Consider the following 72,089-nt stretch of genomic DNA (forward strand, 5'->3'; position numbering starts at 1 on the left):
ATGGTAACCTGATGATGTGACCAGCTTCAGCCTGTTTTCTTCCCATTTACATCCCTGTTCTGCACTTATTCAATGGAATTATAATGACCACTTCCATCACATTCTAGAGATGCAATCTTCTTTTTCGTTTTACTCCACTCCTTGTGTCATTCTACAGTAATATTGTTTTACTGATGCTCACTCTAGGACCTCCATGTGTTTTGTGCTTCGTGTCAGAACCAGATCCATGCTTTGAAGGCTTCTTGTGGTGTTTGAACATTGGTCCACATTAGTATATACCAGGTGATCAAAAAGTCAGTATAAATTTGAAAGCTGAATAAATCACAGAATAATGTAGATAGATAGGTACAAATTGACATGCATGCTTGGAATGACATGGGGTTTTATTAGACCCAAAAAAATACAAAAGTTCGAAAAATGTCTGACAGATGGTGCTTCATCTGATCAGAATAGCAATAATTAGCATAACAAAATAAGACAAAGTAAAAATGATATTCTTTACAGGAAATGCTCACTATGTCCACCATCATTCCTCAACAATAGCTGTAGTCGAGGAATAATGTTGTGAACAGCACTGTAAGGCATGTCCAAAGTTATGGTGAGGCATTGGCGTCGGATGTTGTCTTTCAGCATCCCTAGAGATGTCGGTTGATCATGGTACACTTGCAGCTTCAGGTAACCCCAAAGCCAATAATCACACAGACTGAGGTCTGGGGACCTGGGAGGCCAAGCCTGACGAAAGTGGTGGCTGAGCACACGATCATCACCAAACGACGTGCACAAGAGAGCTTTCACGCATCTAGCAATATGGGGTGGAGTGCCATCCTGCATAAACATCATATGTTCCAGCAGGTGTTTATCTGCCGGGTGGGGATGATGCAGTTCTGTAACACATCGGAATACCTCTCACCTGTCATAGTAGCAATTACAAAACCAGAGTCACGCATTTCCTCAAAGAAAAAAGGCTCGATAATTGTAGATGTGGTCAATCCAACCCATACCGTGACTTTCTCATCGTGCAATGGAGTTTCCACGACAGTTCTAGGATTTTCAGTAGCCCAAATTCTGCAATTGTGGGCATTGACAGACCCTCAGAGCATGAAATGAGCTTCGTCGGTCCACAACACATTACTCAACCAATTGTCATCTACCACCATCTTTTGAAACGCCCACACCACAAATGCCCTCTGCTTCACTAAATCGCCAGGTAACAGTTCATGATGCCGATGGATTTTGTATGGATAGCATCGGAGGGTATGCCTAAGTGCCAACCAAACAGTAATATATGGAACGCTGGTGCGACGTGCGACTGCACGAGTGCTGACTTCCCTGTGTATAGATGAACCCGCTACAGTCTCCATTTCTTCCTGAACTGTCTCAGCAGCATTATGCCTTGTTCTCGGTCGGCCACTATGGGGTCTATCGTCTAAACAACCTGTGGCTTCGAACTTCGAAATCATTCTTGCCACAGCTGCATTTGTCAACAGACCTTTTACCCGTTCGAATCCCCTTCCTATGGTGATGGGATCATAACACTGAATTAGCACATTCCCCATTCTGGTAATACAGCTTCTCTAAAAGCGCCTTTTCAGGTAATGTCAACATGCTGCGACTGCTGGCGCATCTGATTCTCTCTCTCTATTACAGCTCCTTTTATACACGATTGTCATGCGCAGTCACTGACGTTTTGCTGTTCAGCACCATCTGTTGGACATTTTCTGAACTTTTTTTTAAAGTAAAAGCCCATGTCATTGGAAGCATGTGTGTCAATTTTTACCTCTCTATCTACATTATTCTGTGGTTTATTAAGTTTTCAAATTTATACTGACTTTTTGATCACGCCAGTACCATGTTGGAAGTGGTTGCTGTCTGTGTCCGCTTGGACTTGCGGTCATAGTTTGCAGTCTTTACCTTGCTGGTTAGAGGCCACCTACACCCACTGCCCTAACTACCCTCCTCCAGTAACTGACCCCTCCCTTTCTCCTCCTTGGGGGTTTTAATACCTCTCACCCCTTCTGGGGTAGTGCTTTTTTGTCTAGTTTGGGTCGTCTCATAGACCAGTTTCTTGTGGGATATGGCTTGTGCCATCTTAATGATGGTTCCTCTATGCATTTTAGAGCACTTTCTCTGCCAGTGCTCTTTTATTCACTTCCCCTCCCCTTCCCTCATCATTACACTAGTTGTAACACCATGATCTCTTCAATAGTGACTACTTCCCATTGATTGCTTCCTCCCCTTCCTGCTTCCCGATGGCCAGGATACCTTGCCAGACTTTCCATCATGCTCAATGTCATCTGTATACCTCCATGGTCATGTTTACCCCCTCTTTGTCAGACTGTTTTGATGAAGGTCTCCGCGATGTGTCCAGTACAATTACTCATGCTTCTGGCATTCCCTTTGACTGTTCGAAGTCCCCTTTTCACTGCTGGCTGGTTCCATGGTGGAGCATGGGATTTTCCACAGCCATATGTGATCAATGTTGAGCTTAGAAATGCCTTAAGCAGCCTTCAGTGGCGGATTTAAAAATTTTGCACCCCTAGGCACGCCATATTACATGCACCCCCTCCCCCCCCCCCCCCCCCCAAAAAAAAAAAAAAATTTTAAATAATAACTATTACCCGATCACTTCACAATTGCCGTTTTGGGTGGGAGCGCTGTGAGCTGTTTCTGTACTTTGCTATTTGTTGTTTTGAAAGACAAATCAGCAGGCTCAATCAAAATTTAATATGGTTCCGAAACTTTACTTGGTGTACGGCAGCAGATAAAACAAACTTAAAACTGCATTGTGTTAACACATTCTTCTGTCGAAAGACAACAGAAATGAACACAAGGAAAATAATTTTTCTTTTATGGCCTAAAAATTCAGCAGAGCATTTAGGAGACAACGGATTTTTGTTGCGGTATACATTAACTTTTAATATGTTCTTTTACATGAAACCGTTGAAAATGAAAATAAAAAAGTTGTCTTACGGTATAAAAATTGAAGTAAATGTGTCATATGTCAGAATTTAATATGTACTTCTACAGAGATGTGTTCAAAATTAAAATTAAACTAATGTTTTATGATCTAATAACTTGAATGTGTAGCAGATAAAAAAAAAACACGTTTGGTATTAATACGTGAACCTATAGGAAAGTATAAGAAATGAAAATGAAATAGAGATTTTGGTGCACGAACTAATAACTAAATACAGACAAACAAACACAGAACTGGATTTGCTATTATGTAATTTTCGAGACTAGTGTGGAAAAATCAAATTTGTTTTATAATCTAATAGTTAATGTGTAAAGCATTAGGATCTGTGTAGCTAGATGCTGCATAATAAGTGTACACAATACCTTTAATCTATATAAGGGCTGAACAGTTTTGTACTGCAGCTGCTGCTCTCACCATAGCTCTTTCTATTGGTGTTAGCAAAGCTTTTTCGTATTTATCGACAGAACTGAACTACATTATTTAGTAACACTTTTTCATCTGAGCATACTCTCCAACAACATATATTTCCACGATAACTATACATTTCAGCAGACACCAAGAATACGCATTAGTTATAATATACTACAGTATCAGTATGACTTGACTGTACAGCGCTGAGCGGCCTGGGTCATTCGAGTATTGTTTAGTATTGTTGGGTGCCTTTGGTCATGTTTGCATGTAAATGAGTTTTATTTCCATGTTCTGCCAACGACAATCGTAAAATAAACAGGTAATACCTAGAATGAGGTAATACCTAGTTTGTAAATCCAATGAGTGTGCTCTAAGTTATAATAAGTCACATTATAATCTTAAATTTTTATAACTAATATGAATAAATATCAAACTCACCAGTCAGCAAAGTTTGCATCTGGCTTTGATGGCAGAAAACTCATTGATCATATCTTCATAGTTCAGGTGGTTATCAGTTAGGTCAGCCTTTGTTAAGTGCCATACATAGAAATATTCTAAGAGCAATGTCAACATTCGGAAACACGGACTGTAACCTCTCTTTACATAAAAATTTACTCATTTCGACTGGTATATCACTAATCTCAGAAGATTTCAAAAGTCCTGCGAAATGTACACATTCACTAGGGAAAGGAAGGCTCTAAATCTGTGTCATATGAAGCATGGAGTTTCGCTGTATGTTCAGCAATATTTTGCAATTTCATATTTACACTATTAGATCTCTGGAGTGTGCCCTTCCAAAGTGTCATCATGAATTCTGTTTATAGTCTGCTGAGTTGATTCAATAAAGCTGAAGCCTCATTTCGCAAAAGTGGCTTTTCAAACATATTATTGGCAGTATGTGTGAGGGCATTCGTTGATAACACCCTCTTGGTTTTCATGCAGACTTACACACACTTCCTCTCTTGCTGACCGATGTGTTTCTGATAAACTTTTTACCATTTTGCTTCTTGGTTTCATGAAAGAAAGAAGTTTATCCTAGTGCTGTGCAGAAGCAGAGAAAAAATTATGAAGGTTTTGCACTACATTGAAAAATGAACATGCTTCCCGACAACAGCTTGCAGCACTAGTGCCAACTAAATTCAAAGAATGTGCTACACAAGGCACATAATGCACTTTCAGATTTCGTTCTTTAATGCATGCCTGCTAACCTGGGTTCCTAACATATTGCTTACATTGTCATATGACTGGCCTCTGCAGTTAGTAATATGAACGGAATTTGTAGACAGGACTTTTAGTATGGCCTCAGCTAAGTTTTTGGACTTGTGTCCCATGTTTGGTAAAAACGGAAGGAAATGTTCAACAGGTTCACCATTCTTATTCAAATAGCTTAATATGAAAATAATATCAATGGAATTTGTAGACAGGACCTTTAGTACAGCCTCAGCTAAGTTTTTGGACTTTTGTCCCGGGTTTGGTAAAAACAGAAAGAAATGTGCAACAGGTTCACCATTCTTATTCACATAGCTTAATATGAAAGATAATTGATCAATATGTGAAATGTCCACAGTAGAACCTACTACTATAAAGAAATATTTGGCCTGTTTCATTTCACTTATGATAATCTTTTTATTCATTCAGAAAGAAGCTCTATTATTTCATCACAAATTGTTGAAGAAAGATAACTTGTATGTCCCTGCCCTGAATTTCCATATCATTCATTGTGCTCTGCGAGAAAAGGATCAAACTTGGCTATAAGTTCAAGAGACATCATAAATTGACTATTAAGTAATGAATGGAATCCTTCAACGCGTCCATTTAGGGGAAGTCCACAATTTGTTAGCTTCTTCACTACTGCAAACACCCTTTTCAACACACTGCGCCAGTACATTTTTTCTATCTTGGTATGGTTATCTATTGTTCCAAGTGACTTTTTTCTTGTTAAGAGTGATAACTCAGAATTTTTGTGTTCAAGTGAATTCTCATGACGAGATAAAATATTAGAAATGTTTTTCCAATCTGCAATGCCATTAGTAGCAATTGCAACCTTACCTCCAAACAATTTACATGGTGCACAAAAAAACAGCACCAGTGCTACAGGAGTATACTAGAAAATCAAGCAAAGTTGATTCACCATTTAAAAGTTTATGGTAAAATACATATTTGTTCAAATATCTGGTTTTATCGCCTATTGATCTTCTTGAATTAGCAAAATCACTGTTACAATTTTGATTAATGCCACATTGATTCACTGACACACCATTCTACAGGATCATCACTAACGAGGTTATTTCTTTTTGTAATGTCTGACTTGACACTTAGTTTTATGTGAAACTCGAAATCAGGAACAATTTGCTTTTCTTCATTTTTAACTTTTGTTTTGTCTGTATTTACTTCTTTTACAATGGCTGCAGTGCCAGAAATATCACCTGTAGTACTTGAACTCGAAGTTGAACCAGCAATGATTTTTGCAAAAAATTTATTCACTCTGCCAAGCGCTTTTAGAACATTGGCTTCTCATTCTCGCCTTTCCTTTGATAATTTCTTAAATTCTGACCCACTTAATTTTGCATGTTTGCTTTTTTCACTGCTATTCATGTTAAGACACTTAAAAAATTGTCAAAACAAAAGAAAAATATTGTAAAAGGAAGAAAGATTGTATCCAGCTCTAATCATACTACACCACACATGAGCACAAGCTTTTTACTTTAAACACGGCACATGAGCACAAAGATTTTTTCTTTAAATACAGATCTATGAACTGACCAACTCGGATTACTCAACATAACTGTGCTATGAAAGAACGACAATGCGGAATAATTTATTTTCATTGTCGCCTGTTTCTTTGTTGTCAGTGAACAGTAGAAGCACACCTGCAGGCTGGAATTCATCTCGTAAAGAAAATGGGACAGTCCCTTTTTATGGCTTCTGTTCCCCGCGTTGCCAGAATTTTAGCTGTGATGCAAATATGTTCTGAATATTCTTGACACTGTCTTTCTAATTTAAAAAGCAAATAATTTTTGCAATATCTTACAGTGAGGTGTGCTGGGTCGACTCTTATCCCACTTAGTCTTATAACATTTTAGCTGTTTCTGTGGGCACAGGCTCACTCACTCTCATCTGATACTGTCCCCCCTTTGGGGAAGTGTTTTGGGGAGTTTGCAGCCTTGTGGCTTTTACTCCACTTTGTACTTGTGTGTGTGTTTATTTCTGTGATTTTTGGTTGTCTGTGTGATGTGATGATCGTTCTGCATGTGTCTGGTACTTGCCTGGGGTTGGCGAGATGATTGATATTATGGGGGAGGGAAGAGGATCAGGAATTGGATATAGGGATTTTCTCTTCGACTTAGTCATCGAAGATTATCATTGGGCATTTGTACTTGTTACAGGACATTTCATACTGACCTAGGGAGTGGATGAGGACGTTTCCTGAACTGGAAGAGCTTTCATAGAAGGCCCTTGCCAGATCTTGGAAGTGCTCTTTTAGGAGTGGGATTTCAGCAGCGGTGCGCAGATCGTCAATAGGGAATCCGAGGGTTAGGCACATTGCCCTTTTGAGGGCGCGGTTCTGCAGCCTCTGGAGTTTGTCCAGGTGCTGCTTCACTGTGTATCCCCATATAGGGCATGCATACTCCATTACTGGCTGTGTCAGAGCCTGATATACGTTCACACCCACAGAGCAGGGAAGGGAACTGGTTGAGTTGAGGATTGGGTATAGGATGGACATTCTGGCACAGACCTTCCTGTGGACCTCGTCTATGTGGGGTTTCCACGTAAGACGAGAGTCCAAGGTTACGCCAAGGTACTTGGCGGTTCTCTGTGCCAGGGGAGTTGGGTTCTGTTTAGGTGAAGGTGGAGGGGGGGGCGGGGGGGGGGGGGAGGTCATTGAGGAGGTCCACGCCTTCTGAGCCTCCGGGTGATCAGCATTGCCTTCATCTTTACAGACATGATAGTAATGTACCAGCGATGGGCCCAAGTTTCTGTGTCATCTAAAACCCTTTGTAGCCTATGGATGACCAGGTCCTTGCTCCCATTTTGTGTGTAGAAGGCTGTGTCATCTGCGTACTGTACTGTGTGCACCAGGGGGGCCGTTTATGTGTCTGCAGTGTACAGACTGTACAAAACGGGCCCCAGGACCGATCCCTGTGGCACCCCAGCACGAATATGCCTTTTGGTGGAGGTGGTGGTTTCTACTTTGACAGAGAAAGTCCTATTCATGAGATAGCTTTTGATCTGCTTAACTATGCTCGTGGGGAGCCCTTGTGTGTATAACTTCTAGAGTAGCCCTCTATGCCATATGGAGTCGAAGGCTTTGGCTACATCTACTAACACTATCCTGCAGCAGCCTCTGTGGTTGAAGCCCTGTGTGGCTGCTTCAACCACTCTCATGACCTGTTGTGGGGCAGAGTGGTTTTGCTGGAATACGAATTGGAAATCTGGCAGAAGTTGCTCTCTGGTAATATGTTCCTCTATGGGTTTTAGCAGGAGGCGCTCATAGATCTTGCTGAGAGTTGGCAAGAGGCTAATCAGCCTGTAGTGCTATGGGAATAGAGGGTCTTTCCCTGGTTTGTGTATCGCGACCACTTCCGCGTGTTTCCAGCAAGCTGGGAACTCATGGGAACGAGTAATCTCGTTGGAGATGTTCATGAGGTGTGTGATTGCCGAGGGTGGGAGGTTTTTAACTAACTGATTGGTGCCACTGTAGTGTCCTGGTGCCTTTTTTGTGGGGAGAGACCTAATTACTTTCGCCACATCCTCAGGGGCGAAAAGTGTGGGTTCGTCTTCTGGGTCCTCCTCAGCATTGAGGAAGATGGCCAGTTGATGACGGACTACCTCTTCATGCTCTTCATCCTGGGGTTCTGCCGCTTGAAACTGCTTCTCAAAGGAGTCGATGAGGGCGTTGGCCTTTTCAGCGTTGCTGTAGGCCAGACCCCGCTTGCCGTGCAGTGGCGCGTCTTTTTGTGAATTGCTTGGTTGCTTGCCATAATGTGTGATCGTCTACTTTGAGAGCTGTGAGGCGGTTTTGCCATTGCTGGTTTCTGTGCTCATTGAGCGCGACCTTCAGCTCTCTCTGTTGACGATTGTGCAGCCTCCTGGTGACCTGATCTCTGGTGATTTTCCACTCTTTTGCCACCCTGTTCTTATGTTGAATTTGAGCTAGCAAATGTTCCGGGAGCTTTATTTGCAGGGGCGGCCCATCCCTTTGTGGGGGCATGGCCTCTTTCGATACTTGCAAGATAGAACCTGTTAGATCTTGTAGTGCTTGTTCTACTTTTCCGGCAGTAGGTGGTGGAACGCGAGCGATATCAGAGGTGACAGTTTCTCAGTATCGCTCCCGGTTTGTACGTTTCTAAGACGTCTGGTACCATGGGATTGCTAGTCGTTGCAGTTTGGCGCCTGCTCTGGAGGTTACTCTAGAGTTCCAATCTGGGTGTTTGGCATTGAAGTCACCTCCTATTATGCGTTTGCCTTCAATTTGCCCTAGAGCAGCTATGTCTCCTTCATCTATCTGGTCTTGTGGGGGTCTGTAGATTGCAACGATTGTTAGCTGTCCAGTGGCAGTGGTTACTTCCACCACCACAGCTTCGGTTTTATTGGTAGCTGGTACGAATACCTGGTGGTGAGGGATCCGCTTTGGGTTGGCCTGTGCTTAAGGTAGCTAACATAGTCGGGGACTGTCGCTTTTATTTCCAGTTTTAGTTGGGTTTCCCCCATCATGCATATGCCGATGGAGAACTCCTTCATGAGCTCTCTGAACTCGACTTCTTGATTAACAATGCCGTCTGTGTTAAAGACACGCATTGTCAGGCCTTGGATATTTGGTCATCTATCCATGATGGGGTTTTGAAACTACTGAGGAAGTCGCAGAGGGGAGTGACTGCTAGACTGCTGCCTGAAGGGCAATGAGGATCTGGGTGTTCTGCTTCTGGGCCTCCCTGTCTCTGTGGCAGCTGGGGTGCTCGAAACGGCTGTCAATGCCAGCCTGCGGCTACAAGAAGATGCGCCTCTTGTCGATAGCGGTAGACCACTTCGACCCCAAGGCACCATTGGAGCTCGACATCCCACAAATCGAAAAGGAACATGAAAATTCTGCTGTCGGGCATCGCCAAACAAAATATACTGCCCACCGTAACTGCTTACTGCAGACCTGAACTGAGTTTCCACCGAAACTTTAAATAAAGCAAAGCCAAAGATACTCCTGGTTTGTCACCCATGCAAACGGGGACCTATGACTGCAGGTGCGCGACTCTTGACTGCCACTCAGTGAGTGTGGGCACAGAAGACAGACTACAAAGTTTAAGTAGTCTTGTTGGCAGTTGATGTGGTGTGTTGTCATTTGTGTGAACACTGCTGTTATGTCTACACACAAATGAACTGTTTGTTCCAACACAAAACAAAAATAACCTTTCCATGTACAAAAAAAGTTTAGTTAAGAAGTTTAATATAAAATTTGCAATGCCACGTACTATTTTACTGCACAGAGTGGGAACTTTTGATATTGTGGAGGCTGGAGCACAATAAATGAGACAAACTAAAGTTTGTTTCTTCTTCGTTTTTCACCAAAAAAAGTAACTGAGTACACAAATAAATAAAATTTTTAAACTGTTGTGAAGTGTATTTCACTCATTATAAGAAATGTGTTTAAAAATGTAAAACATTCCAGGTATCAACATGTTTTGTTAAACAGGTGTCATTAAATCAAAGCTCAGATACTGAAGACCACAGAGCTTTCACATTAATTACAGTAATGGAGGGTTGACTTGATACTTGCCTGTAATTTCTACAAGAAATATAAGTAGAGTTGGGTTTTACATACTGAGGCCCACACATGTTATAGTATTTAAGAAACTGCTGGTTAGTTTATCACAGCCTTTCAGGAGTCCTGATATTTTCACGGGGAAAATACGGTAGCGTTAAGTAGAAGCTGACAACATTCTCGGAATAATAACATTTCATCCATTGTATTGTAGCTTACTTGAAAATATTTTGAACAATCATGAAGATGATACCAGACAGAAACCCAATTTCAAATTTCCATTTAGTCACCAAGTAAACTATGTATATTTCCAAGCTTGTATTGTCAAATTTCATTCTTAAGGATTATTTGAACTAGTAAGTTGTTTAACAATATTAAAAACTTTTGTCATTTGTAAGCTCAGTTATTTTAAAACATACAAGGTTAAAATGAGTACAGAACAAAAAATGCCCCCCCCCCCCCCCTGTTCCCAAGGTGCCACCCCTAGGTCCATGCCTAGTGGACCTACATTTAAATCCACCACTGCCTGCCTTGTGCCTGGCTGAAACATTCCATATTGAACCAAATGAAGTGTGTCATCCTACTGATTTATCTCTCTTTAGGGCTTGCAATAACAAGAAGGGGAAGGTGGGTGAACTGAGTTGTTTAATAACATGTAAAACATGGATCTGCCACTCTGCCCCCCCCCCCCCCTGCCCCCACTCAGTGCCCAAGAAAATGATCATTTTTGGGTTACATATGATGTTAACACGTCTGTATTGTAATATAATGACAGTTCTGTAAAGATTGAAATTATGAAATATGTGTGACAAGAAGAACTTCTAATATCTGTCTATGTTTATTTTGTGTGTATTGCAATAACATCACAAAGTAATTGCTCCATAGAACAAGATTAGTTGACAACTGTATGAATGCATGAACAATGTGAAGTCAAAGATGTTGTAAATTAGGAACAGAGTCATGCTTCTTAGGACGGACACTGGAGTAGTGTTAAAAATCCCAGTGTCCCTCTTATCAGGTGTGGAACTGTTCTGTCCATCGGCAATGAAACATTTTGAAGAAATAGGGGTATAAAGATTATGTGGAAAAAATGTTGTGTTACCTAAGAAATCATTATACTACACTAATTCTTAGTAGTAGTAGTAGTAGTAGTAGTACATTAATATGAAACAACTGTGATTAAGACATTAAATGTGAATGATTGGAAAAGCACAATAAACTGCTTTCTGATAATTCCTGTGACTCTAGAAAATATTCTCTCAGCAATTTCTATTTTGTACCATTTACACCCATGCATTATTTGTACTGGATGAATGCAGTACCCTATATGGCACTTATCTAAATATAAATATCTTTCATGTCAACAGAATGTTGCTACAATGACATGAAAGATATTAAGCTCCAAACAAGAAACTGGTTCTTCCTCTATGATGGTCTATTTGGTTAGGAGTGGATTCTTCAACGCTGCTTCTTATGACTCTGAGGTCTTCCCTTCCCCACTTATCCCATGGGAGGAGGGCCAGGCTCACCAGCTATGGGTGAAACCCTTTCCTTGCTAACTGGTCTGCACTGGTATTGATGGGGATACCTTCACCACTACATGGCCATTACTTTTCATAGAAAATATTGAAGATAAGTTTTGTGAAGTGGATGCTCTGAGAAGGGTGAGGTTGGGTTTGTTGTTGATCAAAACTTATTCTGCTGACATTAGTGCGGCCCTTTGTAGCTGTGATCATCACAGGGACATCCCAGTGTCCATTACTCCTCACCAGTCTTTGAGTATGGTTGAGGGTGCCATTTTTCATAGGGACTTCATCCTTCAAACAGATGAGGAACTGTCGAGCATTCATATTTTTTGGCATGTTTATAAAGGACATAATGACAATTATATTGATACCAGAACCTTTATTCTGTCATTTGAGGGGGTACCCACCTGGAGAAGGTCAAGCTTATGTTTTCTCGGTGTGACATCAAGCTATACATCCAGCCATCCATGAGGTGTTTTTGGTGTTTGCTTATCAGGTACATGTCTTCCCACTGTACAGCAGACCCTCTATGCAGTGAATATGGATGCCCACTCCATGAGGGAAGACCATGTATTCTGCTGCCTGTCTATTAATTGTCCCATCCATTACTATCCACATTCACAGGATTGCACAGTTTACAAGAAGGAAAAGAATTTACAGCAGAATTAGTCCCTTGATTGTTTATCCTATATTGAGGCTCATCTGAAATATAACCATCTTCACCCAGTGTTTATGACATCTAACTTTGTCTCTGTTATGTCCTTTCCCCCTACTCTCTGTTTCTTATCCCAGTTCTGCCCATCCCACTCTCTTTTCTCTCTCCCCAGTGCTTCCCGTACTCTCTCCACTGTGCTGTTCTAACAACCAGGCCAGAGGAGAATCCCTATCTTCAGTTTCTGCTGGTGATGGGGCCCCTTCTCAGGCCCCTTGGTGTCCTTCTACAGGACTCTCATTTTACTGATGGTCACTTACTGATCTTTTGTGGGTTCTGTGCCAGCTGCGATGGCTGAGCGGTTGTAGGCACTTCAGTCCGGAACCACGTGGCTGCTATGGCCACAGGTTCAAATCCTACCTCGGGCATGGATGTGTGTGATGTCCTTAGATTAGTTAGGTTCAAGTAGTTCTAATGGCTCTAAGCACTGTGGGACTTAGCATATGAGGTCATACCTCATATGCTAAGTCCCACAGTGCTTAGAGCCATTTGAACCATTTGTGGGTTCTGTGATTTCCGTCAGAACTGTGTCAGCCCTTTGAGGCCTCCCTACAGGGAGTTAGTACATAGGTCCACTTTCACTTTGCAGTTGTAGTTTGCTTTCTTTATCTTGCCCCTGAGATGCTACTGCTGCCTAACTGGTCTCCTTCAGCAGCTCCCCCATCCCTCCCTTTGTCCTCCTTGGAGATTTTTATGCTCATCAGTGCTTGTGCAGCAGTGCATTATGGTTTAGCTGGGGTCTCCTCATAGACAATTTCTTGTCGACCACATCCAGTGCCTTCATCTAAATCTACATCCTACTCTGCAAGCCACCTAATGGTGTGTGGCTGAGGATACTTTTGGTACCACTATCTGATCCCTCCAACTCTGTTCCACTCGTAAATAGTGTGTGGTAGGAATGATTGCCAGTAAGCCTCTGTTTTGGTTCTAACTTCTCAAATTTTCTCCTCGTGGTCAATATGTGAGATCTATGTGGTGGGAAGTAATATGTTGTTCGACTCCTCCTGAAAAGTGCTGTCCTGAAATTTCAATAGTAAATCTCTCCTTGATGCACAATGCCTGTGTTGCAACATTCGACAGCGGAGTTTCTTTAGCTTCTCTGTAATGCTCTTTTGTCAGCTAAATGATCCTGATAGGGATCCCAGATAGATGAACAATACTCAAGAATCTGGCGAACAAGTGCCTTATAAGTCACTTCTTTCATGGATGAGTTACATTTCCTTAAGATTCTTCCTGCTTTTCCCTCTATCTGTTTTATGTGGCCATTCCACTTAAGGTCTCTCTGGATAGTTACACCTAGATATTTTACAGCAGATGCTGTCTCCAGCTGTTTGCCATCAATAGTGTAGCTGTACAGTAGTGGATTTCGTTTCCTATACAGGGTGTTACAAAAAGGTACGGCCAAACTTCCAGGAAACATTCCTCACACACAAATAAAGAAAAGATGTTATGTGGACATGTGTCCGGAAACGCTTAATTTCCATGTTAGAGCTCATTTTAGTTTCATCAGTATGTACTGTACTTCCTCAATTCACCACCACTTGGTCCAATTGGAGGAAGGTAATATTGACTTCGGTGCATGTGTTGACATGCGACTCATTGCTCTACAGTACTAGCATCAAGCACATCAGTACGTAGCATCAACAGGTTAGTGTTCATCACGAATGTGGTTTTGCAGTCAGTGCAATGTTTACAAATGCAGAGTTGGCAGATGCCCATTTGATGTATGGATTAGCACGGGGCAATAGCCGTGGCGCGGTACGTTTGTATCAAGACAGATTTCCAGAACGAAGGTGTCCCGACAGGAAGACGTTTGAAGCAATTGATCGGCGCCTTAGGGAGCACGGAATATTCCAGCCTTTGACCCGTGACTGGGGAAGACCTATAATGACAAGGACACCTGCAATGGACAAGGCAAGTCTTCGTGGAGTTGACGATAACCCTAATGTCAGCGTCAGAGAAGTTGCTGCTGTACAAGGTAACGTTGACCACGTCACTGTATGGAGAGTGTTACGGGAGAACCAGTTGTTTCCGTATCATGCACAGCATGTGCAGGCACTATCAGCAGTTGATTGGCATCCACGGGTACACTTCTGCGAATGGTTCATCCAAGAATGTGTCAATCCTCATTTCAGTGCAAATGTTCTCTTTACGGATGAGGCTTCATTCCAACGTGATCAAATTGTAAATTTTCACAATCAACATGTGTGGGCTGACGAGAATCCGCACACAATTGTGCAATCATGTCATCAACACAGATTTTCTGTGAACGTTTGGGCAGGCATTGTTGATGATGTCTTGATTGGGCCCCATGTTCTTCCACCTACACTCAATGGAGCACGTTATCATGATTTCATACGGGATACTCTAACTGTGCTGCTAGAACATGTGCCTTTACAAGTACAACACAACATGTGGTTCGTGCATGATGGAGCTCCTGCACATTTCAGTCAAAGTGTTCATACGCTTCTCAACAACAGATTTGGTGACCGATGGATTGGTAGAGGCGGAGCAATTCCATGGCCTCCACGCTCTCCTGACCTCAACCCTCTTGACTTTCATTTATGGGAGCATTTGAAAGCTCTTGTCTACGCAACCCCGGTACCAAATGTAGAGACTCTTCGTGCTCATATTGTGGATGGCTGTGATACAATATGCCATTCTCCAAGGCTGCATCAGCGCATCAGGGATTCCATGCGACAGAGGGTGGGATGCATGTATCCTCGCGAACGAAGGACATTTTGAACATTTTCTGTAACAAAGTGTTTGAAGTCACGTTGGTACATCCTGTTGCCGTTTGTTTCCATTCCATGATTAATGTGATTTGAAGAGAAGTAATAAAATGAGCTCTAAGATGGAAAGTAAGCGTTTCCGGACACAAGTCCACATAACATATTTTCTTTCTTTGTGTGTGAGGAATGTTTCCTGAAAGTTTGGCCGTACCTTTTTGTAACACCCTGTATATGTGCAATATGTTACATTTATTTATGTTCAGGATCAACTGCCAGAGCCTGCACCAACCATCAGTTCTCTGCATGTTGCTCTGTAAGTTCTTACTATCTTCTAGCATTGCTACTTTGGTACAGTCAACTGCATCATTCGCGAATAGCCTTAACAAGCATCCAATGCTTTCTACTGGATCATTTATGTATATTGTAAACAGCAACAGTCGTATCATACTTCCCGGTGGTACTCCGGATATTACCTTTACATTTGTTGATTTTGTTCCATTAAGAGCAACATAATGAGTTCTATCTTCAAGAAAGTCTCAAATCCCATCACAAGTTTGCTCTTATACTCCATAAGCTAGTATTTTTTTTGTGAAACGGCAATGCATGATGGTGTCGAATGCCTTACTGAAATCAAGGAACATGGCATCAACCTGAGCACCATTGTCTACAGTGCTGTGGATCTCATGGAGGAACAGAGCAAGCTGAGTTTCACATTATCTCTGTTTGTGAAATCCATGCTTATTTTTATAGAGGAGATGTTCATTTTCCAAAAACATCACAATTCTTGAGCATAAAACATGTGCCATAATTCTACAACAGATTGACATCAATGATATTTGTCTATAATTGTGTGGATCTGCCTTATGACCTTCCGTAAAAATGGGAATGGTCAGTGCTTCTTTCCAGGCATTAGGTACCTTTTGTTGCTCAAGCAGTCTATCATAAATTACTGCTAGAAAGGGAGCAAGTTCTTTTGCACAATCTTTATAGAATCTTTTAGGTATCTCATCTGGTCCTGACACCTTACCACTACTAAGTGATTGTAGTTGCTGTTCAGTTCCACGAATGGCTATCTCAATATCTACCATTTTGACATGCATACGATGATTGAAATGAGGGACAGTGTTATGATTTTCCATGGTGAAACAACTTTGGAAGACTGAATTCAGTATTTCGGCCTTCCATCTGTTATCTTTTGCTTCAATGCTGGTGTGTTTGCTGAGAGAATAAATAGATGATTGTGACCCACTTACTGATTATACATGTGACCAAAATCTCTTAGGGTTTTTACTCATGTTGGTTGACAATGTCTGACTTTCAAAATCATTGAACACTTCTCTCATTGCTCTCCTTACACTCATTTTTGCTTCGTTCAGCTTTTGTTTGTCAGCTATGTCTTTACTTCTTTTGAATCTGAGATGAAGTGCTCTGGTACGGCTGCCAGTGTCAGAAGGTCTAATGATCCACAGTGACAAGCAACCACTCCTATACATGCATGGGGAGGTAGTAGCTCAGGTATCAGAAATGTGACCCCTGTGTTTCAGGGGCGTTAACCAAGAGGGTACATAACAACTTCACCACACCAATTGACTACCATCCTGTCTACATAGCTTTAAAAAGACAACAGTACTGATAAAAGATAGAAGACACTGTAAGACCACAGGCCGAATACAGCTATTAAACCATTTACAGCTATTAAACCATGGTGGATCTAATACAGCTATTAAACCATGGTGGATCTTTTCCACCCCTTAAAACCTTACTCGGAGCATACTTGTAACAATAAAATATCACTTATTACCAATAATGTTAATACACCTGTATTGAAATGTAACGATAGTTCTGCAAAGATTGCAGTTAGAAAGTCATGTTTGAAGGGGTGAAGTTCTAGTATCTGCCTATATTTATTATGCATGTATTGTTGCAATATCACAAAGTGGCTGTTCAGTAGGACAAGATTAGTTGACTACTGTGTGAATGCATGAACAATCTGAAGTCAAAGATGTTGTGAATTTAGGGATAGAGCTGTGTTTGATAGGACAGACACCGGAGTAATGTTAAAATCCCAGTGTCCCTCTTATCAGGTGGGGAACTTTTCTGTCCATCAGCAGTGAAGCATATTGAAGAAAGAGGATATAAACATTGTATGGAAAAATGTTCTGTTTTATGAGAATTCGTTAAAATATGCAGATTCATAGTAGCAATGTACTAACATGAAACAACTATCATTGATAAGTTATATTTGGATGATAGGAAAAGCACAGTATACTACTTTCCAGTCACTCTTGTGGCTCTAGAACATATTCTCTCATCTGTCTACATTTTCTACCATTGGCACCAATGTTTTATTTCTACTAAATGAAAGCAATACTCTATGTAGCACTTATCCATGTATCTTTCATGTCAGCAGAACATTGCTGCTATGACCCCAGGGGGCTCATGGCTCTTTCATCAATTCATGCATGGTGCACACAGGATCCCGACCTATTGCAACCCTTCCTTTCCTCACAGGGCATTCCCTTCCCTGTGCCCCTCCCTCCCTGTCCATTGCTCCTTCCCCTTCATCACCTGCCTCCCGTCTCTTGGTGTCCTTACTTATGTTGGCCTGGGTATCCTCTTGGTTTTTACAATTCCTCACAGTTTTGTTCCTCTTGTGTTTCTCGTCTTTCCTTTTCTGCATTTTTGGTCCCCATTCTAAGTTTTATCTCCATAATGTGAGCTAATTAGGGAATAACACCTTACACCTAACAAGTTACTTAGCATCTTTGGCCTGTGGTCTTACTGTGTCTTCTATCTTTTATGAGTACTGTTGTCTTTTTAAAGCTATGTAGACAGGATGGTAGTCAATTGTTGTGGTGAAGTTGTTATGCACCCTCTTGGTTAAGGCCCCTGAAACACAGGGGTCACATTTCTGATACCTGAGCTACTATCTCCCCATGCATGTATAGGAGTGGTTGCTTGTTACCTTCTGACACTGGCAGCCGTACCAGATGGCACCTGCTGTAGCTGGATGGTGCTCATTGGAGTGAGTGGTATCAAGGCAGATGCTAGTGTATGAAACATATTAAGCTTGTAAAACTGGCCATTCTTCTATGGGAGGCTCTTTGGTTGGAAATGGATCCTTTAGTGCCTATTCTTATGACCCTGTGGCTTTCCTTCTGTGCCTACACTTTGGGAGAGTGGCCAGGCTCGCTGGATAGGGGTGAAACCCTTTTCCTGCTACCTGGCCTACAGCTGGACTCACAGGGATGCCTTCATTGCAACATACCCATTATATTTTGTAGAAACTATTGAAGACGGGTTTGATGAAGTAGACTCTCTGAGTAAGATGCAGTTGGGTTTGCTGTCAATCAAAATTTCTTGTGCCGACCAATGTGTGGCCCTTTGTGCCTGTAATCATCTTGGCGCCATCTCCCTGTCCTTTACTCCTCATCACTCTTTGAATATTGTTCAGGGTGTAATTTTTCTTAGTGACTTCATTCTTCAAACTGATGAGGAACTCCAAGCTAATGTAGAATAGCAGTGAGTTCATTTTATTTGGTACGTATAGAAAAGCTATAAAGACAACCACACCAATACTGGTACCTTTATTGTGGCATTTGAGGGGAACACCCTTCTGGAGGAGGTCAAGGTTATAGTCTATTGGTGTGGCATGAAGCTGTATGTCCCACTACCCATGAGGTGTATTTCATGTTCAGGTTCTGGCACATATCCTCCTGCTGTATGGTGGACCCGCTGTGTGGTGAATGTCGATGTATATTCCATAAGAGAAGCTCCTGTGTTCCACTGCCCATTTGCATTAATTGCCATGGACCAGCACTATCTGCATTCACTGGATGACCCATTTTTTAAGGGGAAAAGAAGATGAGGAGTATAAGTCCCTTGATCCTTTATGCTACACTGAGGCTCATCAGAAATATGACCATCTTCATTGTGTATCTGTAACAAATTTGCCTCTGTTATTTCCTTTCCCCTCATCCCTCCTCCTCATCTTAGTCCTGACCCCCTCTCCTCTCCCCATCCCCAGAAGTTCCTTGTTCTCTCCACTGGTGTCACACCCCCTACCTGGCTGGAGAAATGTCTCCCTCCTTCAGCACCTGCTGGTGATGGATCCTCCTCCTGGGACCCCTTCCCCTGGCATTTTCCAGATGTCACACCTGCTACAATACATCATTGGCAGGACCCAGAGCCATGTTTTCTAAGTTCACCCCCCCCCCCCCCCCCCCCCCCCCTCTCTCTCTCTCTAAGCTGCAGATTTCACCAAATCTTGGTATCCGTCGTCCCTGCCTCCCTCACTCCTTGTGTATCCCTGCCTCCCTGTGTGATTGTACAGGAAACTTGTCTTGTTCACTAACAGACCTTTTGGGTGTTCTGTGCTTTCTTCTGGGACTGGGACTGCCAGTGGAGTGTGCATGTTGTCCATACTGACGTTGATAGCTCATGGATATGGCTTTGTACCCCACTGGAAGCAGTTGCCATCTCACTTATGATGATCCACTTACACCTTTGTCCTAATAGCCCTCCTTCAGCAAATCCCTCATCCCTTCCTCCTCCTTGGGGATTTTTTTAATACCCATCACCTCTTGTGGGGCAGTGCTTTTTTGTCTAGTTGGGGTCTTCTCATAGACCTTTGTCTTCTTAATGATTTTGATGCTGCGTAAGTCACTTTCAATGCCATTGACCTTTTTGCTCAGTTCCCATTGTTTTTTTATTTTATTACACTGGTTGATACATGATGATCTCTATGGCAGGGACCACTTTCCATTCGTTCACTTGTTTCCTCCTTGCCTCCCAATGGTCACGTTACCTCACTGAGCTTTCTGTCTTCCTGATTGGCCTCTATATAGCTCCCAGGTCTTGTTTACACCCTCTTTGTCAGGCTGTATTGATGCACTCATCCACATCATGTTCGATACAGTTATTCGTACCATTGGCATTGCCTTCTCCCGCTCGTCATGCTCCTTTCACCACTGGCTGGTCTGTGGTAGAGCATAGCCGTTGCCATTGCCATATGTGACTGTCATCAAGTCTTGCAATACCTTAAGCGACACCTATTTTCCACTGGTCCTTTTTGCTTTTAAACGCCTTTGCACCTAAGCCCATTACTTAACCAAACAGAACAGGCAGTTGTATTGGAAACGCTTTGTCTCCTCCTAAGGTTACCAATAGCTGTCATCCAACCCAGGTTTTTCCCTCCTGGCTGCCCATTTTATAGATCAATCTGTGCTTGCAGAACATCTCGTAACAAATTTTTTGATGGCATCTGTGTCAGCTTCCTATCCAGGTGATTACCTTCTCCAGAAACAGTGGGCTAAAGTTTCCCACTGATGTTTTATCTTTTTCAGATGGAATCCTAGAATGAACCTATTACTGAACAGAACCTTTTTCTGGCCCTCTCCTTTTCCCATAATTCAGCCTCTGGCCCTGATTCCATACATTACTGCCTGCAGTCCTCCACAACAACAATATCTCCTCTTAGTGTTTAACCATATTGGCTCCAACATGTTTTCGCCTCTCAACAGAAGTATAAATGCTTCAGCCCAGTAAGGATCCATCATTCTTCAATAGTTACTGGCTGCTCAATGTGATCAGTGTCCCCTGCAAGTTATTTAAATGGATGGTGGCACATCAGCTTGTTGGGTCATTGAATCTCAGAACCTTTTGTCTCCTTACCAGTGCAGCTCTTTAGAAGGATGGTCTCCAATCAATCATCTGGTTTGTTCGGTAACTGCAGTTTGGCAGCCCTTTTCTCAGTGCTGCCATTTTGTCACAGTTTCCTTCAGTCTTCATAAGGCTTATGACATGGCTTAGTGCCATCACATTTTACTGACACTCTGTAAGTGGGGTATTTGGGGCCCCTCCCAACTTTTATTCGCCAGTTACTGTCCCACTGGTCATTCCAACTCCAGGTAGACATTGTTCTCAGCTATCTACAGATCCAAGAGAATGGTGTTCCACAAGGTTCCATATTAAGTGGCCTTCAAGAAGGCCACTATTAATGGGCTAATGACTTCTGCCAGACTGTTGTCCACCCCTGCTCTGTATGTGGATGATTTCTGTACCTGGGCTAGTTCCTTCTCAGTGACGTCTGTGGAGTGATAGCTCCAAGGTGCCATCTGGCATGCTTCCACTTGGACTGTCGCACATGGTTTTCAGTTCTCTCTCCTTAAATCATGGGTGTGCCTTTCTGTTGCCATAGTACAGTCCAGCCAAATATGGAGCTCTCTCCTGAAGCCGAATCTCTGATCATGGTCCGCAGTTCAATTTCTTGGTTCTACTTTTTGATAACAAATTTATGTGGTTGCCCCTTATCCATCTTCTGAAGACTGTTTCTGTCAACTCAGTGTCCTTCACTTCCTTGCGTGCACTTCTTGGGGTGTGAACTGTTTGACTCTTCTCCATCTTTATCCCAGGCCTTAGTTCTGTCCCATATATGCTATGGTTGTCACGTTTATGCCTGAGCTGCCCCTCTCACACTGCTCCTCTTGGACCCACTCCACCACTGTGATATCTATTTGGCCACCAGTGCCTTTTGCACTAGTGCTTTTAATAGTCTTCTGGTTGATGCTGAGGACACTCTCCCCCCTTGTTTTTGTTCAGTGGTCATGGTTCCTGGTTTCCTATGCCGTCTGTATCTGCTCTTTCCCTGCTCACCCCTTCTATTCCATTCTTTTTATGTACCCAGGACTTCAGCCACTCACTGACCACCCTAGTGTGGATTTACCAGTTGGGCTCTGCCTGCCCTCTGTGTTAAGTTCCTTTGTCATGGATTTGGAGGGATCAATCCTGCAGTCTGAAACCATCCATTACTCTGATGGTGTTCCATTGTTTGTCCCACTTGCTTTTAAGGAGTTTTGAGTTCCTATAATTTTTTATACGGATGGCTCTAAATCCACTGATCATGTCTGATATGCTTTCAAGTCTTCTGTTGGCCAAGAAAAGAACACCATATTTTGCCTGCCAAGTGTGAGGTGTTTTCTGCATAAGTGATGACCATATTCTGGGACCTCCTCCCTCAGGCAAGTTTTGTTGTGTATGAACTCAAGGAGTGGCCTTCAGGCTATTGCCTGGTATTTCTCCTGCTACACCCTGGTCTGTGCCATCCTTGATCTTCTTGCTGTTCTTGACCGTGTTGCTTGTTTGGTTAGTTTCCTTTGTGTTCCCATCCACATGAGTATCCCACGTCATGAACTGGGGGGTGGGGGTGGGGGGGGGGGCAGCCACTTACCCCCACCAGTCCCCCCATCCATCGCTCTCCCCCTCTGTGTGCAAGTGTCAATCTTTGTATTGGCCATACGTGGTTGACGCATGGTTTTTTACTCTGTAATGAGCTTGAGCTTTCCCACATTTTTAGTTACACCCCCCCCCCCCCTCTCTCCAGTCCTCATGCTTATCCATATATTGTGCTGGATTGCCTCCACCTTTTGGCCCTTTGCACTAAATACACCCTTCCACTCTCCTTGTCATGGTTGTTAGAGGCAAACCCTTGCTTGATTATGTCCATCATCAGTTTTACTTGTAAAAACAGTTTGCCCTCCCAGAGAAAGTACCTGAATTTCCTTCCAGCATTGGAGTCCCTCAGTTAACATTGTCAATGGCTTGGGAGGCCTTCAGTCTTGCCTCCACACTGAACAACCCCCCAGGGGGTCCACAACTCTTTTGTGGATACGTGCGTGGCGAGCACGGGGCCCCGAGCTAGTGCAGTTCTCCTTCCTTTCCAGGCTGCCCTACCCCCCTTCCCCATCCCTCCTCACCCCCAATCCTTTCCCCCCCTTACCTTCCCTTCACACTCCCTCTTTTTGGGAGTAATGTATCGAGCCTTCATCTGGAGATGGACATTTGAAAACTCCAGGATCCTATTTCCTTTGTTTTTCTCCATCCTCATGCCTTCTTCCTCTATTGGTCTTTCCCTACGTTCACTCTTCTCCTTGCTTTCATGCCCTTACTTCTGTCTCTGCCTCATTGTCCTTGCCCTATTCTCCTTGTCTTTTTTTCCATGTCTTATTCTCTGCTTTGGCGTTTGAAATTCTTTCTTCTATCCCTCTATCCCTCTCTCTCTCTTTCCTCTCTTCTTTCCTCCCTGTGTGTGTCTGAAGGCCGATCCATGCATTCACACCCGTAGCTGGTGACGGGGTAATGCATAATTCCCTGCCCTGTGTAGAAAAGTAAGGCATGCACGTACCCCCTGGTAAAGGGCATGCCCAGGGAGGGATGATTGCCTGAGCTGTTACCTTCCGAATGTGCCGGTTGGTCCCTCCATCCGTTTCTCGGGAGGTGTGACCTGAGGTGTGAACAATCACCTGAGGCGAGAGTGCCCTCTGAGAGGGCCCCCACAAGGAAGGAATGCGCCATCGGAGATGCTGGCAATCATGGGGGATTCATCCTCAATGGATTTCTCTTCTTCTTCTTCCCTGTCTTCTGCCCAGCTAGATGAAACTCCTGTTCTGAAAATTCTTCCACCGGGACTGAAGTTTCTTGTTGTCACAAGATCTGACGGTCACAATTTCTCAACAGTCAACCCTTTCGTCATTCAGAAGGGTGTAGATGTGATTGCAGGACCAGTGAAATCTTGTACTTGGTTGCGCAACGGTTTCTTGCTGTTGGAGACAGAGAGTGCCTTCCAGGCCCAAAAATTTCTTTGAGCCACTCTCTTACACACATTTCCTGTACAGGTGGAGGCCCACTGCACCTTGAATTCATTGCATGGTGTGGTATACACCAGGTCACTCAACGGACTAACTGATGAGGAGATTCTGTCTTTCCTCCCTGATCAGGAAGTGACGGCCATCCATCGGGTCATGAAAAAGGTCAACAAGGACCTCGTACCAACCCAAATCATATTCCTGACATTTGACAATGTGCAATTGCCTTCACGAATTAAAGTGGTTTGTGAGATCATTTCTGTTCGGTCATATGTACCCAGCCCTAAAAGGTGTTACCAATGTCAGCGGTTTAACCATACACGGCAGTATTGTTCAAGTGCGGCTAAATGTGTTACCTATGGCAGGGATGTCCATGAAGGTGACTGTCCACCTCTGTCCCCTCGTTGCATCAACTGTATGGGTGACCATGCTGCCTCCTCTTGCAAATTCCCTGTCTACATTGATGAGAAAAGTATACAGGAAATTTGAGTGAAAGAGAATGTGTCGACCTCGGCTGCTTGCAAGTTATTCAATAGCAGAAAGCGCACTGTGCTTCCGGTAGGTACACACAGTACCGTTCTCGCCTCTCCTCGGCCTACCAGGGAGGTAGCTACACAGACATGTGATGTAACATTTATCGATTTGGTCATCAGATCGGCCAGTGCTAAGATCGCCCGATCAACGTCTCCTCTTTCTCCTACTAACCCTAAGGCTCAAACATCATCATCTGCTGCTGCTAAGATGAGGACCTCCAAGTCAGATGCTCGGACCTTCAAAACAGAACCGACACGTGAAGATTTCTTGCGTACACAAACTTCATGGCCATCAACTGTTCTTTCAACAAAACGTAATTCTTCAAAGAAGGCTCATAGAAAAAAGGGTTCTCCATCTCCACCGAGGCACATTTCTTCTCCTGTGCCACCCAGCAGTTGCCGTCCCTGGCCTTCTTCAGTTTCACCAGGCCGCACCGCTAGTAGCCGATCATCTGGCCTTTCACTGGCGGAGGAAGCTGTCCAGGCCACACCGCTAGTAGCCGATCATCTGGCCTTTCACTGGCGGAGGAAGCTGTCCCTCCTGACCAGCTCAGGAAGGTGGCAGACGCAACTGTTGAGTTGATGGACCATGACTCACCACCTTTTGATTGGAGCAGCAGTGCTCCCTCAAAGCCAGGCCCTCAGCAGCCATTGAGGTGACCCTTTCTTGTTTCTTCTTTTTCTTTTCATTTTCATAATGGCACTTCTTCACTGGAATATTCGTGGCATTCGGTCCAACCGAGAGGAACTAAAATTGCTCCTTTGAATGCACTGCTCGCTTGTCATAGGTCTCCAAGATATGAAGTTACACCCATGTGATCGTATTGACCTGGCACACTATACCTCTGTGTGTTTTGACCCACCCCCTGTGGCAGGTATTCTGGCTCATGGAGGGGTCATGTTGCTGGTTCGGGATAATGTCTACTACGATCCAATCACATTGCACACAGATCTGCAGGCAGTTGCCATCTGAATTACTCTCCCCACTTTCACATTTTCCCTTTGTACTGTTTACACTCCATCATTGTCTGCCTTTACTAGGGCAGACATGATACAACTGATTGCTCAGCTTTCTACACCATTTTTGTTGATTGGAGACTTTAATGCCCACCATCCCCTTGGGGGCTCTCCAGCATCGTGTCCGAGAGGCTCCCTCTTGGCAGACCTTTTCAACCACCTCAATCTATTCTGCTTAAATACCGGTGCACCTACCTTCCTTTCGGATGCAATGCATACCTATTCCCACTTGGACCTCTCAATATCCACTATCCAACTTGCACATCGGTTTGAGTGGTATGCTCTGTCTGACACATACTTGAGCGACCATTTCCCCTGTGTAATCGATCTCCTGCGTCCCACCTCTTCTCCACGTTCCACTAGCTGGAACATCTCCAAAGCCGACTGGGGGCTTTTCACCTTGCTGGTGACCTTCCATGATCAAAACTTCTCCAGCTGCGATAGTCAGGTTGCATACCTCACAGACGTTATTCTCACTGCTGCTGAATATTCCATCCCTCGTACTCCCTCTTCTCCACGTTGAGTCCCAGTTCCCTGGTGGACTACAGCATGCAGTGATGCTATTTGTGCTCGGTGACGTGCTTTACGCCCCTTCCAATGCCACCCTACGATGGCGAACTATATCAGTTACAAACGACTCCGTGCACAATGTCGTCGTGTTATCAAAGAAAGCAAAAAGGCTTGCTGGGTGGCTTTCACCAGCTCATTCAACAGTTTTACTCCTTCTTCAGTTGTCTGGGGTGGCCTGCGCTGGCTATCTGGCACCAAGGTCCGCTCCCCAATTTCTGGCCTGACTGTAGCGAATGAAGTCCTTATGGATCCTGAGGATGTCTCAAATGCCTTCAGCTGCTCTTTCGTGGAGGTTTCAAGCTCTGCCCATTACCACCCTGCCTTCTTCCCCCGAAAACAAGCAGAGGTGGCATGGTCACCTTCTTTCCAGTCTTTGAATCGTGAAAGTTACAATGCCACCTTCACCATGCGGGAACCGAATGTGCACTCGCCCAGTCCCTATCCTCTGCTCCAGGGCCCAATGGTATCCATATTCAGATGCTGAAGAACCTTTCTCCTGCAGGTAAGGCTTTCTTCTTCGCACCTATAATCGCATCTGGACTGACAGTCACATTCCCTATTCTGGCGTGAAGCAATTGTTGTTCCCATACCCAAACCAGGAAAGGACAAACACCTTCGTTCCAGTTATCACCCCATCTCCCTTACCAGCTGTGTCTGCAAGGTGATGGAATGCATGGTAAATTCTTGATTGGTTTGGCTCCTTGAATCTCAACGCCTCCTTACCAATGTTCAATGTGGCTTTCGTAGGCGCCGCTCTGCTGTTGACCACCTAGTTACCTCGTCAACCTTCATTATGAACAACTTTTTGCGTAAGCGCCAGATGGTGGCTGTGTTCTTCAATTTGGAGAAGGCTTATGACACCTGTTGGAGGACGGGCATTCTCCGCACCATGTACACTTGGGGTCTTTGCGGTCGCCTCCTTCTTTTTATTAAACCATTTTTAATGGATTGAATGTTCAGGGTATGTGTGGGTTCTGTTTTGTCAGATGCATTTCGCCAGCAGATTGGGGTGCCCCAGGGCTCCATTTTGAGTGTGGCCCTTTTTGCCATAGCTATCAATCCAATAATGGATTGTCTTCCAGCTGACATTTCAGGCTCCCTTTTCATGGACGACTTTACGATCTACTGCAGCGCTTAGAGAACATGTCTCCTGGGGTGCTGTCTTCAGCGTTGTCTAGACCATCTATATTCCTGGAGTGTCGCCAATGGTTTCCATTTTTCTGGTGAGAAAACAGTCTGTATAAACTTCTGGCATTACAAACAGTTTCTTCCACCATCCTTACATCTCGGTCCCATTGCTTTCCCCTTCATGGAGACAACAAAATTCTTAGGTCTTACAGTTGACAGGAAACTTTGCTGGTCTCCACATGTGTCTTACTTGGCTGCTCGTTGTTCCCGTTCCCTAAATGTCCTCCGTGTTCTCAGCGGTACGTTATGGGGAGCAGATCGAATGGTCCTGCTTCGCTTATATTGGTCCATTGTCTGATCAAAGCTGAATTATGAGAGCTTTGTCTATTCTTCTGCCCAGCTGTCCATCTTACGCCGTCTAAACTCTATCCACCATCGGGGGTTACGTCTGGTGACTGGAGCATTCTACACCAGCCCTGTTGAGAGTCTGTATGCCAAAGCTGCCGAATTACCACTAAACCGGCACGATATGTTGCTTTGTTGGTACGCCTGCCGACTGATGTCAATACATGACCACCCGTCATATTTCTCCTTCTTTGACGACTCTCTCGACCACCAATATGGGGTGTATGTCTCAGGTTCGCGTTCACCTTGAACTCAGCTCACTCCCAAAGGAGAGGACCGCAGATTCGATATACCACTCGAGGTTTGTCGAACTTCGTTCGAGGCTTGCTAATAACGTCTGTATTTACACAGATGGCTCCAAGACTACTGCTCATGTCAGATGTGCCTTTGTCATTGGGGATGATACCTTTCAATACCGGCTCCTTGACCAGTGTTCAAGCGTTACAGCTGAGTTTCTTGATCTCTATCAGGCTGTTCAGTATATCCACCACCATTGTCATTCTCCCTATGCCATCTGCTCTGATTCTTTGAGCGCCATTCAGAGTCTCCGTGACCCATATTCGGACCACCCTCTTGTGCAACAAATTCAACGGTCCCTTCAGTCGCTAGCTGATACCGGCGCTCGTGTCCTTTTTTTGTGGATTCCTGGCCACGTTGGTGTGCCTGGGAATGAAGCTGCTGATGCTGCCGCCAAGGTTGCTGTCCTCCTGCCTCGGACAGCTTCCTTTTGTGTCCCATCAACTGATGTTAGTTGGGTTCTTTGTCGGCGCATTTCATCATTGTGGCATGAGGCTCGATCCACTCTCCATGAAAATAAGTTTAGGGCTATCAAACCGATCCCAACGGCTTGGGCAACCTCCTAATGCCCTTCCCGGTGAGAGGAGGTCACTTTGGCCAGGTTGCAGATTGGGCATTGCTGATTTAGTCACCGCTACCTGTTGTCTGGTGACCCCACCCCGCAGTGCCCTTGTGGTCATCCATTGATGGTGCGCCGTGCTTTATTGTCCTGTCCCCGTTTTATTCACTCTCGTGTTGTCCTGTGTCTGCTGTGTACCTTACAGGAACTTTTAGCTGATGATGCTCGCGCAGCTGCTTGTGTCCTTAGTTTTATTACATTGACGGACTTGTCCAAAGAGATCTAACTCTTTTATTTTGTTTATCTGTGTCTTTGTAATTACTTTCTGGTGTTGCCCCCTTGCTTTTTTTCTACGCTATTACTGCACTAACGTTTGTGACTGGGTGCTAATGACCTACTCTCATCCCTCCCTGCCTCCATCCACCCCAACCCCTCTGGTTGTTCTTACCCTTCCTGTTGCCCCAATGTTCCTTCTGCTAGTTTCTATTCCCAATGACTGTCAATGTTGTTCTTCCCTTAGTTTCTGCCAGCTTGGACCATAGGACTGATGACCTCGCTGTTTGGTTCCTCCTCCAAACAACTAACCAACCAACCAATATTGCTACTATGCCGCCCAGCTTCATCTGTATTTGTTTTAAGGCTGACATTTCCTTAACAACAAGCCTATATTCAGGACAGTGGAAATTAAAATGTCCAGTCTTGTATCTCATGTTCCCAGTCAGCCAGTTTGACGTCCTGCCCCCCTTAAAAATAAATAAATAAATAAAATAAAAAAGAGACAACCAAGACAAAACACATTTCTTCAATCCTTAGGTCCCAGTATTTTTTTCTCTCTAATCTTGCTACAGATTTGCAAGGTGTGCTTTTGTTTCTGTGAATGACTCTATTACATCATCAAAGTTCATCAAAGGTTTTGCTGCATGAAAAATCAAAATGTCTTTGTCTAATATTGAAAAAGTTTCTAACATGAATAGTACCCAAAATGGGTATGGTTTTTCGATTTGATTATATATCTGTTCTATGTTGTTGTTGTTGTGGTCTTCAGTCCCGAGACTGGTTTGATACAGCTCTCCATGCTACTCTATCCTGTGCAAGCTTCTTCATCTCCCAGTACCTACTGGAATCTACATCCTTCTGAATCTGCTTAGTGTATTGATCTCTTGGTCTCCCTCTACGATTTTTACCCTCCACGCTGCCCTCCAATGCTAAATTTGTGATCCCATGATGCCTCAAAACATGTCCTAACAACCGATCCCTTCTTCTAGTCAAGTTGTGCCACAAACTTCTCTTCTCCCCAATCCTATTCAATACCTCCTCATTAGTTACGTGATCTACCCACCTTATCTTCAGCATTCTTCTGTAGCACCACATTTCGAAAGCTTCTATTCTCTTCTTGTCCAAACTGGTTATCATCCATGTTTCACTTCCATACATGGCTACACTCCATACAAATACTTTCAGAAACGACTTCCTGACACTTAAATCTATACTCGATGTTAACAAATTTCTCTTCTTCAGAAACGATTTCCTTGCCATTGCCAGTCTACATTTTATATCCTCTCTACTTTGACCATCATCAGTTATTTTACTCCCTAAATAGCAAAACTCCTTTACTACTTTAAGTGTCTCATATCCTAATCTAATCCCCTCAGCATCACCTGATTTAATTTGACTACATTCCATTATCCTCATTTTGCTTTTGTTGATGTTCATCTTATATCCTCCTTTCAAGACACTGTCCATTCCATTCAACTGCTCTTCCAAGTCCTTTGCTGTCTCTGACAGAATTACAATGTCATTGGCGAACCTCAAAGTTTTTACTTCTTCTCCATGAATTTTAATACCTACTTTGTTTCCTTTACTGCTTGCTCAATATACAGATTGAATAACATCGGGGAGAGGCTACAACCCTGTCTCACTCCTTTCCCAACCACTGCTTCCCTTTCATGCCCCTCAACTCTTATAACTGCCATCTGGCTTCTGCACAAATTGTAAATATAGCCTTTCGCTCCCTGTATTTTACCCCTGCCCCTTCAGAATTTGAAAGAGAGTATTCCAGTTAACATTGTCAAAAGCTTTCTCTAAGTCTACAAATGCTAGAAACGTAGGTTTGCCTTTTCTTAATCTTTCTTCTAAGATAATTCGTAAGGTTAGTATTGCCTCACGTGTTCCAACATTTCTACGAAATCTAAACTGATCTTCCCCGAGGTCCGCTTCTACCAGTTTTTCCATTCGTCTGTAAAGAATTCGCGTTAGTATTTTGCAGCTGTGACTTATTAAACTGATAGTTCGGTAATTTTCACATCTGTCAACACCTGCTTTCTTTGGGATTGGAATTATTATATTCTTCTTGAAGTCTGTGGGTATTTCGCCTGTCTCATACATCTTGCTCACCAGATGGTAGAGTTTTGTCATGACTGGCTCTCCCAAGGCTGTCAGTAGTTCTGATGGAATGTTGTCTACTCCCGGGGCCTTGTTTCAACTCAGGTCTTTCAGTGCTCTGTCAAACTCTTCACGCAGTATCTTATCTCCCATTTAATCTTCATCTACATCCTCTTCCATTTCCATAATATTGTCCCCAAGGACATCGCCCTTGTATAAACCCTCTATATACTCCTTCCACCTTTCTGCCTTCCCTTCTTTGCTTAGAACTGGGTTGCCATCTGAGCTCTTGATATTCATACAAGTGGTTCTCTTCTCTCCAAAGGTCTCTTTAATTTTCCTGTAGGCAGTATCTATCTTACCCCTAGTGAGACAAGCCTCTACATCCTTACATTTGTCCTCTAGCCATCCCTGCTTAGCCATTTTGCACTTCCTGTCGATCTCATTTTTGAGACGTTTGTATTCCTTTTTGCCTGCTTCATTTACTGCATTTATATATTTTCTCCTTTCATCAATTAAATTCAATATTTCTTCTGTTACCCAAGGATTTCTATTAGCCCTCGTCTTTTTACCTACTTGATCCTCTGCTGCCTTCACTACTTCATCTCTCAGAGCTACCCATTCTTCTTCTACTGTATTTCTTTCCCCCCATTCCTGTCAATTGTTCCCTTATGCTCTCCCTGAAACTCTGTACAACCTCTGGTTCTTTCAGTTTATCCAGGTCCCATCTCCTTAAATTCCCGCCTTTTTGTAGTTTCTTCAGTTTCAATCTGCAGTTCATAACCAATAGATTGTGGTTAGAATCCACATCTGCCCCTGGAAATGTCCCACAATTTAAAACCTGGTTCCTAAATCTCTGTCTTACCATTATATAATCTATCTGATACCTTTTAGTATCTCCAGGATTCTTCCAGTTATACAACCTTCTTTCATGATTCTTGAACCAAGTGTTAGCTATGATTAAGTTATGCTCTGTGCAAAATTCTACCAGATAGCTTCCTCTTTCATTTCTTCCCCCCAATCCATATTCACCTACTATGTTTCCTTCTCTCCCTTTTCCTACTGACGAATTCCAGTCTCCCATGACAATTAAATTTTCGTCTCCCTTGACTACCTGAATAATTTCTTTTATCTCGTCATACATTTCATCAATTTCTTCATCATCTGCAGAGCTAGTTGGCATATAAACTTGTACTACTGTAGTAGGCATGGGCTTTGTGTCTATCTTGGCCACAATAATGCATTCACTATGCTGTTTGTAGTAGCTAACCTGCACTCCTTTTTTTATTCATTATTAAACCTACTCCTGCATTACCCCTATTTGATTTTGTATTTATAACCCTGTAATCACCTGACCAAAAGTCTTGTTCCTCCTGCCACCGAACTTCACTAATTACCACTATATCTAACTTTAACCTATCCATTTCCCTTTTTAAGTTTTCTAACCTACCTGCCCGATTAAGGGATCTGACATTCCACGCTCCGATCCGTAGAATGCCAGTTTTCTTTCTCCTGATAACGACGTCCTCTTGAGTAGTCCCTGCCCGGAGATCCGAATGGGGGACTATTTTACCTCCGGAATATTTTACCCAAGAGGACGCCATCATCATTTAATCATACAGTAAAGCTGCATGTCCTCGGGAGAAATTACGGCTGTAGTTTCCCCTTGCTTTCAGCCGTTCGCAGTACCAGCACAGCAAGGCCGTTTTGGTTAATGTTACAAGGCCAGATCAGTCAATCATCCAGACTGTTGCCCCTGCAACTACTGAAAAGGCTGCTGCCCCTCTTCAGGAACCACATGTTTGTCTGGCCTCTCAACAGATACCCCTCCGTTGTGGTTGCACCTACGGTACGGCCATCTGTATCGCTGAGGCACGCAAGCCTCCCCACCAATGGCAAGGTCCATAGTTCATGGGGGGGATCTGTTCTATACAGATCTGAAATTGTCATATTCTTCTATAAAATTTGTTTGATGTCTCTGTTTCTTCTCCTCCCTCATTCTAACAAACTATCTTGTCATCACTAATTTTGTAACTATTCATGCCATTGTCAAAACTTATTCTATGGTTAACTTCCCTAACCCTGGCAGAATCAGCAGTTCAGTTATCCTGCATTTATTCTCTAGTTTGTACAATGCATTTTCTGCACTATTCCCGGAATAGAACTTAAGTGGCTGCTGACCAGGGACTGTACAACTGGCCATTAGCAGTGTAGGATTCTGTCAAAAATTTTCTGCCAAATTTCATTTTCTTGCGTACACTGACAAGATAATATGTAATCTTTGCTATCAGTTATTCCTGTTAGTCATGTATTTCTGCTCTTGTAATCTGAATATATTGATTTTGTTAATAATTGATCATTTACACACCCAATGAACCACATAAACAAACAGTGACTAGCATTCATCCATTTGGGTTTATTCGGCTCGGCTCGTATAGCCCCATCCCCTTTTGTCTGCGAGAAAAGTTTTTATTTCTAGATTTAACAAGGATTCCCTGTCACATACACTGTGCATGCATTTAAAAATCAACATAGAATTGGTTCAGGAAACAACTTAGAATGTGTTCAGAAATGTTCAAAAACCAGCTGAGATGTGTTTCAGAATCATATGACTAATCAATAGAGCAATGTGTGACGGGTACTAGATACTTCGTGAAACAAGGTTTTTTTCTTCAAGAATATTACTTTAGGGCCCCCTGAAATTGCCACCCATTTCAGATACCCCACCCTAGTTTGCCCCTCCCCCCCTCCCCCCCCCCCCCCCCTCCAGATCCCGGTCTGCAGTGCACTTACTTTCTGAACATGCCTCATAATATGAAGTACATGACATGGTAGCACCTATTTGAATTTTGTCTCATTCCATTTGTGTAGTGTAGGTGGAATGACTACATAAATACCTCTGTGAAGGGTCTTATTAGTTAAATCTTGTCTTTGTAATCTATACTGGCGCTAAGAGTTGAAAACAAATGAGTCTCCAGGTCCAGATGGAGCACCAATTTGGTTTTACAAAGAGTACTCTGTGGCACTGGCTCCATACTTAGCTTGTATTTATTGTGGATTCTCATCTAATGCAAAGTCCCAAGTGCCCCAAAAGAGTGCGGGTGTCTTCTGTATACAAGAAGTACAAAGAACTGACCCACAAATTTACAGACCAATAATTTTAACATCAGTTTGCTGCAGAATTCTAGAATATATTCTTAGTGCAAACATAATAAAGTCACTTGAGACAGAAAATATTCTATCCACACATCAGTGTGGTTTTAAAAAATGGTCATTGCTCTGAGCACTATAGGACTTAACATCTGAGGCTATCAGTCCCCTAGAACTTAGAACAACTTAAACGTAACTAACCTAAGGACATCACACACATCCATGCCTGAGGCAGGATTTGAACCTGTGACCATAGTGGTCACGCTGTTCCAGACTGAAGTGCCTCTCGGCAAGACCAGTCGGCAGTATGGTTTTAGAAAGCACCACTAGTGAGAAACACAGATTCTCCTTCTCATATGATATCCTGTGAACTATGCCTGAAGGGCAACAGGCAGATTTCGTTTTCCTAGATTTCTGAAAAGCATTTGACATGGTGGGTGCTCCACTGCAGACTGTTAACAAAGGTACAAGCACAAAGAGTAGGTTCCCAGATATGCCGGTGGCTCTAAGACTTCTTCAATCATATGACCCAGTAGGTTGTCCTCAACAGCAAGTGTTCATCAGAGACAAGATTATAATCAGGAATGTCCCATAGAAGTGTGATAGGACCACTATTATTCTCTGTGTACATAAATGACCTGAGGGACAGAGTGAGTAGAAATCAGCAATTTTTTCCTAATGATTTTGTCATTTAATGACTGAGTGACTGCAGCAAGGTACAATATGACTTAAACAAAATCTCTAATTGGTGTAATGAATGACAGGTAGTTCTAACTGTATAAAAATGTAAGCTAATGCATATTAGTAGGGAAAATAATCCTGTAATGTTTGAATAGAATATCAGTAGTATGCTATTTGACACAGTTAAATACTTAGGTATAATGTTGCAAAGCGATATGAAACGGAATGAGCATGTACAGCTTGCAGTGGTGAAGATGAATGGTTGACTTCAGTTTATTGGCAGAGTTTTAGGAAAGTGTGGTGCTCCTGTAAAGGAGACCTTCTATAGCACAGTAGTGCAAACCATTCTTGAGTACTGCTCCAGGATTTTGGATCCCCACCAGGTTGGATTAAGGAAAGACATTCAGAGGTAGGATAATAGATTTTTTACTTTACTAGTAGGTTTGAACAACATGAAAATATTATGGGTTACTTTGGGAACATAAGTTGGAAGTCCTGGAAGGAAGATAATTTCTTTTTGGGGGAACACAATTGAGAAAATTTAGAGAAGTGGGACTCGTAGCTGACTGTAGAACTATCCTACTACCACTAACGTATGTTTCACCTAAGAAACAGATATTATGGCTTGTGAGGAGGCATATTGACAGTTGTTATTCCTTGCACTATTTGTGAGGGGAACAGGAAGGAAAATGACAAATAGTGGTACAACGTTCTCTCTGCCACATACTGTAAGATGGCTTGCAGATTATATATGTAGATGTAGATGTACATGTGCATATAGGATTTCAGTATATTGCAAGATTGCTCACTTAGCACTGGTTCTAAAAATTTTGTAAGCAGATTGTCATGGAATAGATCAAGGCTACCTTCAGGTGCCTACCAGCAGTGGCTATTGTGCAAAATTTTATCAGTGTGCTACAATGTTGTGGCTTATAGCCTTTTGACTTACAGGGATAGTAATTGCAACTAAACTGAAAACATTAATTGTATGTATATAAATGGAAGTCTTTAACTTTATTTAAATTTTATAACTGATTATTTAATACTGTGAGTAATAAATAAAAGTGAAAGAAAAAATGTCATATCAACAAGATAGCATTTCTAACCCAAAACGAATAGAAAACAAAAATTTAAATACTCTGACATTTCAATACATAAAGCCTAGTTTTTTACTGCAGTACCACTAAATCATTTGAGAATGCCTTAGTAGGTTGATTGGTTGGTTGGTTGGTTTGGGGAAGGAGACCAGACAGCGTGGTCATCGGTATCATTGGATTAGGGAAGGATGGGGAAGGAAGTCGGCCGTGCCCTTTCAGAGGAACCATCCCGGCATTTGCCTGGAGTGATTTAGGGAAATCACAGAAAACCTAAATCAGGATTGCTGGACGTGGGATTGAACCGTCGTCCTTCCGAATGCGAGTCCAGTGTCTAACCACTGCGCCACCTCGCTCGGTAATGCCTTAGTAGGCTGAAACAGATTATGGAAAAATAAAATTAATACAACAAAAGTGGAAAATACCACATTCTTTTAATGATGAGTGCCCAAAACGCTTACAGAGCACCACAAAGAACAGTGAATGGGGGCAATATTGACATTTCTTGAGGCCTACCAGAAACATGGTGATTCAGTACTGGATCGATTTGTAACCGGTGACGAGACTTGGGTAAAAACATGTCAATTGCAAGATAAAATTACAGTCCATGGAGGTCACCCCCCCCCCCCCCCACCCCCCCCCCCTTCCGAAAACCAAGAAAATGTTTGCGAACCTTGTCAGCAAGGAAGCTGATGGTGACAGTGTTATGAGATAGGCAAGGTGTGCTTCTTGTTGATTTTCTCGAACATGGAGCAACCATTAATTCTGCCCGGCACTGTCAAACTTTGCACAGCCTTTGAAGAGCAGTTCAAAACAAACACCGAGGAAAGCTGACTTGCAAAATTTTGTTTTTGCTTGACGATGCTCAACCTCACATGGCAAACCACACTAAAGTACTCCTTAATTCATCCAAATGGGAAATTTTCCCTCATCCACCCTACAGCCCCAATCTTACACCAGGTGATTTCCACATGTTTCCCAAGATGAAGAACTGGCTTACAACGCAGCACTTCAATGACGACGCAGAACTGCATGTGGGCATGACTCACTGGCTGAAGTCTCAGGTGGCAGAATTTTATGATGAAGGTCTTTCAAAGCTTGTCCACTGCTATGATAAGTGCCTTAACGTATTTGTGAGTACGTGGAAAAGTAGTATGTCAGTCGTTCTTTCAGTTGTGTATAATAAAATGTATTTCTTGAACTTGGTTTTATTTAATGCCAAAACATTCCCTACTTTCTGAATAGCCCTTGTATTTTAAAAGAAAATATGTCGGTAGCAAATGTAGGCCAACAAACTACTTGTCAGTGCAGCTAACTACAAGCCTACACAGCTGTTACTGTAGCCACTCCCCAAAAACCCCTCATACACTTGCATGACACATCACAAGCAATTTCAAAGAAAAATATTGGCCTGGTGCTGTGGGCAATGAAACACTCATAGTGCCAGAAGGGTTGACATCACATCACAACATGCACACTTGAAAACAGACAGCTATGTTCCTCCTCTTAGTTGATATAGTGCGGCTGACCATGATTTCAGCACTCATCACTGGTTTCTCTTTGTCATGGGGAGAGTACTACAAAACATATTTTTGACTGTTTTATTTGCATACCAGTATGCATTCAAAGAGAAATGGTGTAGTTTTAGTCCAATTTTGGCTCACATTCGAAGAGAAATGACATAATTTGAGTGTGATTTCTGGCTTGCACTTGAAGAAAAATGGCATAACTTTAAGCAATATCTACAGTGAGCTGTAGCACATTAGCACATGATAACTGGTTGTCCCTGCATGTTTCCTTGCATCTCTGTGACTTTATACTGCATACACAATGTATACACAAACATGACAGACTCTTATTCATACAGTATTTCACTACATTTTATTATTCATGTTGTAATTTAGTGTCTGCTGATGAGAAGTATATTTAGTTCATATGGAAACGTTTTATTTGCAGAAATATCCAAAATTTACAGTAGCTGCAAACGATGTGCATGTCAGAATTCAGTAATGCTCAAAATTGTTTGTTTTAAGATTAACATAGATTGTTTGAATGCACTCATGCTCATCTTTGAAGGAAACAGTTAGTATGGTAATTATTCAAAACATGGTATTTCAAAGGGTATTAGTATTCAAAATTCTTTTGTTCCTGAATGTTCCAATCTAAAAATGTAATTCTTTCCAAAATCCAGTCTTACCATTTGTAGCACTGATTTATATGTTTCCAAAAATGTATATTGTCATGTAATTAATAATCTGTTAGTATGGTAATTATTCAAATTAGAAAATTTCACTTTTTCAAAATTTATTATTCTTTGTTGTATTGTTAATATCTGAAATGTAATAGTCCAGTATTTCATCATTTTGTAATTTTTGTGAAATAAGTACACACCACATGCACGTATTGGTCTCACCCCAGACTTCTAGTACTCAGCCACACACAATTTATTTCATCAAAGTGTACGGGCCTGAAGATGGCATTGACACAACATCAAAACTAGTAGCCAAATAAATATAAAATCTTATGTGCAGCTGGAGGAGTTTCATTTTTAATAAAAATTATACCAGCTGTGTCCCACCATAATCCGATCTAAATATGGATGTATGAAGAACATGTGTTTAGGTGTACTTTTGTGTACGAGCTGCCTAGAAGGAACTTTCTCATTTACTTTAAGATTTAACATATAAGCCATTCAGTGCCATTGTGTAAGTGATCAAAGATTTTGGCAGCAGTATTGTTTACCCCTGTCAGAGCTAAAGATGATTTTTATGAAGAGGAAGGCAGGTATTTTTTTCCTATAGTACTGTAGTTACGAATACCTTTATTCCTGAATGCTAATGGATTATTTACTACAAATTTCATGAGATAAAATATGTAGTGTGTTGCTCCAATGAAAATACTAACTCATTAAACTGTTGCCTACTACATGGTTGATCAAAGGCAGCACTATACTTTATTCTTATTGCATATTTGTATCCAACGAAAATTTTCTTTCTTAAATATGAGATAGCCCAGACCATATCTCCATCTGACATTAATGAATGAATGTTGAAAAGTATCTCAGCTAACTGATTTATTGCTCTTCATGCTTTGCGATAACACAAAGAGTGGTGGTGGTGGTGGGTAGTGTTTAACGTCCCATCGACAATGGGGTCATTAGAGACGGAGCACAAGCTCGGGTTAGGGAAGGATTGGGAAGGAAATCAGTCGTGCCCTTTCAAAGGAACCATCCTGGCATTTGCCTGCAACGATTTAGGGAAATCACGGAAAACCTAAATCAGGATGGCTGGAGACGGGATTGAACTGTCGTCCTCCTGAATGCGAGTCCGGTGTGCTAACCACTGCGCCACCTCGCTCGGTAACACAAAGGGAAAAGCTGGTGAACTGAGATGTTTACGTATATAGAATATGGCTTTGCCCCTCTCCCCACCCCATCCCAAAGGAAAATTGTGTAGCTGGGTTACCAATAATGTTAACAGATCTGTACTGTAATATAAGAACATTTCTGTAAACACTTTTAGTATCTGTTTATATTTATTTACTGTGTACTGTTATGGATCACGAAGAGGCTGTTCAGTAGAACAACTTTAATTGACAACTGTGTGAATGCAAGAACAGTGTGAAGTCAAAGATGCTGTAAATTTATGGACAGTGCCATGCTTGATAGGACAGACACTGGCGTAATGTTAAAAATCCCAGTGTCCCTCTTATCAGGTCTGGAACTGTTCTGTCCATCAGCAGTGAAGCATTTTGAAGAAAAAGGGTGTAAAGGTTATCTGGGAAAAATGTTATGTTAGCTGAGAATTCATTAAAAATGCAGATTTTTAGTAGAATACGAAACAACTTTGAGTGATAAATTATATGTGAATGATAGGTAAACTGAGGTACGGCCGGCAGCTAGACTGTGAGAATCTCACAGTCTGGCTGCCGATGGTACTTCAGTTTACCTGAGAACCTGCGGCCCACCGAACATTGGCTGGGATGAGGAAGCACGCCTCTGACATTTGAGCTAAGTATAGCTACTGGCATGATACACACATACTGTTTATTTTACATTTTATGCAAGTCTTTTGCCAATTTGAGCATTTGGTGTTAATGTTGGACCATGACTCTTTAGGCAGTTTGTAGTTTTAGTATGTTCCAAAGAAGGCATGCTTACACGTGCCAAAACCTAGGTCAACATCCAGTTTCTATTTGCTGTTGAGGCAGATTCTTTATAATCACTAAACTTATTTCTAGTGATTCCTGTGGCTCTAGAAATTATTCTCTCATCTCTCTCTCTGTTTCCTGTCACTGGCACCCACATTTTATTTCTACTGGATGAAAGTAATATACTATATGGCACTTATCTAAGCATCTTTCATGTTAGCAGAATGTTGCTATTAGGCCCTCCAGAGAGCTCGCATCTCTTATTCAATGCCATTGTCCTTTTAATGCTATACAGCCAGCACAGAAGCCAGTCCATGTGGTGGGGTCATTATGCACCCCTGTGGCTGAGTCCTCTGACAACACAGGGGTCACACTTCTGATACCTGAGTTGCTATCTTCCAGTGTACATTTATACAGTTTAATTTTTATTCTTATGACAATCTCTATTTGATGAGAGCAATTCTGTCAGATGTTTTTCACTCATGGCGTGTAATTTTTATTCTGATGAAGACTGCCTTAGTGCTGTTGAAACCATGGTCAATTTGACAACAATTTCATGCAACCAAGGTGTCTACACATATATTCTGTAATTATGTCTAACTGGATGTTCTACTACAACCAACTCTTAAGATGGGAAAAGATGCTTTAATACTGCTTCTTACAGACTGTGCCTCCCCCCCTCTCTGCCCCTTTCCATGGCTACCCCATGAGAGGGACAGGCTTTCCGGAAACCCTTTCCCTACTACCTGGTCTGCACTGGGGTTGATGAGGACTCCTTTACCACCATGAAGCTGTTATTATTCATAAAAATTATCAAAGATGATTTTGGTTAAGTAGACTCCCTGAGTAAGATGTGGTTGAGTTTGTTGTCATTCAAAACTTCTTCTGCAACCCAGTCTGTGGCCCTTCATGCTTGTGACCATCTTGGCAACAACTCAGTCTTTGAAAATGATTCAGGATATAATAATTCATTGGGACCTATTCCGTCAAACTGATGAGGAATTCTGGACCAATCTGGAACGGTGGGGCAGTCATTTGGTTTGGCATGTTCAGAAGGCCATAAGGACTGGCATTTGAGGTGGGTACACTCCCAGAGAAGATCAATGTTATGGTTTACCTGTATGATGTGAAGCTATACGTCCTGTCACCCATGAGGTGTTTTAGAGTTTACATTTTGGGCACATGCCTTCCCACCTTATAGTGGACACTCTATGGGGTGATTGTGGATACACACTCCATGAGTGGAACACCTGTGTTCTGCTGCCCATGTGCCTTACTTGTCCCTCAATCATTTAACCTACACAGAGGCTCATCAGATGTATGATTGTCTCCACACTGTGTCAGTGATATCTAATTTTGCCTTTGTTGTGTGCTTTCCTCCTTCCCCCTCCTGCTTTCTACAGAAATCTAGTTTTACTGATGCTCAGTCACTGACCCTTTGTGGATTTCGTGTTTTCTGTCAAAGTCAGATCAGCCCTCTGAGGGCTTCTGGTGGTGTTTGCACATTGGTCCATATGGATGTTGTCAGTACGAAGGAACCACATTGGAAATGGTTGCGGTCTGAGTCCAACTGGACTCCATGGTCACGATTTTCAATACCTGTCTCACTCCTGAGAGGTCACCTACACCCACTGCCCTTACTGTCCTCCTTCAGCAGTTTCCCTCTCCCTTCCTCTTCCTCCTTGGGGAGTTTAGTACCCATCACCCCTAATGGGGCAGTGCTTTTTCATCCAATAGAGGTCTCCTCATAGTTCAGTTTCTTGCGAGTCGCAGCCTGTGCCTTCTTTTTGATGGTTCGCCTACCAATTTTAGTGCTGCTTATGCCACTCTTTTTGCTGTTGATCTTTTGCACAATTGTACTTTACTTCTGGCTTCATTACCTGTAATAGTGGCCACTTTCTGTTGATACTCTCATTCCCTTCCCACCTCTCAAAGGCCAGGTTATGTGCTTGGCTTGCCTTCACTGTAACTGGCCTCCATACACCTCCCAGGCCATGTCTACCATCTATTTGCCAGGATGAATCAATGAAGTCAACCACAACATGTGTGATATAGTTACTCATGTCGCCGGCATTGCCTACCCCAACTCTATGGGTCCTTTTCACTGGTAGCCACTCTGGTAATGCAGCACAGTCACTGCCATTTATCATCCATGACCACTGTGAAGCCTAGCAATGCCTTAAGCAGTACCTGTCTTCCACCATTGTTATTGTGTTTGAACATTGTCCTGACAAAGTCCATTACTTAATAAAATAGAGGAAGCTGGATTGTTGGGAATGCTTTGTCTCCTCCCTAAGTTTTTATGTCCCTTTGGCATCAGTGTCAGCTACACTCTGCACCCTCTGATGTTCCTAATGGCTGTCGTCTATCCCTAACCTTGCCCTCTCAGGTGGTCTTTGTATGGATTTGTCAATTTTCATGGAACATGTTGTGATACATTTTGTGATGGCTGCTAACCATGTGACCATCTCCTCTTGAAGCAGTGGGTTGAAGCTTACTATTTATGTTTTTGGGTGGAATCCTACAATGAACCGTTTACTGAGTAGGAACTTCTTATGGCCCTCTCCTCTTCCCATTATCCATCACACCCTGATAGTTACTGGGTGATTAGTCTGACCAACATCCCCAGCAAGTTATTTGAATGGATAGTGGCTCATTGGCTGTGTTGGACCCTCGAATCTCAGGACCTCTTATCTTCTTCCCAGCACAACTTTCAGGAGGGACAGTGTCTGACTGATCACCTGCTTCAGTTGAAAATGCAGTTTGGCAGGCCTTTTCTTGATCCACCATCTTGTCACAATTTTCTTTGCTCTTTGTATGGCTTAAGACATAGCTTGACACCATCAAATCTTACTTACACTCCATGAGTGGGGTCTTCAGGGCCCCTCCTTATTCTTTTTTGCTGGTTCCTGCCCCACTGACCATTCTGAATTTGAGTAGGCACAATTCTTAGTTCTCCATGGATTGAGGAGAATTATATTTCATAGGGTTCTACATTAAGTGTCCTTCTTTTCCTCATCACTGGTAATGGACTTGTGGCCTTCATCAGCATGTTAGTCACTCCTGATCTCAATGTGGATGATTTATTTATCTGTGCTAGTTTCCACATGGTGGCTTCTATGGAGTGACAGTTGCAAGATATCATCTGGAATGCTGCCATATGGACACTCTCATATGGTTTTCAGTTCTCTCCCCTTAAATCATGGGTGGTGCATTTCTGTCACCTTAGTATGCTCCATCTTAATCCAGAGTTATGCATCAACACCTAGTGCCTGACTGTGGTTTCCAGTTCCATTTCTTGCATCTTCTTTTTGACAAGAAGCTTACTTGGTTGCCCCATTTCTACCTTTGAAGACTGGCTGTTCCCTTGTCCCACCACTTGGAGCATGGATTGCCCAACTCTTCTCTGCCTTTATTGGGCCTTATTTCTGTTCCATCTGGACTATGGTTGTCTAATTTATGGCTGAGTTGCCCCTTTGACACTGCTCTTTTTGGACCCGTATCACCACTGCAGTATCTATTTTTTGACCAATGTCTTTCGCAACAGTGGATAGTCTTCTGGTTGGTGCCACGATCTCCTCTCCCATCCTCCCCTTTCTGTTCAGCAGTTGCATATCCTGATTTCCTATGCCATCTGTATCTACTCCTTCCCTGCTCACCCCTTCTATTCTATTCTTTTTGTGGCTCCATGATGTTGCCCACCCACTGCAAGTCCCTGGGTTGGTTACTAATTGGGCTCCACCTTGCTTCTCTTTCCTGCAGTTTCCATATTCTCTCTTTGTCCTGTTCCCCACATTGTCACCTGAACCTCCCCTGCTTTCATGGGAGTTTCAGCTTGATATTGCTTTGTACATAAGTGGAGTCTAAATCCAGTGATCACATGGAATATGCCTTCTTCTGTTGGCTCAGAACACCATCTCTTGCCTGCCATGTGTGGGGGAGTTTACTGCTGTAATGAAGTGGCTGATTAAGTAATAGCTTTCAACTTAAGTATTAAATTTGCTGTATTAACTGCAATAATTGAATCTATATTACTACTTATTGCAAGTGCAGTGTTTGCAACTAAAAATATCACGAGAAAATAAAGATTTTATTTTTAAAATCCATATTCTTCAATAAAGTCTCTTTCTTATGCCCAAGAAATTTGTGATAATACTTGTATATCTGAAGCCAGGACTAGTTCTGTTTCTCATTTTTTATGAGTAATTGTTTGTAGTCCTGAATGAACTTGATGCCACTTTCTGACAGACCATCTACAACTGTCAGTTCGGTGAGTAGGTGTAGAATATTGATGGAATCTTCATTTTTAAACCACTTCGAAGGATCTGTCTTAAGAAAGTAGTCTCTCAAGCCAACTCTGATATAAAATAGGTTTGTTTTATTAGAAACAAACTAGATGATTCCATTACTGATGATTTCTGGTACTTGAGCAATTCCTACTTGGACCCTTATCATTCTTTCAGCTGAAGGTTCTGCACCATCATCCAATTTATTGACTATTTTAATTTTTGAATCAAAAGACTAATTAAGATCAAAGAATGCAAAGGTGACAGACTCTGCAAATAGGTGCCACACATGAATATTCAGCTTTTTAAAGCTCTGCAAGTTATGTTAGAATTGAGAACCTAATATTTAGAAAACTATGAAACAAACAATGTTAAATTATATATAGTGCTTTGTCTGCAGTAGGATCAATGAACTACAGTGAGACACATACACTGAAAAGGAAAATGTAAGTATCACAGACTGGATTCTCTTCTAGTGTTGATAATTCAGATTCATCACACAAGACAAATATTTCCCAGCAGTAAAAAACTTTCACTGCCATCCATCTGGCATTATGGATAGCCCCTGGGAACATACTCCATTAGATGTTGTTTTGGCAAGAAAGGTCATAGCTAATTCTAAAATGTACCTCTAATCTTCTCTAGGTTGCTATTCTCTCAAAGTGTCTCAAACAAAATCAAGTATTTGAGACACATAAACTCAAGCCAAGTGTTTGTTGACTTTTCCATACTGTATTCCTCTTGCGAATTTATTAACACCAAGTCCATAACAAGCATATTGAATTTTTGAAAAATAATTATGTTAGGGTTGACTAAAAAGTAATGTCTCCACCTTCGCAACTGTTCAACATTGGCAGCGTTGGTGGGCGGCAGGTACCGGCTTGTTCTGTAGCCTCTTCTCTACAGCTCCGGTTGGCAGGAAGTCTTAGCATTGAACGGTTGTGTTGTTACAGTGTAAAGTATGGAGCCCTGAGGGGACAGTTGATCAATGCAATTTAAGCAATGTGCAGTCATTGAATTCTTGAAAGCAGAAGGTGTCACCTCAAAGCATATTCATCAGAGAATGAAAGCAGTTTATGGTGATTGTGTTGATGTGAGTACCGTGCGTCGTTGGGCGAGTAAGTTTAAAGATGCTGAGGTGGGAACATCTGACCTGCATGGCAAACAATGAGTTTGATGTCCTGTGACAGCAACCACTGAGTTTCACAAGCAAAATGTTGACAGATTGATTCAGGATGATCATTGTATTGCTCAGAGAAAAACTGCAAGCACAATCAATGGCCAACAAGGATCTGAAAGGAAAAGGGAAATGTTTTCCTGTAGCATGACAATGCCAAACCACACACTTCATGTGCCACCACAGCAGGACTTCAGAAACTGAATCTCACCACCGTACAGCATCCTCCATACAGTCCAGATTTAGGACCATTTGACTTCCGTCTGTTCCCAGTAATGAAAGATGATCTGCAGGGACATCATTATGCTTTTACTGAAGTCATTGATGGACCTGTGAGACTGTGGTTGTGGTAACAGAGTGTCAACTTCTTTCATGACAGCTTCAGAAAACTTGTTTATTGTTGGCAGAAATGTATCCGATTGACTGGTGATTATGTGGAAAAGTGAATATTGGTAATTAAAGATCACATTCTAAGGATTATTTCTGTATTTGATTTATTAAAATATTCCCATCCAAGCCCAATTAATGAAATTAATGAAGGTGAAGGCAATACTTTTCATTCAACCCTCATACCTAGACATGTGCTCATCACCAGCTTTGGGAATCATTTGATATATGTGATGTCTGTAAGGTCAATAAAAGAGGTTTTTTCTAAAAAGACTTCTGTCACGACATACACACGCCTCTAAAATTTTTTGTATTTGATGGTGTTCTGTCAACAACTAATTCTTTAACATGTAACTGAAGCTCTCATCCAATGAGAGTTTCACACACAATTGTAGCCTACTTTTTTGTGTCAGAAATTGCAATTATGGCATTCCAAGAAGTTGCTCAGTACCAGAATCTTAAAGGATCACAAAAAATCTTTCTGCAGTATCATTGCCTGTTCCTGTTACAAATTATTTACTGTGGCAATGGTTGGTAGTAGTCTGCACTTTCTTATCCACAAATTGGTTCTTAGTCCATTAGCCTTTTTCTTCTGAAGTTACTCTCAGGACATTTGAATAGAACTACAGTTAACTGCAAAATGTTCAGTATCCTGACCTAGTGCCTCAATTCTGCCTAGCAGCATATGAACTGCTTCTCTGTCACCTATCCTGTATCTGTCAAATGCAGCAGCAATCTTGTGAATCATTACTGCTTGATGTCCTCTTCTCTTTTTTATTTGTAGAGAAAGAGTTTTTGAGTCTGTTATTGGTTGATGTTTGTGAAACATTCATGAAATCAAGGAGTTGTAATTCTGCACTACTCTGACTTGATGGTTCCAGTACAGCAATTTGGTTCAAGGATAAAGGATAAGAAATATCTGAATGATAGAAAGTTAAACAAAGAAATACAAGTAAAATTATTAACATTGAATGAGTATAGAATTTTTCTTTAATTTATTTGTTACTTATGTAATAAATTCATAAATAAATGACTTATTGTCTATCATATTCACTTCAGTCATGTCTCCTCCTCTGCTTGTTGAGATGCTGCTCTCTTTTCCTCAAGTAGCTGAGGATCAATTCCATGCATGATCCCTGGCATGATATGTAAAGCATTACCAAGAATTATATGAAAACTATCAGCAAGCTCTTAAGCAAAATTTGTTTCTGTTCTCTTATAAACATCTGTTAATCCTTCACAACAATTTTTTAGATGCCCCCATTGTTGATACAGAGCTTCTAATTTTGATATGCAGTTTCTCAGTTCTTGTGGCAGAAGTAGTGCCTTTTTTGGGGAAATGATTATGTCCCACAAAGCTAGAGTGGCCCTTTTGGATTGTTTATATGCCTGCAAATTACAAAATGAAGTTCATGACATTTGTTACACATTTCAGTTTAATTCCAGTTACTTCATGAAAGTAAAATCTGAGTAAATAAAATTTTCTTCCATGAATGAACTGAAAATGAAGACATTGTACTTGCAAAGCATGTTACATTCCGTAAAAGGTGAGAAACAGCTATGGTGGTCTGGGTTGGGATGGAAGAGGGGATGACTCAGCTCACCTGTCCTCTCTCTACAAATCTTGGGGTCACGGAGCCTCATGACATACAACCTGGCAGTCTGTGACATGATAACATATTCAGTTAAGGAGAACTAGATGGACAAAACTGCCTAGATTGGGTAATAAATGCTTTGTCATGCTGAAGCAATATTTTGTGAAGTTGATGATTTTGTTTGTTTTGATTTTCTGGTTTTGAAAACTCATGGGTGTCCCTTCCCTAATTCAGCCCAAATTTCACATAGCACATTTGTAAATGAAATTGATCCAAACTGGGTTGGGGGAATACTGTACCATGTTGAACATATACAAAGAAGTAACACAAGGGTGGTTACAAGTCTGTTCAAACCCTGGAAAAACCCTAGACTAGGAGACATTTGTAGACAAATGCATACTATCTCATGAGAGTCCACTGACAAATCTTGAGAAAGAGAGGGTCTCTACAAATGTACTAAAAACCCTTTGTATCACTGCCTTAGAGATAACAAAGACAAGATTAGACTATTTACACTAGGCACAGAGCTGTATAAGCAATCATTATTCCATGCTCTATATGTTATTGAAATGTTAAGAACACCAGTTTGTGATACATTGGATAGTACTCTTTGCCATTAATTGCAAATTGGTTTGATGAGTATAGATGCAGGAATAACTGAAGAACTGTTGACGGGATTTGGCAATAGCATAAAAAGAGTTGCAGTTGGCACTCATAATTTAAATACTTGACACAAAGCCTGATTTACTGTCTAATGTTCCAAACCAGTGAAGAGATGTATGAGATGCTGCAAGACCAATAGCATTAGTCTACATGTCTGCAATAGCTCCAGAGTTTGCTGAGTGTCGAAAACATGCAGCCAAATCCAGAAAGTTCAGAAGTAATCTGATAGTTGTAGGCTACAGTTGAAGGCATAAGGTATGAGCTAGGCTACAACAGAAAGGATTAAGAAGTCAGATTGGTTCTTACTCCTGGATAGAAGCCATTGAAGTAGAATTTCAGGCCTTGGGGGGGGGGGGGGGTGATAATCAGGTAAATAGTATTGTTAATCAAAGATAAATAGTAATATTTAGTGTTACAAAAATGTCACATTTTGTAATATACTAGTTTGGTGTACCTTCAGTATTACATAAAAATATTAACTGATTAATCTTATTACAACTTACTTCAATTGTCTAGGTGGTGTGAAGAAACCTTAACTTTGTTTTGTGCACTAAAAATTAGAGTTTGTTGTAAAATCATCACCTTGCAGCTCTTAAGATCAAATAAATTCCTCTTACAAATTGTGTGAACATAATCTTTCATATATAATTTTAATTATTGTTGGTAATCAAATTATCTTTCAATTAATAATTTTCATATTCTTTTGTAAGTAACTTTCACTATGCAAAGCATTTAAGCTTAAAAGATATGGTACATTTAAATTATGTAGTGCATTTATCACTAAATTATTCTTATTTTTAAACACATTTAACCATAAATTCAATTTTAGCAGTCTATTCTGAATAAAGCCTTTTGGCCAAATATGTTACTGTTGCTATGAACAAGTGTGCAAACCACCACAGAATTATCAGAAATAGCATTCATTGTGAGGAATATCAATGTTATTTTCATACATGATGTTTTAATACAACTCCTATGAAGGATGATGCTGATCACTTTTGAAGATACAATGATAGTCATTACTGATACACAACACTAAAAAAATATTTAATTTGCTCCATGAAGGAAACTAATAGTTTCAAATGTACCACTAAGACAAGTGTGCTGCTATGTAAAATCGTTTTGTCTTATTGTATTTAGTTCCTGTCTTTGAATTTACTGAAATGTATTACAAACAGTAACTCAAAATATGCTACTGTGGGTTAACACTTCCTTCCACTGACCTCATCATTTGGCAATGGTACAAGAAGAGTAAGCACTTTTATATGCTACAGTCTGCAGTAGTAATATTATGCCTAGAATAGAAGAATGGATTGCAGTGAAGCCTTCTGAATCAGTGGAAAGGTCCAAGAGATAGTGTAAATCTGATTGCTGCAACCTATCTTTCACCAACAGCTTCATTGCATTGGAGACTTAGGAAAATGTATTTAGTCAACCTAAGAAGTTCTGCCCCCCCATGAACCATGGACCTTGCCGTTGGTGGGGAGGCTTGCGTGCCTCAATGATACAGATAGCCGTACCTAAGGTGCAACCACAATGGAGGGGTATCTGTTGAGAGGCCAGACAAACGTGTGGTTCCTGAAGAGGGGCAGCAGCCTTTTCAGAAGTTGCAGGGGCAACAGTCTGGATGATTGACTTATCTGGCCTTGTAACATTAACCAAAACGGCCTTGCTGTTGTGGTACTGCGAACGGCTGAAAGCAAGGGGAAACTACAGCCGTAATTTTTCCCGAGGGCATGCAGCTTTACTGTATGGTTAAATGATGATGGCGTCATCTTGGGTAAAATATTCCGGAGGTAAAATATTCCCCCATTTGGATCTCTGGGTGGGGACTACTCAGGAAGCCGTCGTCATGAGAAAGAAAATTGGCATTCTACGGATCGGAGTGTGGAATGTCAGATCCCTTAATCGGGCAGGTAGGTTAGAAAATTTAAAAAGGGAAATGGGTAGGTTAAAGTTAGATATAGTGGGAATTAGTGAAGTTCGGTGGCAGGAGGAACAAGACTTTTGGTCAGGTGAATACAGGGTTATAAATACAAAATCAAATAGGGGTAATGCAGGAGTAGGTTTAATAATGAATAAAAAAATAGGAGTGCGGGTAAGCTACTACAAACAGCATAGTGAACGTATTATAGTGGCCAAGATAGACACGAAGCCCATGCCTACTACAGTAGTACAAGTTTATATGCCAACTAGCTCTGCAGATGACGAAGAAATTGAAGAAATGTATGATGAGATAAAAGAAATTATTCAGGTAGTGAAGGGAGTTGATAATTTAATAGTCATGGGTGACTGGAATTCGACAGTAGGAAAAGGGAGAGAAGGAAACAGTAGGTGAATATGGATTGGGGCTAAGAAATGAAAGAGGAAGCCATCTGGTAGAATTTTGCACAGAGCATAAGTTAATCATAGCTAACACTTGGTTCAAGAATCATAAAAGAAGGTTGTATACATGGAAGAATCCTGGAGATACTAAAAGGTATCAGATAGATTATATAATGGTAAGACAGAGATTTAGGAACCAGGTTTTAAATTGTGGGACATTTCCAGGGACAGATGTGGACTCTGACCACAATCTATTGGTTATGAACTGTAGATTAAAACTGAAGAAACTACAAAAAGGTGGGAATTTAAGGAGATGAGACCTGGATAAACTGAGAGAACCAGAGGTTGTACAGAGTTTCAAGGAGAGCGTAAGGGAACAATTGACAGGAAAGGGGGAAAGAAATACAGCAGAAGACGAATGGGTAGCTCTGAGGGATGAAGTAGTGAAGGCAGCAGAGGATCAAGTAGGTAAAAAGATGAGGGCTAGTAGAAATCCTTGGGTAACAGAAGAAATGTTGAATTTAATTGATGAGAGGAGAAAATATATAAATGCAGTAAATGAAGCAGGCAAAAATGAATACAAACGTCTCAAAAATGAGATCGACAGGAAGTGCAAAATGGCTAAGTAGGCATGGCTAGAGGACAAATGTAAGGATGCAGAGGCTTATCTCACTAGGGGTAAGATAGATACAGCCTATAGGAAAATTAAAGAGACCTTTGGAGAAAAGAGAACCACTTGTATGAATATCAAGAGCTCTGATGGAAACCCAGTTCTAAGCAAAGAGGGGAAAGCAGAAAGGTGGAAGGAGTATATAGAGGGTCTATACAAGGGTGATGTACTTGAGGACAATATTATGGAAATGGAAGAGGATGTAGATGAAGATGAAATGGGAGATACGATACTGCATGAAGAGTTTGACAGAACACTGAAAGACCTGAGTCGAAACAAGGCCCCGAGAGTAGACAACATTCCATTAGAACTACTGACGGCCTTGGGAGAGCCAGTCCTGACAAAACTCTACCATCTGGTGAGCAAGATGTATGAGACAGGTGAAATACCCTCAGACTTCAAGAAGAATATAATAATTCCAATCACAAAGAAAGCAGGTGTTGACAGATGTGAAAATTTCTGAACTATCAGTTTAATAAGTCACAGCTGCAAAATACTAACATGAATTATTTACAGACGAATGAAAAAACTGGTAGAAGCCAACCTCAGGGAAGAGTAGTTTGGATTCCGTAGAAATGTTGGAACACGTGAGGCAATACTGACCTTACGACTTATCTTAGAAGGAAGATTAAGGAAAGGCAAACCTACATTTCTAGCATTTGTAGACTTAGAGAAAGCTTTTGACAATGTTGACTGGAATAATCTCTTTCAAATTCTAAAGGTGGCAGGGGTAAAATACAGGGAGCGAAAGGCTATTTACAATTTGTACAGAAACCAGATGGCAGTTATAAGAGTTGAGGGACATGAAAGGGAAGCAGTGGTTGGGAAGGGAGTGAGACAGGGTTGTAGCCTCTCCCTGATGCTATTCAATCTGTATATTGAGCAAGCAGTAAAGGAAACAAAAGAAAAGTTCGGAGTAGGTATTAAAATCCATGGAGAAGAAATAAAGACTTAGAGGTACGCCGATGACATTGTAATTCTGTCAGAGACAGCAAAGGACTTGGAAGAGCAGTTGAATGGAATGGACAGTGTCTGTAAAGGAGGGTATAAGATCAACATCAACAAAAACAAAATGAGTATAATGTAATGTAGTCGAATTAAGTCGGGTGATGCTGAGGGAATTAGATTAGGAAATGAGACACTTAAAGTAGTAAAGGAGTTTTGCTATTTGGGGAGCAAAATAACTGATGATGGTCGAAGTAGAGAGGATATAAAATGTAGACTGGCAATGGCAGGGAAAGCCTTTCTGAAGAAGAGAAATTTGTTAACATTGAGAATAGATTTAAGTGTCAGGAAGTCGTTTCTGAAAGTATTTGTATGGAGTGTAGCCATGTATGGAAGTGAAAAATGGATAATAAATAGTTTGGACAAGAAGAGAATAGAAGCTTTTGAAATGTGGTGCTACAGAAGAATGTTGAAGATTAGGTGGGTAGGTCACATAACTAATGAGGAGGTATTGAATAGGATTGGGAAGAAGAGAGGTTTGTGGCACAACTTGACTAGAAGAAGGGATCGGTTGGTAGGACATGTCCTGAGGCATCAAGGGATCACAAATTTAGCATTGGAGGGCAGTGTGGAGGGTAAAAATCATAGAGGGAGACCAAGAAATGAATACACTAAGCAGATTCAGAAGGATGTAGGTTGCAGTAGGTACTGGGAGATGAAGGAGCTTGCACAGGATAGATTAGCATGGAGAGCTGCATCAAACCAGTCTCAGGACTGAAGACAACAACCAACCAAGAAGTTCTGAAGCAGCCCGACAGTTTAGGGTATAAGGATCAAGCTAAGTGTAGGAAGAAAGTTTTTAAGTTATTGCTGGGTAGCAGTCAGAGGAGTGTATGTCTGGAGCTGTACAGATCTCTCTGAGAAGCAGTTACTGGAGTGGTAGTACTTTTAAACCATGTACAGAGTTCAGTGATGAGACCTGTGATTTAAGCTAACAGCTAACTGCCAGAAGCATCTTGTCTAACCATAGTAGTATCTGTCCTATCCCAGTGATTTTCAGTGTGTTTGCTAGGCCTTTTTTTAGGTTAAATTCATCTGAAGGATAAAACTGTAGAATAAATATAATCCAACTGGTACAGGGATTGGCACAACAAAATACTGCAGCTTGGACAAAACCAAGGACATTAAAGAAAATAAATTTATTGTCTGCCATCAAAACATTAGCAGCGTCAAAAATTCACAAATATTTTCGTGTATTTTTTCAAAAAGTGAACAGCAGTACATTACATGGTAATCACTGAAATTGAGCAGATTCATGTTGATGGATACAAGCTAATATAATACTACTGTAGAACCAATAAGAAGAAAGAAGGATGGCTATATGCAGTATGTGGAGTTAAGTCTCAGGCTGATTGAATGTTGTGTTGAATAGCTTTTTGAATGGTATACCAAAATAGTCAATCAGAAACACACAGGCTCATAGTATTGACAATTTACAGGCCATCAGCAAGAAGTGTATTGGGCTTCATAAAGCAGTTAACAACAGTTTCAATAAGGTTATCTGGCTTAACTGGAGGATCATTGTTGGTGCAGACTGAAATGTTGATTTATTGTCAGTTAGTACTTACTGAAGACGCTTAAAGTTTTTTATGTCCCACTTTGAATTACTTTGCACTTTAAAATTCCCAAAGATGTCTGAAGGACATAGTGCAACAGCTACTGACAATTTGGTTTTAGACACATCACCTTGTGGTAATGTAGCAGTAAAACCAGTAGTCAATTGTTTACCTGACCATGCTGGTTGAATATTAACAATAAAATTTAGTGACCAGTTAGGTACAGGTCATAGTATTGTGTCACAGAATCGCAAATGACATTAAGAGAGGAAGTACAGAAAGAATGCTAGGGAAAAATGTATAAAGTTGACAGTGTTTGTGGAAAACTTAACTGTTTCATAGACCAAGACCTACAATACTTTGATTCTTGTTTTTCCTAAAAACAATCCAGAGTAAAACTGAACAGAAGTGAGGGTAAGGAGTGGGCAGTATCTTGTGCTATGAAAAAAAGAGTTCTAGATAATTCTGAGAATAAGTGATAGTGAAGATTTGAAACTCCATTATCACCAGTACTGTAATATCCTAATGTCTGTCATCTGAAAAATAAAACCTAATGCACTGTTCTCAAATAATAAAACATCCAAGAAGGAGGCAAAAATTATTTGGTACATTATCAAACAAGAAATAAACAAAAATACTGATCAAACTGAAATAGAGCCTCAATAAAATAGTTCTATCAGAAACTGTGACATTCACAAATCATTGGATAATGAATTCAGTGATTACTTCCATACAGTGGAAGCAAAAACTAGACACAATAATAAACAAACTTGCATTAGATATACTTTTGCAGACACTGCATGCACCGCAAATAGACATTAATTTAACAAAAAAACAATACAACTGCTAATGAAATTACAGAATTCATCAGGTCACTTAAAAGTAGTAATTATGGTGGCTATAATAGTGCTTCTAGTAGAATATTAAAATCTTGTGCTGACTTGATATGATGATCCATAAGTTATGTTTCTAATCAGGCCACATTTGCTAACAGACTTAAATATGCCTTAGTAACATTCATCTACAAAATTGGGGATAAGAAACCACCACTAATTTAAGACCTGTATCACACCTTTCAATCTTTTCCAGAGAGATTGAAAAGTGGCCTATAATAGAATTCTGGTTCATTTCACTGAAAAGAGTGGGTAACTTTCTCTCAGTTTGGATTTCATAAAGAATCCTCCACAAAAATGTAGTACAAGTTCTCAGAAACTCAATCCTACCAATGCCAAAAAAAAAAAAAAAAAAAAAAATTATTCTTTTGATGTAGTCTGTGATGTTACCAAAGTCTTTGACAGTAAGTTTCACACAGTTCTATGTGGCATATAAACTTGTTATGACATGGCATTTCTCTGGCATGGAGGGACTCTTTCCCTTATAACAGAAAACAAAGGGACTTAGTTACAGACTGTATCGCAGGTACGAACAGAGTACCAATACTCATGGAATTCCCCATTTGGAGAATGCCACAAGAACTTGTGCCCACTCTTACTTCTAATCTGCACAAATTACTTCCAATGGCTTTGAAGAGTGGTTCTAAAACTGACATTTTCTGATGAAAAAAGCATACTAGTCAACAGGTCCAAACAAAACCCTGGTAGACACATCTCAGAAGACAGCTGAAGATATATGCAAGTGGTTCACAGCTGAAATTTTAAATTTAATCTTACAAAAACTCATACACTGCTGTACTTAGGACGAGATAGATAAAGTAATATAACATATAAAGAACTTGTAAATGTATGAAAATGCAGGAGCATGTTTCCAGAAGTCTTCTAGTCGCATACAGAAACCTGGATATGATATGGTATATGGTTAACATGCCTATAGCGCCATAGAGTGCTGCCCTGCAGCACAAGGCAGTTGAAGGACTGAGAAAAGGCAGTGTGTGTCAATGTGTGTGCTGTTACAGTGCACTGTGGTGGAGTTATTCATTTTGAAGTAGCCTGGGTTGATCACATGGGGGAAAGTCATCAGAAAACTGAAAGGAGGACAAAATGTGATGAATGTAGCCCAAGACTTTGGTATTACTCACAATCAGTGTGCGGTTTGTGCTTTTACTAGTGGGGGGGGGGGGGGGGGAATGTCTTATGGGGTTAGTATAATTATTTATATTACTAGCTTGGACCGTGGTGTTACCCATGGTTAAACAGTTATTTATAAATAGATGTTAATGCCGAAACTCACTATTCACGCGTATGCACTATCAGAAAGGCCATCACTTATTATATCTTTAAAAGTACATTATAGGTAAAGTTTATTTACAAAATCATCTACATACAGGTATATGAGGGAATTCAAGAAGTAAAGACACATTTGTGAAAAGCTATACTTATTCTGATGATAGAAAACTGAAACATGCATTATTTTTCTATGTAACCTCCCTGGACTACAATGAAGTTTTACTGATATTTTACAAGTTTTTTCATTTTATTTCATCAGAAAATACGTTTTTTGGTTGCATCTGTAACCAATTTTGCACCGCAGCAATGACGTCTTCATCACTTTCAAATCTTCTTCCCTGTAGTGTTTCCGTTAAGGGTCCAAACGTGTGAAAATTGCTTGGAGCCAGGTGTGGACTGTATGGTGGATGGTCCAGCACCTTGAATTTCAACTCCTTTATTGCGTCGGCTGTCCATTTGGCAGAATGTGGGCGAGCGTTATCTTGCTGTAGGATGACACTTCTTCACAGTTTTCCATGACATTTGGATCTGATTGCAGGTTTTAGTTTCATACGCAACACATCACATCCACCATACAATACAGATTTGGCCCCAAAGCCTCGTTTACGCTGGGGCGATGTCATGCAACATTGTGGCATGCTACAGAAATGTGGTATGCGTCGTCTTGTAGCATGCTACAACAGGCAACATCTTAGGCGTATGTTGCATGCAGCAGGTTAATTTATACCAAAGCAACAGAATTTGTGCCACACGTCTTGCAGTATAATGGATTATAAAGTTATCGCAGTCGCAGCCTACTTGGTACTTGCACATGCAACTAACAACGGAAATGAAAACCAAAGGAAAGGAAAACGACGGTGGAAGAGAAGAGTATTTAAAAAAGATCCTCAAAACTAGGAACTAGAAGCAGACAATGGTACGTTGTTTAGTAATTTGATCAGAATGTTGACTGAAGCTTTAGTTACATACTGCAATTAACTACACCTCTTATTGTAAAGAAAGATAACAACTGGCAAGACAGTATTTCACCAAGAATCTGATGGTCCATCACATTACGATTTTTAGCCACTGGCGATTCATACAAGTCACTAATGTACTTCTTTAAAGTATCATATTCTGCTATTTCTCTCATACTGCCCGAAGTGTGGGAAGCTTTTTCACTGGTGTTGAAGAATTACATAAAGTTAAGCACGCAACATTCAATACTGATTTCATTTAAGTAATGTTTTATTGGCATTTTTAAGCAAATTAAAATGGATATTAAAGAACTGTTAAAAAATACTTATTTCTAAAATCAAATTAATTCAAGCTCTTCTTTTTCTGTTTGAACAAATTTGTCACAATTATTATTGTCCACATATACAATTTCACAGCTAGGTTTTGCAACCAATGTTTCGATGCTCGGAGTTTGCTGTTCATACTCCCCCAATACCACTTTAAAAAGAACATTTGAAAATATGTACTTGACATATGTCGGACGTACATGTTCTTCAAGAGCTACATTGTTATCATCTTTTGATACTGTGTCCTCTGTGTCATCAATCTGAAAAAATAGGGAAAGTAATGAGCATGTTTTACTCTTCAGATTCCAAAGGATACTGAAGAATGGCAGAAGGTAGCAAGAAATTTCGAAGTGAAGTGGAATTTCCCTCACTGCATATGAGCCATATATGGCAAACATGTGCAAATTATGTGTCCTCTGAATACTGGAAGTGAATACATCAACTACAAAAAAACATTCAGCATTGTCCTCATGGCAACTGTAGACGCAAATTCCTGCTTTCAATATGTAAATGTTGGATGTCACAGGGACAGAAAGAGAGGGGAGGAGGAGATTGACTTAGAGGGGGAGAGAAATTGACCTTAGCGAAGGGGAGAGTGATGGAATGGGTAGGAGGTGATAGAGGAGAAAAGCAGATGGACAGAGAGAAGGGCAGGGGAAGATGGGAATTGGGAAAAGAAGGAACTGGACATAAGGGGAAGGTAGAGACATCCGGGCAATGCCGAGTTTATTTACCAGTACCTCATTTATAAAATTAATAAATGTGTTGTTAATTAAGAACTTTGTAAATGATTCATGTAATATAGGATACTCAAACTATACTAAAATATGAGATGAATAAAATGTAAAATTAATATTTTTGTGTTGTTTTTTGGTTAATTTTAACACTCTGAAATTATAAATGAATGTTAATTTGTTAAATCATCATATTATGACAAAGCCACAGCAAAGTGTGGCTGGTTCAGCTAGTACTACAGTATATAACTGTCATTTTAACTTACAGAGTTTAGTTGAAGAGACGAGATGAATGAGACTGCTCCGGAAGATTCGAGGGTTTGCCCGTTGGTTTGTAAAGGGTGCTATGGTGCTGAGACTTGATCCACCTTGCTGCAAATTTGTCTGCATCCAAGCAATGCAGTGGAGGTCCATTTATTGAAATGAAAAGTATATTTGATAGTGTCAGAATTTGTAAGTGATTTCTCTGATCAGTCAGTGTTAATTTCATGGCACTAAATCTGCGTTCACATTCAGCCATAGATATAGGTATAACTTCAACTGCTTTCACAAATTCCTTCACAGAATTGGGCATGTGTTGAGGATTTTCTATGTAGATTATAAATTCTTTAACTAGTTACGCACACATGCTTTCACATAATTTAAAATCCACCTTATTACACAACCGAGAAATTGGCATGTCACCATAAAACACATGTTCATAATCATCTGAAGGCCATGTATCTGAATTTAATATGGCTACACCTGAAAAGAAATCTAGGTCTTTAGTGCGGTTTTTTATATTGTCTACCAAAGACTGAAAAAATTTCTTCTGAAATGTCTGAAATCTGTTATGTTCATCACAAGATGGTTCTTTAAGTAGTACACCTTTGAATGTGTGTTTTCCTCCAACTCTTGTACTATCATCCTAATTCATGGCGAGTCATTTGTTTTCAGTGTTTCAAGAGTTCTTATAGCCACGTCAATTTCCTGTTGTGCTTTAAGGACTGAAGAATTTTTGTTCTGCATAAAGAATGATAATACTTGCAGAACTTCTAGGGCTTCATAAAGCATAACTAATTCCATTACAAGCAATTACTTTGTGAGATGTTTTAGTAAACCTTCAAATTTAGATCTCTCCTGAATTGAACAGGAACCATCATTCTTAGTTTTTAAAAAAAAATGGACAAGAGAACTGTGACTTTCAAGAAGAGATCGAACAGCATTAAATGAGAAAGCAACCCAACGTACGCAAAAAATATGGCCTAGTTTTAATAGCTGTGATGATAATTCTTGTGAAACACTTTGTAGTAGTCTCTGGTTTTTGGGACTTTGAGTAAACACAGAATATAAGGAATTTTTAAAAAAACTGTACATGGTAAACATCTGCTACATCATTCATAACATCGTGGACAGCTAATTCCATTTTGTGGTTCATACAATGTGCAACAGTTAAATCCTTATGTAAATGACTACGCAGCAGAGTGGCTATGCCTTTGTAAGGTGCAAGAATTCTTGAGGCACTATCTGTTGCGATACCTACAAGGTGGTTATTTAGTACATCATTTGTAATGACATACTTTTCAAGAGCTCCTAACAGTGTGTTGAAAATGCATTCTCCTGTCCCACTTTCTAATTCAACAATGTCAAAAAAATAATTGCAAGCAACTCTCTCAAAGGACAAATGTAAATATATTATTAAACAAGTTTTATTGGAAACCGTTGTACTTTCGTCCATCATAATACTAAAGTTTGTTCCCAGTTCTACAAGGAAGTGAGCAAGATTCTTTTTCATTTCTTCTCCTACAAACATAATGATATTTCGGCATGCATGGTCAGAATGAAGCATATTACCGACCGATAAACCATTAAGCTTTTGTAGTTTGATTACTGCAGGAGATGATTTGAATGATAATTTCTGTTTAGTTATTACATATGCAGAGCTGAACAACAAAGGAGTTGCGATTACTGTTTCTTGATGCCACCTTCCCCACAACGTTTCACTTTCACTCACACATTTTTCTAAACTTTTCTTTTCTTTTATACTCATGATTTCTATGTACTTCATGTGTATTTTGCACTTTGAATGATCCCCGATTTTATCATTTAGTTTTTTGGCGTTATTAGCAGAAACACCAGCAAAAAGCACATTATTGATACAGACATGTTCACTGCTTTCCACCTTAAGTTCACAAACTTGTGAACACACTGTGCATATTACTACGTATTTGTTATTTACGGACAGCCATGGCTTAGACTTTTGCGAGTTTTGAAAACGTGATAAGGCAACACAATTTCCTACTATAATCTCAAGAGTACTGTTACTCCCATTCCTACCTTGAGACGTGTTACAGTCACTGGAGATTTAGTCTCTTCCCCTGTGTTAGCACCATCATTACCGTTTTCTTTTTTACAATTACTGTCTATTTTAACTCTTTTAGCACCACGGTTAGTATCCTGACTGTCAGAGTTTGCACATGTATCAGGTAATACACAGCTCTTAAGGAAATAAGAGATTTTGCTTTGTTTGAATGATATCCTGAAATTCCGTAGTTCTTACAGGCCTGGATGCACTCAACTCACTAATGAAGCTACTGAAGCAGGAACATGTGAAGATCACCGTGTGTCTGGTGGACGAGAGGCACCAATTAATTTGGAGTACGCAATGCTGGGGAGCCTGTGTTAAGCTCCACCCACGTGGTTTGCGGCTAGCGAAGTCAGACTGTCCGATCCTGTCTGGTAGGTACCGTTGCTCACTTCGCACTACTTTGTGCTTTTGTCCCAGGTGCATTAGTCCATGCCATACCATTGCTAAAAGGTGGCCTAACGGTAAATATTCGCACAGGTACCGGGCCGGTCACCACCCTGTGTCAGGGCCCGGGGTGGGAATTTCAGCCCCCAGCTCACCCAACTCTGCGGTGCAACTGCTGCGGTATGGCTGCCTCACTACGTCCCTCACAACCTCGCAAGTAAATGGATGACGCACCTTAGACGAAAGCAACAATGACAAATGTAATGTATTGCGAATACATAGAAAGAAGGATCCTTTATTGTATGATTATATGATAGCGGAACAAACACTGGTAGCAGTTACTTCTGTAAAATATCTGGGAGTATGCGTACGGAACGATTTGAAGTGGAATGATCATATAAAACTAATTGTTGGTAAGGCGGGTACCAGGTTGAGATTCATTGGGAGAGTGCTTAGAAAATGTAGTCCATCAACAAAGGAGGTGGCTTACAAAACACTCGTTCGACCTATACTTGAGTATTGCTCATCAGTGTGGGATCCGTACCAGGTCGGGTTGACGGAGGAGATAGAGAAGATCCAAAGAAGAGCGGCGCGTTTCGTCACTAGGTTATTTGGTAACCGTGATAGCGTTACGGAGATGTTTAATAAACTCAAGTGGCAGACTCTGCAAGAGAGGCGCTCTGCATCGCGGTGTAGCTTGCTCGCCAGGTTTCGAGAGGGTGCGTTTCTGGATGAGGTATCGAATATATTGCTTTCCCCTACTTATACTTCCCAAGGAGATCACGAATGTAAAATTAGAGAGATTAGAGCGCGCACGGAGGCTTTCAGACAGTCGTTCTTCCCGCGAACCATACGCGACTGGAACAGGAAAGGGAGGTAATGACAGTGGCACGTAAAGTGCCCTCCGCCACACACCGTTGGGTGGCTTGCGGAGTATCAATGTAGATGTAGATGTAGATGTAGACAACATGATAATGATGATTTAGTTCTAAATGTTTTGAAATGCTTAACTACTACATAATACTCTTTCAAAATTAATAAGCAAACCTATTAATAGTAAGTCTGTATTTAAAAATTTCAGAGTTTGGCTCCACAAATTTAAATTATATGTAAAGTTTTACTTCACTGCATTGGAAATAAACATCCCAGGTTGGGATGCATAAACTAAAACCAGAGGAGGGGATGGTCTGATGCAGAGGGGGGGAAATCCCCCCCCCCCCCCCTTCCATCCCTCCCTCCAAATTGCACACTGCTCACAATATCATTTCACATGTGTGTGGGGTTGTTCCAAAGCAAAGGAAGTGCTGCCCTAAGGAGAGAAGGCAGTTGATCGCAGTCAACTACAGAAACAGATAACTGCTACAATGTGCAGCAGGAAAGAAGAGACCACCATCAAACATCAGGTACAAAGGCAACCACATTTAACAGGACTGCAAGGCACATAGTGTCATACCCCACAGTGGTAGGGCAACTGCATAGATGTGGTTTATCTGTTTTTTTTTTCTTTCTTTTTTTTTTTCTTTTTAGCACAAAGACCAGTATGTAGTGCTCTGTTGACACCCATACATTGGTGGCATTGTTTGTAAAGGTGCAAAGAGCGTGGAGACTGGACCAACAAAGATTCTCTGATGAGACCAGATTCAACATCACTAGTGGTTCTGGGAATACATTCATAAGGTAAGAGTTGTTAATGCAAAGTGCAATAATGCAACCAAGAAGACTGTTGGACATGATTGTTTTTATTGTCCATGTACTTTGGTGTGGGAAGGCACAGTACTGCATGGGCATAGGGGCTCCAAATCTTTGAACACAGTACACTCAATTGTCAACATTATTGTGTCCCTATGTGAATCATTTCAGGGATGCATTCAGTGTCTGACTTCATTTTTATGCATGACAATGCACAACCGCATCGACAGTGCATGTGTGCGAGTGAATGCGGAAAACAGATTGGCCTGCCAGTTCCCAAGATTTAAGTCCCATTGAGCATGTATGGGACATGTTGGAGAAACATAATGCAGCATGTTAACTTGTAGCAATGAATATCTATCAGTTGTCAGCTCTGCTGGTGGAGGAATGGAACACCCTGTCACAAGAACTCTTTACCAACATTACGGACTGCAAGCAAACTGCTATCTGTTGTTATCACACACACTGTTAAGTACAATATCTCTCCTTTTGAAATGTCCGAGGGATGATCATAAAATGCAGTGTGTAATTATTGTCTTTGAATAAAAGTGTCATTTTTGTTCCCCTCGTTGTGTATTTGTTTCATTTATCTTCTGCACTTTACTGTAGCAGTTCTTTCTATGTGTGATACAAGTTTCATCAAGCTATGTTAATTGGTAGTGACACATAATGCATAAATTACCTTTATTCTTAAATTTTGCACTTCGCTGTATTATGCTATGTCAAACCACCAGTAAAGACCTGTTATCCCCAGCAGTAGATGTTAAAAGTGTGGTGATTTCTTCTTACAAAATGAATTGAAGATTGGATTTATTTTAAAAAATAATCAATGTGTTCAGATCTCAAATGCCAAAATTCAGTAATAATTATCCCTTACGGTTTATCTCATGTGAGCTACCTCTATACGGGGCCTAACCTAAAAATGTGCTGAAAAATTTATGTTACCGGTATGAGATTCACTATTGGGGTCCTAAAATTCACGTCTGACTGGCTTCAACCCTAAGTTTCCAATACTAGTCATGCCACTAACAACTTAAACTACTAAATGAAAAGTCAAATAGTATATATCTGTCTCAGATTCATACAGTAATTGAATAATTGCACACAGCACTAAACTGAACACAAAATGAGGATATTTTCATTTAGTATTCACTAAATTGAAATAGCTATTAATCCTTCAAATAAAATTACAGCCCATGTACCCAATGGTAATAATTTCCTAAGAGTCTGTAAGAAAAATGTTAATAGTAATTACAGGAGTCCTAGCCATTCACAGCTATAAAGACATTATTCTGGAATGAGTACCATGCAAAAGCTGATTATACAATTTCATTGTTTTCTTGTTTCTGTGATACTACGGTGGGTTTGTCAATTTTGTGCCACTTAGACCATTGTTCTTTGAATGCACTGCAGTTTCTTAGCCACTACAAATCACAAAACATGACACTGGGGTGTGGCTTGAACAATTTTAAATCTGATCATGAAACTTTTTCCCCAAACTCATTAATAAAAGGATTTTTCCCCACCTGTTGCCCTTCTTGTGCCCCTCAGCAACAATCTGAAATTAATATTTTCTTCTCTTTTTATCTGAAATTATTATTTTAATGGGGAATATGAAAATGCAAGAAACTGAACTGTTACAATGGTCATATATTAAATGCCTAACACAGCATAAATTTGATGGTGTCATTGGAAGAAAGTGCTAACTCTCAACTTAATGAGCTTGATCTAATTATGCTGTCTGTTGTGGGTTAACATTTTCATTCACTTTCACTCCTTGGGATCCAGCCAAATATGTTAATAAATAAATTAATAACAAAAGTTAGGTCAGTGAGTTATTTCATGGAACGCATCTGCTATTATGTTGACTTAAAGACAAAAATGTTGGCTTCTTTTCTGTATTCTTGCAGCCTGTTGGCTTAGGCAATTACTCTCTGGGCAGGCAGCTAAAGATAATTGTACACCTTGAAGAACTCGTTTCAGTCATCTTGTAATTCCTACCCTTACATCCCAATACACTTACACCTCAATTTTGTTTTTCTGGTAATAAAAATCAGTTTCAATTCATAAAATTTTGGGCATGTGGCCCCCAATCCTCACGCTTATCCATATTGTGTTGGTTTGCCTCCACCTTTTGGACCTTTGCACTAAATACACCCTTCCACTCTCCTTGACACGGATGATACAGGAAAAACTTTGCTTTACTATGTCCATCATCAGTTTTACTTGTAAAAACAGTTTGTCCTCCCAGAGAAAATACCTGAATTTCCTTCCAGCATTGGAGTCCCTCAGTTAACATTGGCAATGGTTTGGGGGGCCTTCAGTCTTGCCTCCACACTGAACAAGTCCCCCTCCCCCATCCATTTTTCCCTATGTTTTGTATGGTATTTTGTGTCATTTTGTTCCCCCTCTTTTCGTGTGTCTTCTTCCCTGTCCCTGTTGTGTCACAGTCATGGTATGGCGTAGGGACTGGGATGGGTCAGTGTCCCCCTGTTGGATGTGAGTCTCTGGGGTGCACCCTTCCCTCGTCTCTCCCTGCCTCCATCTCCCCACCCACTTCGGTTGTTTTTACCCTTCCTGTTGCAGCAATGTTCCTTCTGATGACCTTGCTGTTTGGTCCCTCCTCCAATCAACTAACCAACCAACCAATATTGCTACTATGCCACCCAGCTTCATCCGTATTTGTTTTAAGACTGACATTTCCTTAACAACAAGTTGGTCTGAATCTAAAAATACAAAAGCTATCACCAAATACCATTCTATTATAGTGGAACTCAATGCTTTTATAGTGAAAAGCTGCTCTATCATGGCACAAAACATAGTTTTTCTTTGAGCTTAGATTTAAATTCTGACACAGTATACTACGCCATCCTATAACACTGTGAATTATATCAGTAGTTACTTCCAGTTTTCTCTACATCTTAGTTTCCTGTTTGAACTGATGAAATGGGATCCACTTGTAGAAAGCATTTCTTATGTACCTTCGGACTGTGGTTCTTAATAACAACAGAATGATGTTAATATTTGTTGTCTGTTTTCATTATTGAAAGGTTTTGAGAGTTGTGTAGTTCCTATCCTCTTTTTTAAGTAATACATCTTTGTATTGGTTTGATGCTGTTTTCCTCTCTATTGTATTGCAGTCTTACTATAACTGTCTTCCTTGAATGTCTGTTTTACATGTTCTAATCTCCATCTACCACTATGGTTTTACCCTTGCAAGGATCTAAAACTGGGAAAGTACATTTGGAGCTTCATAGGAATTTCAGTTTAAACTAAAAACACATTGATAGCTTGATATTAAATCAACTGAATTAGGGAAACCTATTTAATTCAAATAATATTTAAGAAATTCTTTTGTTCATCACCTGTTAAAACATAAATGATATTGTGATCAAGTTGATTGTTCTTATATGGAACACAGTGTTAAATTCTTAATGCAGAATAGATTAGACCTTGAATAAGAGTACAAATCTCTTTTTCTTCATTAGTGTAGATAAGTTGCATTTCATCTTAATGTTCCAAACTTTAGCCTGGTCTCTCTCTCCTGGCCAGCTATCATCTGAGCATATCATTGTTGAACTGTGATACTCCCACACTACCTTCAACATTATGCTACACCACTCTTTTAGGCTCCAGGTATGTGAACAGATTTAACTTTACTTTCTCATTGTTCTGATCTTTTCAGTATGCGCCTAGTTATTTCATTGTGGTAACATAAGATTTGTAAGACTTACACTCACATCATGAAACTTAAACCAAGAATTACAAAAATGCATTAAATTGCTTTTTGTAACTCTTGCACAATGTGTTAACTATTTGTATTCCTGTACAAATGCCCATTCTTGAGTAAGGCTTTTCCATAGTACTCTCTCTTCATTTATTATTTCTAGTTACCCATCATTACATTCTGTGTCTGACCAATATATTTTCAACATTCTTCCATTTTAACCACTTTCAGATACTTTCCATTTCTTCTAGTCAAGAATTTCTCTCAGTGAAATTATCTGCTCCCAGATCAAAATTTATTTCTCTTTTGACCCATTATATGTTACTACAAGTAGTATTTTGTTAGTGAATACATTTTATGACTGCACCTATATACTTGTGGCATATTCGTTTAATTGCTGAAAGTAGATAATACAAAATAGAGGAGTCAGAAGGAAATACAACCACCTAAAATAAGGTTGACAGGAAGTGACAAAGCAAGAATGGCTAGAGGAAAAATGCAAAGCATTAGAAGCATGCATAACTACAGAAAATATAGATGCCACTTGTACCAAAATGGAAGTAATCTTTAGAGAAAAGGGAAGCAGTTATAACTGTACCTATATTCTCCAAAATATGAGACACATTCAGAAAATAAGTGTACTAGATTTTTATATTTTTTAGAAAAAGTATATTTAGAATTTTGCACAGAGCATAATTTAATCATAGCTAACACTTGGTTCAAGAATCATGAAAGAAGTTTGTATACATGGAAGAACCCTGGAGATACTAAAAGGTTTCAGATAGATTATATAATGGTAAGACAGAGATTTAGGAACCAGGTTTTAAATTGTAAGACATTTCCAGGGGCAGATGTGGACTCTGCAAAACTGCAGAAAGGTGGAAATTTAAGGAGATGGGACCTGGATAAACTGAAAGAACCAGAGGTTGTACAGAGTTTCAGGGAGAGCACAGGGGAACAATTGACAGGAATAGGGGAAAGAAATACAGTAGAAGAAGAATGGGTGGCTTTGAGGAATGAAATAGTGAAGGCAGCAGAGGATCAAGTAGGTAAAAAGACGAGGGCTAGTAGAAATTCTTGGGTAACAGAAGAGATACTGAATTTAATTGATGAAAGGAGAAAATACAAAAATACAGTAAGTGAAGCAGGCAAAAAGGAATACAAACGACTCAAAAAAGAGATTGACAGGAAGTGCAAAATGGCTAAGCAGGGATGGCTAGAGGACAAGTGTAAGGATGTAGAGGCTTATCTCATGAGGGGTAAGATAGATACTGCCTACAGAAAAATTAAAGAGATCTTTGGAGAAAAGAGAACCACTTGTATGAATATCAAGAGCTCAGACAGAAAACCAGTTCTAAGCAATGAAGGGAAAGCAGAAAGGTGGAAGCAGTATATAGAGGGTCTATACAGGGGCGATTTCTTGAGGATAATATTATGGAAATGGAAAGGGAGGTAGATGAAGATGAAATGGGAGATATGATACTGCGTGAAGAGTTTGACAGAGCACTGAAAGACCTAAGTCGAAACAAGGCCCCAGGAGTAGACAGCATTCCATTAGAACTACTGACAGCCTTTGGAGAGCCAGTCCTGACAAAACCCTACCAGCTGGTGAGCAAGATGTATGAGACAGCCGAAATTCCCTCAGACTACAAGAAGAATATAATAATTCCAATCACAAAGAAAGCAGGTGTTGACAGATGTGAAAATTGCTGAACTGTCAGTTTAATAAATCACAGCTACAAAATATTAACGCGAATGGAAAAACTGGTAGAAGCCAACCTCGGGGAAGATCAGTTTGGATTCCGTAGAAATGTTGGAACACGTGAGGCAATACTGACCCTACGACTTATCTTAGAAGAAAAATTAAGGAAAGGCAAATCTACGTTTCTAGCATTTGTAGATGTAGAGAAAGCTTTTGACAATGTTGACTGGAATACTCTCTTTCAAATTCTGAAGGTGGCACGGGTAAAATAGAGGGAGCAAAAGGCTATTTACAATTTGTACAGAAACCAGATGGCAGTTATAAGAGTTGAGGGACATGAAAGGGAAGCAGTGGTTGGGAAGGGAGTGAGACAGGATTGTAGCCTCTCCCTGACACTATTCAATCTGTATATTGAGCAAGCAGTAAAGGAAATGAAAGAAAAGTTCGGAGTAGGTATTAAAATCCATGGAAAAGAAATAAAAACGTAGAGGTTCGCCGATGACATTGTAATTCTGTCAGAGACAGCAAAGGACTTGGAAGAGCAGTTGAATGGAATGGACAGTGTCTGTAAAGGAGGGTATAAGATGAACATCAACAAAAGCAAAATGAGGATAATGTAATGTAGTCGAATGAAGTTGGGTGATGCTGTGGGAATTAGATTAGGAAATGAGACACTTAAAGTAGTAAAGGAGTTTTGCTATTTGAGGAGCAAATAACTGATGATGGTCAAAGTAGAGAGGATATAAAATGTAGACTGGCAATGGCAAGGAAAGCGTTTCTGAAGAAGCAAAATTTGTTAACAGCGAGTATTGATTTAAGTGTCAGGAAGTCGTTTCTGAAAGTATTTGTATGGAATGTAGCCATGTATGGAAGTGAAACATCTACGGTAAATAGTTTAGACAAGAAGAGAATAGAAGCTTTCAAAATGTGGTGCTACAGAAGAATGCTGAAGATTAGATGGGTAGATCACATAACTAATGAGGAAGTATTGAATAGAATTGGGGAGAAGAGGAGTTTGTGGCACAACTTGACTAGAAGGAGGGATTGGTTGGTAGGACATGTTCTGAGGCATCAAGGGACCACCAATTTAGTACTGGAGGGCAGCATGGAGGGTCAAAATCGTAGAGGGAGACCAAGAGATGAATAAACTAAGAAGATTCAGAAGGATGTAGGCTGCAGCAGGTACTGGGAGATGAAGGGACTTGCACAGGATAGATTAGCACGGAGAGCTGCATCAAACCAGTCTCAGGACTGAAGACCACAACAACAACAACAACAACAACAATATTTGAAAAAAAATTGCAGGATATTATTGATACACCAGCTGACTATTTTTGCACATATCTCAATCCTCTTCAGTGCATGTTGTGACCCATGGCACAAGCTTCTTTGTACTCTTCTCGAAGAACTCTCCTACATGGTCCTTCCCCTGTTTCAGAGCATCTTTCTGCACATGCTTGTCAGTTGAAAATACAATTCCACTCATGTATGCCTTCAGGGACGTGAAAAGATTGTAATTTAGAGGCACAAAGTCAGGGGAATGCAGGGGTTGGTTCAGAACATGCCCACCAAATGTGAGTCTTAGAGCACCTTCATGGCTGAGGCTGTGTGAGGTGTGTTGTGTTGTAACAAGCGGACTTCTCTTTTCAGCATCCCCTCCTTTTGTTTTGAATGCTCATTTTGAGTTACTTTAGGATCTCTAAACATTGTTGTACATTAATGGTCTTCACCTGAGGCAAAAATTTGACCCTAGTGATGGTGTTTTGGACCCATAACATGGAGGCCATGATTTTGTTGCCTTTAATTGCAGTTTTGAATTTTTTACAGATGGGAAATAGATGTGTCACAACTGTAATGATGGAATTTTTGTCTCAGGTGTGCAGTGAGCCACCCATGTTTCATCTCCATTCACTATAGAGCTCAGAAAATCCTCACCTTCCAATTCAAGTCACTCGAGAAACCCATGAGTGCTGTTGTCACATTTTTCATTTGCTGTTTTGTCAGCTGTTTTAGGACCCATCTTCTGCACAGTTTCTGGCATCCCAGTGTTTCTGTGAGCATTTCATTTAAGAGTGTTATGGGGATTGCTGGAAACATCAAAGTACTATCATCCACTGTTAGTTGGCAGTCAAAATGGAAGATCTTCACTCCTGCATTTGTCATAAACATTTATTCTGCCTCCACTAAACTCCCCATACCATTTAAACACTCGTTCTGTTCATAACACCTTCATTGTAAACCATTCTGATCCATGAAAAAAATTCAGTAAGTGTTATTCCTTCTGCAAGTAGGAAGCAGGTCACACCAAATGGCTCATATTAGGCAGGATTTCTTATCAACATCTTTCATGCAACTAGACCATTGAAATGAGTTTACATACTGCCACATTCGTGCAATGCTTTCTCTAGTTAGAGGATCCCCCTCTACCACCCAGTGTCTACAATATTTCCAAACCGGGACAAAAACTTGATATTGATGCCCCCTCCCCCTTGAGTGTTTGAGACAGGACATCAAAAATTTAAAAAAAGAATGAATTTTCAAAAATATGTTCATTTTGTAGCACACATCTCTCTCAAGAGTTTGATGATATGTTATTTGGCCTTAAGTGTGCCAGTGTCCAGTGCCACACCTCTTCACACGGCATTCTTCTATTGCATGTCACTGTAGTTCACTCTGGAATTCAAATGTGTACATTTTGTAATGGTAGCCATCAAGCCTATATTCAGGACAGTGGAAATTAAAATGTCCTGTGATGTCTCTCATGTTCCCACTCAACCAATTTGACTTCCTTCCTCCACCTTTCTAAAAAAAAAAAAAAAAAAAAAAAAGAGAGGAAGAGAGAGAAGAGGAAAAAAAAAAGAGGAAGAGAGAGAAGAGGGAGAAAGAAAGACAAATGAGACAAAACACATGTCTTCAAACCTTAGGTCCCAGTGTTTTATTCTCTCTAATCTTGCTGCAGATTTACATGGTGTGCTTTCATTTCTGTGAATGACTCTATTACGTCAACAAAGTTCGTCAAAGGTTTTGTTGTATGACAAATCAAAATCTCTCTGTCTAATACTGAAAAAGTTTCTAACATGAATGATACATCTACATCTACATCTACATTTATACTCCGCAAGCCACCCAATGATGCTACGCGGAGGGCACTTTAAGTGCCACTGTCATTACATTCCTTTCCTGTTCCAGTCGCGTATGGTTCGCGGGAAGAGCGACTGCCGGAAAGCCTCCATACGTTCTCGAATATCTCTAATTTTATATTCGTGATCTCCTAGGGAAGTATAAGTAGGGGCAGAAGCAATATATTCGATACCTCATCCAGAAACGCACCCTCTCGAAACCTGGACGGCTAGCTACACTGTGATGCAGAGCGCCTCTCTTGCAGAATCTGCCACTTGAGTTTGCTAAGCATCTCCGTAACGCTATCACACTTACCAAATAACCCTGTGACGAAATGCGCCGCTCTTCTTTGGATCTTCTCTATCTCCTCTGTCAACCTGATCTGGTACGAATCCTACACTGATGGGCAATACTCAAGTATAGGTCGAACAAGTGTTTTGTAAGGCACCTCCTTTGTTGATGGACTACATTTTCTAAGGATTCTTGCAATGAATCTCAACCTGGTACCCACCTTACCAACAATTAGTTTTATGTAATCACTCCACTTCAAATCATTCCGCACGCATACTCCCAGATATTTTACAGAAGTAACTGCTACCATTGTTTGTTCCGCTATCATATAATCATACAATAAAGGATCCTTCTTCCTATGTATTCGCAATACATTACATTTGTCTATGTTAAGGGTCAGTTGCCACTCCCTGCACCAAGTGCCTATCTGCTGCAGATCTTCCTGCATTTCACTACAATTTTCTAATGCTGCAACTTCTCTGTATACTACAGCATCATCCGCGAAAAGCCGCATGGAACTTCCGACACTATCTACTAGGTCATTTATATATATTGTGAAAAGCAATGGTCCCATAACACTCCCCTGTGGCACGCCAGAGGTTACTTTAACGTCTGTAGATGTCTCTCCATTGAGAACAACATGCTGTGTTCTATTTGCTAAAGACTCTTCAATCCAGCCGCACAGCTGGTCTGATATTCTGTAGGCTCTTACTTTGTTTATTAGGCGACAGTGCGGAACTGTATCGAACACCTTCCGGAAGTCAAGGAAAATAGCATCTACCTGGGAGCCTGTATCTAATATTTTCTGGGTCTCATGAACAAATAAAGTGAGTTGGGTCTCACATGAATGCTGTGCCTGGAATCCATGTTGATTCCTACAGAGTACATTCTGGGTTTCAAGAAACAACATGATATGCGAGCAAAAAACATGTTCTAAAATTCTGCAACAGATCAACGTCAGAGATATAGGTCTATAGTTTTGTGCATCTGCTCGATAACCCTTCTTGAAAACTGGGACTACCTGTGCTCTTTTCCAATCATTTGGAACCTTCCATTCCTCTAGAGACTTGCGATACACGGCTATTAGAAGGGGGGCAAGTTCTTTCGCGTACTCTGTGTAGAATCGAATTGGTATCCCGTCAGGCCCATTGGACTTTCCTCTGTTGAGTGATTCCAGTTGCTTTTCTATTCCTTGGACACTTCTTTCGATGTCAGCCATATTTTCGTTTGTGCGAGGATTTAGAGA

Source organism: Schistocerca serialis, chromosome 5, assembly GCF_023864345.2.
Source record: "Schistocerca serialis cubense isolate TAMUIC-IGC-003099 chromosome 5, iqSchSeri2.2, whole genome shotgun sequence".
Classification (NCBI taxonomy): Eukaryota; Metazoa; Arthropoda; class Insecta; order Orthoptera; family Acrididae; genus Schistocerca; species Schistocerca serialis.